The sequence below is a fragment of the Oncorhynchus mykiss genome, chromosome 11 (assembly GCF_057628025.1).
Source record: "Oncorhynchus mykiss isolate SJ-2025 chromosome 11, ASM5762802v1, whole genome shotgun sequence".
NCBI classification, from domain to species: Eukaryota; Metazoa; Chordata; class Actinopteri; order Salmoniformes; family Salmonidae; genus Oncorhynchus; species Oncorhynchus mykiss.
The window spans coordinates 20,688,800-20,760,888 of NC_143032.1; the positions used below are offsets into that span (position 1 = coordinate 20,688,800).

At 41.5% G+C, this 72,089-nt stretch overlaps 2 protein-coding genes across 4 annotated transcripts; one reads left to right on the plus strand and one right to left on the minus strand.

Annotated features, from left to right (window-relative positions):
• Window positions 1–5,223: 5,223 nt before the first annotated feature.
• fbxo15 (F-box protein 15) lies at window positions 5,224–40,459 on the minus strand. 3 transcript variants are annotated; one of them, XM_090189715.1, is made up of 13 exons: window positions 40,061–40,459; window positions 39,594–39,770; window positions 34,271–34,375; window positions 34,096–34,168; window positions 26,943–27,109; window positions 16,912–17,112; window positions 16,602–16,731; window positions 16,236–16,318; window positions 14,964–15,109; window positions 14,409–14,533; window positions 14,076–14,234; window positions 13,823–13,949; window positions 5,224–5,776 (listed from the first exon to the last, which is right to left on the minus strand). In XM_090189715.1, exons 1-12 carry the CDS (start codon window positions 40,168–40,170, stop codon window positions 13,839–13,841), a joined length of 1,587 nt encoding a protein of 528 aa, XP_090045841.1. In that variant the 5' UTR covers window positions 40,171–40,459; the 3' UTR covers window positions 5,224–5,776; window positions 13,823–13,838. The 3 variants fall into 3 exon arrangements, with proteins under 3 accessions (XP_090045841.1, XP_021476137.3, XP_090045840.1); XM_021620462.3 differs by having other exon boundaries at window positions 13,818–13,949; XM_090189714.1 differs by lacking the exon at window positions 5,224–5,776 and having other exon boundaries at window positions 13,348–13,949.
• Window positions 40,460–48,150: 7,691 nt separating this feature from the next.
• On the plus strand, window positions 48,151–51,724 carry cbln2b (cerebellin 2 precursor b). Its single transcript, XM_036935150.2, has 4 exons — window positions 48,151–48,557; window positions 48,959–49,539; window positions 50,298–50,417; window positions 50,623–51,724. Exons 2-4 carry the CDS (start codon window positions 49,246–49,248, stop codon window positions 50,818–50,820), a joined length of 612 nt encoding a protein of 203 aa, XP_036791045.1. The 5' UTR covers window positions 48,151–48,557; window positions 48,959–49,245; the 3' UTR covers window positions 50,821–51,724.
• The last annotated feature ends 20,365 nt before the right edge of the window (window positions 51,725–72,089 follow it).

Below are 72,089 nucleotides of genomic sequence, written 5' to 3' on the forward strand. Positions count from 1 at the left end.
CAGCATTGTGCTTCATTTGACATTGCTGCGAATGCAGATATTTCTGCCAAGATGTGATGGGCCTTTCAGTTATTGAAATAGGACGGAAAAGGGTGGGACTTTCCAGCCTACAACAGTGGAGGCTATGTAATGTAATCCGACACCAGAGTCACGTGTTACTACAGCTCATAAACTAAGACCCACTCGCTGGCTGAAGAGAGAGATTCAGAAGCGAATAAACATTGATAAAACATTTAAAATAAACAGACAGTCCCCGAATGGACCTTTAGCCGAGAATAATTTAGCAAGACTGCACTGTCTTTTGCAGCAGCAGCTGATGTGTCTGTGCTAAGCCTAGCATAAGCACAGACAGTCACAGTCGTTGCCCGCTGATCAGACAAATGCTCAAATATATTACTATGACAACAGAGAAATTGCACAAAACTCATTAAAACAAAGTCTTAAGAGGCCCATAGGCCAATTCCGACCAGTCCACCCAACTAAAAGATGGTCCGGCATTTGCCAGATGGCCAATCCGCCTTGTCTGTCGGCCCATGGTCTTTGTTGGATTTTGAAGAGGGCAGGAATTTATTTATGTCCTTTTATTGCATTGTAAAGGTGAGGTGAGGTGGAAACAATGTGAATCACAAAAGGGCTAATTAATTAATGGTGTAGAGAACTAATTGTTCCTGGTCATTGATCCTTGTTCTGAATCTTGCTCTGGTTGGCATACCATTCCAAAATGCTGTCTTCATGCAACTCAATTGAAACAGAAGAAAAGTAATTCAAAACAGCAATCATCCATCATCAAATATTTTTTCTTTAGGACAAAACGACTTCAGCAAAGATGAGTTTCGCCTTCTTTCTATGATAATAGTCAAAATAAACAATGGTCTTCTCTCACAATGACCTACCAACGAGAGCCTTCTACTGGGTTTGAGCAAAAGTGCATTTTACTGTGCAAAGGTGTTCAACTATGAATTAATGAATCACATTTTATTTTTGTGTCAAATCGGCAGTTGGCAACTCAACTCTTATGGGATTATTTGACGCATAAACAAACTATAGATCTGTTTGACATGGACATTTTAACCAGGTAGTATGTGCTGTATTGTAAAGCTAGTTCGACAAACATAAGCTTTCACTGCTTGTATTGTGAATGCATGTTGGGACTGGACATCATGCAGTACAGATATATTTAAGTTCCCCTCCTTTTGCTGCAATGTGCTCAAAGGTCTATATCACTTAAAACCATTGGAGCCAGTGACTCACATAAACCATCATATCACCCCTGGGAAGGCACTATGCAGTTCAGTGACATCCAATGAAAAGATCCATCTCCACTAGTTAGTGATTCCGTTGACTGGCCAAGATGACTGTGAGTGGCATATAATAGGCAGAGTGTTCTTGTGAGGCCATTACTACATCTCATTGTCCTTGAGATCCTGGATTTAGCTCATCAATTGCGGTGAAAGATTGCCAGTTTCAAAGGTTTTGATGTTTGAAGCGACACTAGATTGGTGGTGAAGGTCGTAGCGGTGGAATGGTGGTGTACCGTACCTTAAATTGACTGTACTGTTACCATAGATTTAGCATGAATAGTATGCCATTTAATAAAGGAAAGGATCTCTATGATTGATCAATTGGATGAAAGCTTGTATTGGTATAGTAGTAGCAGAACTGTATATGGAAAGACAAGGCTGTGAGTTTTTCCAGACCAAGTCAGAAACTCTGGGTCCTTCCCCCTTGGGTTGTGCCATGGCGGAGATCTTTGTGGGCTATACTCAGCCTTGTCTCAGGATGGTAAGTTGGTAGTTGAAGATATCCCTCTAGTGGTGTGGGGGCTGTGCTTTGGCAAAGTGGGTGGGGTTATATCCTTCCTGTTTGGCCCTGTCCGGGGGTGTCCTCGGATGGGGCCACAGTGTCTCCTGACCCCTCCTTTCTCAGCCTCCAGTATTTATGCTGCAGTAGTTTATGTGTCGGGGGGGCTAGGGTCAGTTTTTTATATCTGGAGTACTTCTCCTGTCCTATTCGGTGTCCTGTGTGAATTTAAGTATGCTCTCTCTAATTCTCTATTTCTTTCTCTCTCTCGGAGGACCTGAGCCATGCCTCAGGACTACCTGACATGACTCCTTGCTGTCCCCAGTCCACCTGGCCGTGCTGCTGCTCCAGTTTCAACTGTTCTGCCTTATTATTTGACCATGCTGGTCATTTATGAACATTTGAACATCTTGGCCATGTTCTGTTATAATCTCCACCCGGCACAGCCAAAAGAGGACTGGCCACCCCACATAGCCTGGTTCCTCTCTAGGTTTCGGCCTTTCTAGGGAGTTTTTCCTAGCCACCGTGCTTCTACACCTGCATTGCTTGCTGTTTGGGGTTTTAGGCTGGGTTTCTGTACAGCACTTTGAGATATCAGCTGATGTACGAAGGGCTATATAAATAAATTTGATTTGATTCAGTGAGGATTTTTTCCAAGTCAGGTCACATGGTCATGGAAAAACTAAGGGTCCAAGAATAGAATCAGTTCTAATAGAGTTAAACCTAGGGTTTGTGTTTGAAAGTCCATCCGCAACACACCAGATGCCCACACACTGTGGGTGCCTCCAAAATGGCACCCTATTCGCCTGGTCAAAAGCAGTGCACTATATAGGGATTAGGTTGCAATGGCGGTTACTGGTTCCAATGACTGACCTGAGGTCATAATTCTAACTCAACTAGTAGACTGAGTCTTCAGTCAGCATTAAACACTGTTTTCATCTGAAAGGAATTGCATAATGGTTAGCAATGCAATTGGGGTAATAGCTAAATCAAAAAAACAAATCAGAAACTTGAATACTCAAATGTGTAACAAGCAAAAAACCTTATAGGGATTCTGTCCTGTGGGCTCTCAAAGATTAACAAATAGATTGGAATCACAAAAACCATACACAAATAAAGACCGGTATTGATTAGTTGCATTCTGCTAGTTTAATGTGACTTTAGTTGAAACTTTATTCACAAAACTGCCCTTGTTTCCTTGCTCACATTCTGGGCTCTATTTTCAGCTGGCGTTATGGTAGCGCTTAGTGTCAAACGCATGTTAGTTTGCAAGTTCGTTATGTAAAAACGTTCCAGCCCTAACACCAAAGTTGGCAATGTACCTGTCCTATATCAGCTCGCAGGCGTTGAGGTGTGTCCTTAAAAACGTGCGCCAATACGGCAATAATTCAGTGAGCACAACTAGGGACATTTAAAACCGACCAAAATCTTAGGGATAACGCAATTGGTTATGGCACTGATTTTGCCAGCGGAGACCCACACAGTAGCCTTATGTAGGCTACATCACCAATGTTTTAAAATATCACGAGCAGCAAAAACATTCAACAGACATTGTGCTTTTTATATAGGTCGATCTCAATAGAACATCACAATACGGTGCAGTGTGTTCGATTTGGCTGCTGGAGCAATGAGACCCCCAGCTCCACTAAAACCATTGACAACTGTCAAGACCCGGTTACGAACTCGGGTCTCCGGTGGGAGAAACAGTCACTTAGCAAACTGAGCCATTAATAGTTGGCTGAACCCAGAACATGAGGCAGACACAGCAGTACTTGAGACGGTGTTTTAATAAAGTAAAAAGGAAAGTTCAGGCAAAAATATAAATCCACAACGTCAAAAGTAATTCCAAGAGAAAAAGGTAAAGCCACAAGGTGGTAGGTACAGCAAAAAAAACAAACTCAAAAGACAATCAAAAAAAATTAAAGACACCAAAAACAGATTACCACAAGAGCGTCCAACTGGCGCACCAAATGTTCACAGCATCGCTGGGTCTGGGTGCTATCATTCAAACACAGAGCAAAGAATTGAGGAAAACTAAGGGTTTAAATACATTCAAGGGAAACGAGGCACAGGTGCAAATAATAACTGGAATCAAGGGAAAACAAAAGGGTCAAAATGCACAATGGGGGCATCTAGTGGCCAAAACCGGAACAATCCTGGCCAAATCCTGACAGACAACTACTATTTTCAAGGGAGTGTTTAATAAATGTTAACTATTTGGTTTAATATCATCACCTCTTGAAGAGCAGTCAGAACTACACATTTCCAATTATTCCATGTTTAGCTCATGTTTAGCTCTATCAACGGTCTATCAACTTATACAGCAAGTAACTGCATGCTTTCATGATCAGTAAACATCAATTGATCATGTAATTTTTGATAGGTGAGGGAAGCCTATCCATTTGGCATGTAGCTAGCTAGATAGTAAAGCAAACATGTCATTTAGCTTGCTTCATCAGAGATTAGGCTTTTGGAAAGAGCTTGACATCGTCAAGTCCTCGTCATGGTTAAGTTGTCAGTCGGACATCTGTCATCACCATTACAGAAGACATGAAAATCAGAAAATATTTGGATATAGCCCTGTAGTTTATCCCCTGACAGTTACCTTAACTAGCCATATTGATGTGATCTGTTATTAGAGAGCTAGCCAATTTACTGCGGTCAAACTATCCTGGAAATGAAAAAACTCTGTCAAGCCATCTGCCCTATAGAATTTGCATGCACGCAGAATATGCTTGACAGGGAGAGACACTCCAATATCTGAACCTCTCAAGAGATTTTGTGTCGCCACACGCTAGTGAATTGTGATATGATGATGTGATATGTTCATACCCAGTAACTTCATTCAAAAAGTGAGACAAATTGATTTGACTTGATTCACTTTAATTGGATGTTTGAGTGATATAAAATAAAAGTGAACCCTACCTGACGAGTGGTTTAGGTTCATTTCCCAGGCTCTGCCTGTCAAGCGCATTTGCCGATGTACTGTTAGTTGATGTTTACTTTGCAAGCTACTGGTAGAAACTTTGCACAGTTGACTAAACATAGTGGTAATTAGACCCAATGCACCTTTTTCTCCAAACAACGTAGGCCAACCTAGCGGGGTTAGCTAACATTATCCTCTTTTCAACATTGTTTTTAAAGAGTGTTTAATTCCCATAGCTTTTGCTGACAGACATGATAGTCTACTTCGACTGATGGACAAAGTCAAATTGGCACTGCGGTCAACCTAAATGGAAACCTCGGTCAAGCCATCTGCACTGTAGAATTTGCATGAACATTATGGTATTATGGGAAATGCTTAACAAGGAGAGACGCTCCGATCTCTCAACCTCTTCTAAACAGATTTAGTGTCGCCAGTGAATTGTGTGATGTGATATGTTTATACCCAGTAAGTTCATTCAAAAAGTGAGACAAATTGTATTGACTTATTCAATTTGTTTTATTTTTTGGTTCGGTAGCAATGCACAGCATACGCGGAAGTATATGCCTTCAGACGGAAGTACAGTTGAAGTCACACGTTTACAGACACCTTAGCCAAATACATTTAAACTCAGTTTTTCACAATTCCTGACATTTAATCCTGGTAAAAATTCCCTGTCTTTGGTCAATTAGGATCACCACTTTATTTTAAGAATGTGAAATGTCAGAATAATAGAAGGGAGAATGATTTATTTCAGCTTTTATTTCTTTCATCACATCCCCAGGGTGCTTTGCTGCAGTAGGGACTGGTGCACTTCCCCGAATGCACTGTATATACACTGAGTGTACAAAATATTAAGAACATCTTCCTAATATTGAGTTGCACCCCCCTTATACCCTCAGAACAGCCTCAATTCATCGGGGCATGAACTATACAAGGTGTCAAGTGTTCCACAGGGATGCTGGGCCATGTTGACTCCAATGCTTCCCGCAATTATGTCAAGTTGGCTGGATGTCCTTTGGGTTGCAGACCATTCTTGATACAGACGGGAAACTGTTGAGTGTGAAAAAATAAACAGCAGCTCTTGACTCTCTCAAACCGGTGCGCTCGGCCCCTACCACCATACCCCATTCAAAGGCATTTAAATCTTTTGTCTTGCCCAACCTTCTGAATGGCACACATACATAATCCATGTCAGCAAACTCAATGGATTAATAGAGAACAACTACTCATCTGTCTATATTATGGACTAGAAATATTTTTACTGTAGCATTTTTTAAAAGAGAGGCCTCTAAACTACTTACATCACATACACGATAATGGCATTTGCAGTGCCTTAAGAAAGTATTCATAGCCATTGATGTATTGAACATTTTGTTGTGTTACCACCTGAATTAAATCAATCAATTTTTTGGGGGACCCACCTACACACAAAACACCATGATGACAAAGTGAAAACATGTTTTAGACATTTTTTCAAATGTATTGAAAAAGAAACACAGAAAATATCAATTTACATAAGTATCACCCTTGAGTCAATACGATGTAGAAGCACATTTGGCAGTGATTACAGCTGAGTCTTTCTGGTTAAGTCTCTAAGAGCTTTCCACACCTGGATTGTGCAACATTTTCCCATTATTATTTTCAACATTGTTCAAGCTCTGTCAAATTGGTTGTTGATCATTGCTAGACAAACATTTTCAGGTCTTGCCATAGATTTTCAAGTAGATTTAAGTCAAAACTGTAACTCGGCAACTCAGGAACATTCAATGTCCTCTTGGTAAGCAACTCCAGTGTAAATTTGGCCTTGTATTTTAGGTTAGCATCCTGCTGAAAGGTGAATTCATCGCACAGTATCTGGTAGAAAGCTGCCTGAACAAGGTTTTTCTCTAGGATTTTGCCTGTGCTTAGATCAATTCCATTTATTTTTTGTCCTGAAAAACTCCCCAGTCCATAACTACTGCAAGCATACCCATAACATGATGCAGCCATCACTATGCTTGAAAATATGGAGAGGGGTACTCAGTAATGTGTTGTATTGGATTTGCCCCAAACATAACACTTTTATTCAGGACAAAAAGAGAATTGCTTGGTCACATTTTTTTTGCAGTATTACTTTAGTGCCTTGTTGCAAACAGGATGCATGTTTTGGAATATTTTTATTCTGTACAGGCTTTCTTCTTTTCACTCTGTCAATTACGTTAGTATTGTGGAGCAACTACCATGTTGTTGATCCATCCTCTGTTTTCTCCTATCACAGCCATTAAACTGTAACTCTTTTAAAGTCACCATTGACCTCATGGTGAAATCCCTGAGGGATTTCCTTCCTCTCTTGCAAATGACTTGGGAAGGATGCCTCTATCATTGTAGTGACTGGGTGTATTGATACACCATCCAAAGTGTAATCAATAACTTCAACATGCTCAACAGAACATTCAATGTCAGTTTAAATGTTTTTACCCATCTACCAATAGGTGCCCTTCTTTGCGGGGCATAGGAAAACCTCCCTCTTCGTGGTTGAATCTGGATTTGAAATTCAGTGCTTGACTGAGGGACCTCAGATAATTGCATGTGTGGGGTACACTATTATTGCGCACATAGTGAGTCCATGCAACTTATTATGTCTTGTAAAGCACATTTTTACTCCTGAACTTATTTAGGCTTGCCATAACAAAGGGGTTGAATACTAATTGACTCAAGCCATCACTTTTTCATTTGTAATTCATTAGTATTAAAAAAAAATTAAAAAACACAATTCCACTCTGACATTATGGGGTATTGTGTGTAGGCCAGTGACCCCAAAAAATCTAAATTTAATCTATTTTAAATTCAGGTTATAACACAACAAAATGTGGAAAAGGTCAAGGGCTGTAAATACTTTCTGAAGGCACTGTATATTTTGGAGCAGTAACAGCGAGTAGGCGTTCCCCTTGATCTTTATATTGGACCGTTTCCAGCTCACGTGAAAAGTCTACGTAGTCTACGTAGTTTTAGGCCTAAAATGATATGCCCACGGGAAGCAATTATGGTGTCTGTAACTTTATTTAGACATAGGCTATTTCAAACAAGTTGTTTTATTTTATTTTAATTTGATTAGAATTATTTGCTGTCTTTTTAGGTCTTCATAAATTGCATGGATTGATGCGCCAACGATTAATATAATGACACATTTATAACATTAATGTGCACCAGTTTTATTAAATGATCATTTCAACTACTACTACTAGTTTTATTGTAGTAGCCATCAATTGTCCCATATCACCCATATTAGCAAATGTATTTAATTCCAAACTTCACATTTCTCTAGTATAAACTACTTATCGTAATGAACGATATCAGTAAAATGCCTGCAATAAGTGGTCGGTATGGTCGGTGTTGATAACTTTCGTTATAATTTTCGTTTAGTGTTATCAATAGTGAATTCAATCTTGCTTATTGACAACGTTAGGCATATCCATGGCTCAGACATAATGCACTTTACAGTGGGCCAATATCAGTGTGAATGCTATGTTATCAATATATTTCCATATGGAAGCCATGCAATTACTGTTCAAAAACATGTTTTGCAAATATGGGATAGGTGTACATTTAGTTTCTGTAGGCTATTTAACAAACTAGGCTACAACGGACTAACATTCAAATTAGAGTTGATGACAAGGCAATTACATAAAGGACCGTAAATACACAACTTGAAGCAACCACATATTTAGCCATGGAGAACGTCCCGATTGGCCCGTGAGGCGTCAAGCCTCGACACACCTTCAACTTGCTTACACACTTACCTTGTTTATTCAAATTGCTGCGCCCCTAATTCTGGTTGTGAAAATAACAAAAGTATTTGACACACCCCTGAACCTATAGCGACCGCCAGAGTTTAAAACTTGACCAAACCGGCCCCACGCGTGCATCTGCCATCTTGCCATTTTTGCCACCAGACGCATTCATGCAGATTAAAATACCAAAACCAACTGAGGAGCAACTCTTATTAACTTTGAGACAGGTCGGAACACACAAAACATTCATGGACATTTAGCTAGTTTACTGTAGATAGCTAATTTGTCCTGGGAGATAAACAGTGGGTTGTTATTTTACCTGAAATGCATATGGTCCTTTTTTTTGCTGGATCTTTGTAAGCAGTTTGGATGAAATAATTAAATAACAGCTTGGACATGTAATGTGGCCGGTCTAGTCAGCATGTTAGATGTACCATTACATTTGTTTGGGTTTGTTCAAATAGAGCCCTCCATGTCTGAACCATGGTAACTTAGTCTGGCACTTGTATTGAAATATAATATAATTTAGCATGAAATATTCAGCAAGTATTCCAACAGGGCTATGATATTATCTGCTGTCACCATGACAAACACATTGTGCCTCCCACAAAGGACAAGAAACACACAAACACATAACAGATGATGTATTTTTAAAGATCTTTTGGGGCATAGGTAGGGCTGTGGCTGTCACAAAATTGTCGGCAGGGGATTGTCAAGCAAACAACTGGTCTGTCTCAGGTAATTGACCTGTTAATTAACATAAACACATTTAGCATCTCCTGGCTTCCACACATAGCCTACAAGCCATTTTAAAATGACTATGCCAAATGGCTGTGGGCTACACTAGTTCATTTATCAGACAAGATTTGCTTATAATTCTGTGGCATTATTTTATATTATGAAGAATACAATTAAACAAAGCTGAATAAAATAGAAAGGACATTTTCTCCAAAGGATTTGAGGGAGTGTCACATGCGTCTATTCTGTGTTGAGCGCTTAACAAAGAAACAGGTCCTCCTATCTGCTTAATTTAGAGTTATTAATGTAACTTTAGTTGTTCTACAAACGTTGGGCTATATGTTTTAATTTATAATAGATTGTAATTCTTCATGATGAGACTAATGATGATTCGAAAAAAGTCGCTTGAAAGGCATGAGCTCTGCTGTTTTTTTGTGCAGGCTGTACACACTCCAATAGTCACTTCTTCACAATTTGACAAGCACTTGAAAATGCCTCGAAGTTCACAGCGGCATTCCCTTTGTGGCCGTAATGCACCCTAAAAATATCCATGCCTTTTACATCCTGGAGTGTTGCGTTGTGCCCTTCTCCCTGAGTGTGCTGTGCAATCCGATGAGTCTCTCACTCATACAGCTCTCCGTCACGTAATTGGGTCTTTCTCACAGGCTAAAACTTAAGGCAGACACATCAGGGACAGAACTGCGCGTGTCCTTATCCAATTACGAGGTGCATATTGAAGATATTGTATGACCTGTCCACATTTACTTTTCGTCAGCCAACAGGATAAGTAGGCCTAACGGATAGCAAAAGCACTAGCCTATGTGAATCTACCCTCCTGCTCGGTTCGAATTATCATAGTAAGAACTCGACGGACACTATGAAAGCTCAAACCAAATTTATTAATCTCAGAGGATCGAACAGCTGTACCGACAAAGACATGGTTCCACCAGTGGTGGTATACATACCCCACTTTGGGTGGAGTCTCCTCCTTCTCGCTAAACATTGTATCTTTATTGCTAGGCAGGAAACTAAGTGATACGGGCAATAAACTGTTCCTTCCCCCTTAACGTGACCTGGACACCCTTCATCGCTAATTCATGGCTCTCTCCTCTTATCAATGCCGGCCACATGTGATCGTTTTCCCTACACTCAGTACATTCCAAGCTTAATTGCACCTTAATATACCTTCCTCCTAACTTCTGGTGTAGACCCTAGACTATGGCACCCCTCATGTCTCTAGCATAACTAATGATGAATAATATTTGAAGTTTAGAAATCCAAATTCATCACCTCCATAGTACAAAAATCAACCTATTCTATTCTGTGCAAGAAAAACATATTCCAAACATAGTCTGAGACAGTTGTGGGATTTGATAGTGGTTGTATTAATTTGGGATCTAACATCCCAAAAATATTTTTATGCAATGTGGCTGACGCAACAGATCAGCACTTTTAGCTTAAAATGTTGATAAACTATTAGGCTCTCTCTTCACATTATATGTGCAGCAATGCGCACATGGTAGTAGGCTATAAGCACAAACGTTCCACTAGCGGAAAACACCATTATCAAAAGTGACCACAAATGCAGTTATGAATGTAATGTTTTTAACTTTAGTTGTGATACAAACCTTATTAAAACATACAGGCCTATAGGCTAGGCTACTCTGTCATGTACTTCTAGAAGTAGTGGGTGGAGGAGTCAGGCACAGAGAGCAGGGTAGTTGATATGTGGAATGTTTATTCCCAAAACAACGGTGTCGGTCAACGCCACACACACGGGCACAATAAGACCCAGTCCAAAACAACAGTGTCGGTCAACGCCACACACACGGGTGCAATAAGACCCAGTCCAAAACAACAGTGTCGGTCAACGCCACACACACGGGTGCAATAAGACCCAGTCCAAAACAAGAGTGTTGGTCAACGCCACACACATGGGTACAATAAGACCCAGTCCAAAACAACAGTGTTGGTCAACACCACACACACGGGTGCAATAAGACCCAGTCCAAAACAACAGTGTCGGTCAACGCCACACACACGGGCGCAATAAGACCCAGTCCAAAACAACAGTGTTGGTCAACGCCACACACACGGGCGCAATAAGACCCAGTCCAAAACAACAGTGTTGGTCAACGCCACACACACAGGGGCGCAATAAGACCCAGTCCAAAACAACAGTGTTGGTCAACGCCACACACACGGGCGCAATAAGACCCAGTCCAAAACAACAGTGTCGGTCAACGCCACACACACGGGCACAATAAGACCCAGTCCAAAACAACAGTGTCGGTCAACGCCACACACACGGGCGCAATAAGACCCAGTACAAAACCACAGTGTCAGTCAACGCCACACACACGGGCGCAATAAGACCCAGTACAAAACCACAGTGTTGGTCAACGCCACACACACGGGCGCAATAAGACCCAGTCCAAAACCACAGTGTCGGTCAACGCCACACACACACACGGGTGCAATAAGACCCAGTCCAAAACAACAGTGTCGGTCAACGCCACACACAGGGGCGCAATAAGACCCAGTCCAAAACAACAGTGTCGGTCAACGCCACACACACACACGGGTGCAATAAGACCCAGTCCAAAACAACAGTGTCGGTCAACGCCACACACACGGGCGCAATAAGACCCAGTCCAAAACAACAGTGTCGGTCAACGCCACACACACGGGTACAATAAGACCCAGTCCAAAACAGTGTCGGTCAACGCCACACACACGGGTACAATAAGACCCAGTCCAAAACAACAGTGTCGGTCAACGCCACACACACAGGCGCAATAAGACCCAGTCCAAAACAACAGTGTCGGTCAACGCCACACACACGGGCGCAATAAGACCCAGTCCAAAACAACAGTGTCGGTCAACGCCACACACACGGGTGCAATAAGACCCAGTCCAAAACAACAGTGTTGGTCAACGCCACACACACGGGTGCAATAAGACCCAGTCCAAAACAACAGTGTCGGTCAACGCCACACACACAGGCGCAATAAGACCCAGTCCAAAACAACAGTGTCGGTCAACGCCACACACACGGGTGCAATAAGACCCAGTCCAAAACAACAGTGTCGGTCAACACCACACACACGGGTACAATAAGACCCAGTCCAAAACAACAGTGTCGGTCAACGCCACACACACAGGCGCAATAAGACCCAGTCCAAAACAACAGTGTCGGTCAACGCCACACACACGGGCACAATAAGACCCAGTCCAAAACAACAGTGTCGGTCAACGCCACACACACGGGTGCAATAAGACCCAGTCCAAAACAACAGTGTCGGTCAACACCACACACACAGGTACAATAAGACCCAGTCCAAAACAACAGTGTCGGTCAACGCCACACACACGGGCGCAATAAGACCCAGTCCAAAACAACAGTGTCGGTCAACGCCACACACACGGGCGCAATAAGACCCAGTCCAAAACAACAGTGTCGGTCAACGCCACACACACGGGCGCAATAAGACCCAGTCCAAAACAACAGTGTCGGTCAACGCCACACACACGGGTACAATAAGACCCAGTCCAAAACAACAGTGTCGGTCAACGCCACACACACGGGCGCAATAAGACCCAGTCCAAAACAACAGGACAAAACGGTTCGAGAACAAAATACTTCCACAGAAATCACACACATTAAATAACAGAAAACATGCCGGCACAAAAGCCTACCGGGTTTAAAAAGCCCAAAACCAAAACAAGAAACAGGTGCAACTAATCAGACAAAACTAAATGAAACAGAAAAGGGGATCGGTGGCAACGAGTAGGCCGGCGACGACGACCGCCGAGCACCACCCGAACAGGAAGAGGCACCATCTTCGGTGAGATCCGTGACATACACGAGGTGTGCAACTATGATTCGAAACATAGGGGGCATCATTCACAAGTAATAATTTAGAATTCACAAGTGATAGGCTAATATTGTCACTCACTATTCTTGATTTAATCTTGTCTTTACATTTACTAAATAATGTGTGTGTGACATTTATTTTGATTTAGAATGGACCATTATCATGCACCTGTATGGAAACTGGCAGTGGGAAAAAATACATGTTATCTATGCACTTAAATAGCGAAAGGAGGACACTTTTCCCCGTGGTTTATTTTCAATTTAAGCAATGTTCTTAATATTAAGAAAGTTGAGAAATAAATTTAGTAGGCCTAGCTTATAGAAAGCTGATGGGATCCTCCTCTTTTAATTAGCTGTTTTCTCACACAATTGCATAGCCTATAGAAATGTTGCGTAACATGAGCTGATGGGCTCTCATGAAGTGTTTGATTAGATTTTCGAATACATTTGCATTGATGTCAGAGTGATTAGAGAGACAATGAGTGCTGAGTACCAGGCAGTTAGCAAGTTTGGTAGGCTACTAATGACCAGCAGCAGCATCAGAGCTTGGAGAAGCCTAATTACTGTGACTAAACTGTATTTTTTTTTGACTGGCTTCATGACTCGTGTCCGCCGGTGTGGCGGTAATATGGTCACCACAACAGCTCTAGGCATAGGGAAATGTACCTTTAAAAAACTAGGCAGAGATCATATAGTACAAACTTACAGTACCCCCTAAACAGTCGCCTTAATAGGCTCTCCCAAAGTGCTGGTTGACTTTGACTGTGCTGATGTAGACAACCAGATTAATAAGGAAGAACTGTCTCTGTTCCTCCAGCAGCACCACGTGCATCTGTACCTACACACAATCGTATGAAATAATATAATACATAAATTAGTATAATTATTATTCACTTTGGTAGAGAAACAAAAGTCACGGCAGCATCTGCCAATAACTGATAATTGAATAAAGCTAAAAACACACCTTTCCCTCTGCATCCTTGTACTTGATCAGGAAGTGCTGGCCCTGGTAGTCATAGGAGAAAGGCTCCTCATTGGCCAGCACCATGGAGACAGGCGTGCTGACACACCAGAAGGGTATCTGGGACTCATCCAGCAGAGTCAGGCTCATCATGCAGCAGTTCTACACACAGAGAGGAGAGAAGAGAGAAAAACACAGACAAATGCTGCTTTAGCTAAAAATAAGTGTTGATGGTTTATGCCATCTGTTATTTCATTGCTATGTCAACGTTAGGTAGGCCTTATGACAGGTGGTTGCTGTAAACTAAACAAGTGAGTCTGTGTTCCTTTCCTGTACCTTCACAGTCCCCTCCAGAGCATCAGACCTCCAGGGCAGGCTGACCCTGGCAGAGAGAGGGGTCTGCTGAGACTGGTTACTCCTGATGATGGCATTCAGCTGGATGAAACCTTCATTGATCTGACCTGGATAACCACAAGGACCACATCAACAGCCTATGGTCAAGTAGCTGTGTAGAGCAACTACAAGGCAGAGGAATGAAGACTTGACTAAGTAACTTGATCGAGGGCACACAGTACTGTAGGAAGTTTCAGTAGACTTGATATTAAACAGTGTCACTAAGCTAAAAACAACCCAACTCTATCATTCTCCTCAGGAGCCCAGGCTTCTCACCTTCTGTTTGAATGCCTGGGGAAGTTCTCCTCAGTAAGAAGCTACAAAGGGGTAGAGTACGGTGTCTAGATGGAAAATGAACGCCAGCGCTTCCATTCAAATGTAAAATACAACACTTAAGCTCGCCAGACTTTCAGTAGACGAGTCAATGAGACGAGCTTTGGAAGGACGGCCACGCGAGACTATGATAACCCTGAGCCCTGTGGGCAGTGGTTTATTAACCTTTCCGGCAGAAGAGCTGAGGGAAGTGGCCAGACATGATCTCCGTCACAGTGTTGTGGAGGGTAATGTGTAGCGTGTAACCATGGAGACCGTAGTTTGGGTCCACGTCGTCAAAAAGAGGCCTGTTCTCTGGAATGTTGTAGGGGCTGGGAGAAAAAGTGATAGAGAGATGAGAGAGACACAGACCGAGAGAGAATTAATGTAAAACAGAGGCCTATAAGACCATTCCCACCTGTCACCAGGAGAGGGAGTTAGCACACCATCTGCAAGTCTACAGCTCTGTCACATCAACCCACAGAACCAACGTAGAGGCAGTGTGCAGTAGGCACAAATCATCTTAGACATTTCTTATTTTATTCGGATCCCCATTAGCTGTTGAAGCAGCAGCTGTTCTTCCTGGGGTCCACACAAAACATGACAAAATATAGACCACTAATAAAAAAGAACAGCAACAGAAATATTAAACAAAATAACATTTAAACAAATCATGGGAGTGCGTGTGTCTCTTCACAGTCCGAATTGTTCCTTGTGTTGTTGTTTTATATGTTTTATTTCCAATTTAATTTGATTTCTTGCCTCGAGTTACTTTGCTCTATACAGTACCATGCGTTTCCCTGCCTCTGTTCTGACTTGGGGACTGTGAAGAGACCCCTGACTGCGTGTCTTGTGGAGTATGTATGGGTTTTTGAGCTGTGTGTTAGCTGACTGAACAGACATTTCGGTACATTCCTCACGTCAATACTACTTACAAAGCAGTGATGCAGTCAATCTCTCCTCCACTCTGTGCCAGGAGAGACTATCATGCATGTTATTGACATTGGCCCTAAGTGTACATTTGAGGGCCAGAAGAAGTGACTGATTGTGTGCCATTAGTTTATCATTGTCAATAGCTGAACTCAAATTGGTTTATAGATGTTAAATATTGAAATGAACTATTTTCTTGACTCTCAAGAGTTTGAGAGTAGAGTGCCTAGATAGAGTACACTTGGCAATGGGAACTGCAACAACACAAGCATTATTTAGAAACTAACAGACTAATGTACTTTTAACAAATAAGCAGCAAAAATAATATATGAATAATGTATAACTCCAGGTTAAATAGTGGAACAAAGAATCTGACCCTTAGTCATGTTAGGGGACATCGTCTTCAAAGACACTTTGAAGCAGCCAGCGGGCCATCTGTGGGTAATAAAGCTATGGAAAAAGGTGAATACAGAGAGTTGCGGATGGCCTGGACCCGGGTGGGGGCGGGGGAAGACAGGGGCTGCATACCAAACAGACGAGCCCAGGAGACTCCTTTCCAACAGCCTGTGGTAGTGGAAGGTGGCCATCACAAAGGCTATGGACGACTGGCCCTGTGGTGAGAAACGGGGAATAGACGTCATCATTATTCAATCATTAAGATCATATTATTCCCCTCCTAATCATCATCCTCTTCCTGATCATCATAATTATTATCATCAGGGAATAGAGAAACACCATCATTACTCAATATCTTCCTTCCCCTCCGAATTATCCTCATCATCATTGGGGAATAGACCAATACCATCATTATCACCCTCGTTATCGTTCTCCTCTTCCATCATTATCAGCAACAGATCAACTCATCATCAGCACATACTGTGAATGTTGGCCTACCCTCCAGATGCCGATGACGATGCCTGGCGACAGCAGCACCAACTTGACCAGTCTGTCTCCACCAATCACCTGGCTGCTCTTAGAGATGGTGTCAATATCCAACTGAGCCATCAGAGACCTCCAGCCTGGCCTGAAGGGTGGAGGTGACAGAGGGGGAAGGGGAGAGGGCAGTTGAAAGACGAGAGCTCTTTTCACTCAAAGGACCAAAACCTCCCAAATATGATTTGATATTGGATGGCTAGAAGCACGGGTGGTAGGAGATGGAGGGAACAAGAAAAAAATGGTGAGGAGGGAAAGAAAGCAAACTCACTTGATGGCGCTGGGACATTTGAGGGGAACTCTCTTGACACCGTGAAGCTGTATGGTAGAGAGTTGGTGGAAGGCGGGCCATGAACCGTTGGTCCAGCACAATGTCACTGACGAGTCACTGTAGTAGGTGTGGCTCTGTTCAAAAGTCCCCTCACAGACCGACCTGTCACGCACTGTGATCTCCCAGGCCACACGCTGCTCTCTGAAGCAGAGGACAAGAGGAGAACAATTTAATGAAGTGATACTGACATGGTTTTCATACATTTTAGTAGTTTTCAATACGGTATGTAGCCAAAAAAAGTTTATTGGTCACGTGCACATGGTGCAGTGAAATGCTTACTTGCTAACCCTCCTCCTCAACGATGCAGTACAATATCAATCATGAATCAAATACCAAATAGAGAAGTCCAAACATAACAAGTAATAAAAAGTAGAAGGAAAAAATAAATAAAAAGTTATGAGAAGTACAGTATGTACATAATAGAATATACAAAGCATGATTCAGTGTCAAGTCACTATATCTCGAGTCCGAGTCCCTAGCATTCCAGTCCAAGTCCGAGTCCTTTATGCTCGAATCATCAGTCCTTTGTTAGTAGTCAAAGATACATTTTGTAAGGTAGAAAGTTGGATAAATGACTGTTTTGAACAGCTAATACAGTAGCCATCTGACATTTGCTGTTGTAGCTATAATGTTGAATAATGCAAGGGAGAGAGACTTTCTGACAACAAAGTCACTACTGGTTGAGTCTGGGTCCAAGCCATCACTGGTCGAGTCCGAGTCGAATCACGAGTCATGAAAATCGTGACATGGATCCGAGTCAAGTCCGAATCTTGGACTCGAGTACTACAACAATGATATGATTTCTAAAATGTGTCAAATTATGATGACTGTTTCTGTATACATTGTTCTGACTATGTCAGTATTACTTAATGGAAAACATATCTATCTTTCTGTAAACTGTTTATGACTGAGCCCATACAATGTAAGCCAAATAAATTCCCATTCTACCCTCATTGTTCAATAAAGCATTTGAAGGAAGAAACCAACCAGTGTGTTTTTGGCTATTGAAATCACAGCATTGACAATGACCCACTAAAACCGAAATGACTTGCAGATAGCTGAAATTAAATCGCATGTATTAGGATACATTTCTGACCCAGTTCTTTCTACAAACACAGCCCAGGGATACCCCCACATGATGATGTATACTGTGTCTGCTGGCAGCGGCCCAATCATCCAACATAAATTAAATAACAGAATAAAACGAAGAACCCGAACAGCCAGGAAGCCCTGGGAGAATTCCATTGACTCTGTGTTGTTTTGTTCATCTGACTGTTGTCATATGAAATGATCATTACCTGGGTAAATCGCAACCTCCTGCATTGCAAGAACCCACAGGTCTCCAGAGGTAGTAGTCTGGGCAGGTGAGGATGTAGGGAGGGGTGGGGGTTGAAGTCATTTATTTAAACAGAAACACAATTATTTCTCCATATGCCGCAGCCACTGCCATGGAACTCAGAAGTTGAGTGCCAGCGTTGCTTCCAATCAGAGGTTAAAAAAAACAACTAAAAAAACAGAGCTTAAAACAGCAGAGGAAATGCTAAGTGAGCTTTCACCCGTGTGTGTTCTTATCAGTATTCCCCATTGCATGGATCTCATATCAGACAGAAACTCCCTCCCTGTGCTTTAATAAGAGAGGTCATTAACAGAGAGGAGAAAAACAAATGGAAGCGGATTGATCTCAGATTGTTATGAAAACGTTTCTGTAGTTAGAAACAGATAAGATTAGCATTCCTACAACATTTTGTTGAAATATAATTTGATCTGAGAAATTAAGCTCATTGATTGCACCCAAATTGAAACAGCACCATCTAGTGGTCAACATCTGGTAATATCAGGATGAAGGATGTGATAACTTCAATGACAAATCTCTCTGAATAAGGAATAAATAAACTGAGAATACTTTACTTAGGATGAAGAAACAATACTCAGAACCGCAACTCCATACTACACGTCAGACATAGAGAACTGATACTATATAGTCATTGTTGGGGTGGGATTGGTGTGGGGCGGGGCGTGGGTCCTTGGGTGGCTTTTGACCATGTCTTTGGATTCTTCATGTCTTACTCATTGTTAGAAAAAATGTTTGGTCCAAATCTGATGTTATTTAATTGATTATGGCCAATCTGGATGCAATCATTTATCGTAGTATCTCAGATCAAATTATATTTCAACTAAATAATGTTGCAGGAACAATTTCAGAACAATCTGAGATGGAGATGGTGGAACGACCAAGGCGTTTTATATTTTGGAGGCTCGTATCATCTCCATTAGGGGTGTGCCGAAATGGCCATAGTCGTATTCGTAATTGGATCTGTAAATTGACAGTTGATAGTCAGATTGGATATGCCTAAATATATGTTGTCAAAATACCTATCCCCCTGCATGTTTATAGACCAAACAACTGCAGATTAGGAGCAGCACGCAGAGGGATGTCTGTGTCCTAAACTTGCAGTGGTCAGACAAGCTTGCTGTCACTTAGTCAGCCTGTGCAGTTCACATTTTTTCCCTACCCGCTTGTTAGATATTATGCACATTGATAGCTTGGTAGGCTAGCAAAACTTCCTTCGCCATTTGATTTATCATAGCAGCAGGCTAACACGAGGCAGCAGCAATCTAAATGATCAGACCGAAACAAGTGAGAAGTGATCGGATTCAGGTGAAGTTATGAAGAGAAGTGAGTGAACTGAGAAATACACCTTCGCTCTACCCAATCAAAGCAGCAGGATCAATGTACAGCCCGCCCTTTTCTTTACAAACAACTCAACTGCTTAGTTTGCCTATTTAGTCCACGTAGCACCTCGCACTTGATTGAAAGACGCACGCTGGCACCCAAAACACCTTTACTTGTTGTCTGACTATTCACCACAACCCTAATCTCCATGCTTTAACCTGAACCCCGAATAACAGGGAAGCGCTTCAAAATACACCATTTTTAACTTGGCAGAGAGAATATGAGATTACCTTGACAGCGCTGAATGAAGCCTGGATATCCCACGGTGTTATAGCTATGTAAATACTTGGGATGCACGATATAAAAATCTGTGAACATATCGGAATCGGCCGGTATTAGCTAAAAATGTCAACATCAGTATCGGCCCGATGTCTATTTTAAAGCCGATGCGCAAAACCGATGTCAAAGCTGATGTACCTATATAAACATAGGTACATTATGTAATAACGACATGTAAAATTTTGCGCTACACGTGCAACACAGCATTCCTAACCTAGCCCACAATGTCTGCTGTGTGGATCGAGCAGTCATCAAGTCGAGCAGTTATTTGAAAGAGTTAAAACATTTCAGCTAGACAACTCATTGCCCTTGACAATCAGCCGTTCTCTGTCGTGGGAGATGTTGGCTTTCGCCGACTGGTCGAGCCCCGGTACACATGTTGCCCTACCGGAGTTACACAGTGATAGCGTCACTGCTATTAGCTTCACGACATACAATGGAACGCCGTTTGGGTCTTTGCGTGTCAAAAAAGATACACGTCAAATAACACTATTTGAAGCGTTAAATAAGCTTTTAATTTGACACGTCAAATAACACAGTTCTACTATAGAATGTTGTGTGTCATGAATTTGCACGTGCAAGGCAAGCTATTTGTTCGACTACAACATCTGGGGTAGCTAGCCTTAGCTTGGTACCTAGCTAGCACCAATACAACCAGCTTGAAAACAATGACCAGTAGAAACTGCAGTCATTTTCATTATTCTTAGCCATTATTTAGGAATCGTTGTAAGTATTAGCTTGGTAGCCAGATAGCCATTAGCTAGCTAGTTGTTCACCTATTGAAATTCAGTTCATGAAAATAAATAGCTAGCCAGCTACTTAATCCTGTTGCCCAAAGCTAATGTTATAAGCAGCCAGCTAGCTTCATCTGGCTAGTGATGCTCGACAAGACCGGGTTATGTGTTGTGAAGCTAGCCACAATAACGATTAGGCACAATAGTGGAATTTGCAGTTTGCCTTCAAAATAAAAGTACCTCTGTGAAAGTGATGCAGAAGGTTACATTTGATGGAATCATGCTATATTTAGACTAGATAATGTTAAACAAGGTTGGAATGTGAAGCAATGAAATGGGGTAACAGTCTACTCAATACCCACAATATTTTTTTCCAACGTCTTCCTCAGAGTTAACAGACTCAGAGTTAACATCCACGCAGTATTGCTTTTCCTCGGGAATAGAGTTCAATACACATAGGTTGACAATACATGTGGCTAAATTCACAGTTGTTTCAGAGTCCCGCAATAAGAGCTACGATGCTAATGTTCTCTGTGTGTCACTGAGTAGACTGATACCCCATGTCATTGATCCACAATCCATAGGTAAGGCTTTACAGTGAAATAAGTATGCCCCCAATGCAATTCTAAAGTATAATACATCCAGTGTGATTTCAACTGATTTTTGTCAAATTAAAAACATTTATTTTGTTGATTTTATATAACATTCCAACCTCGTTAGCATGATCTATTCAATTATGGCATAATTCGACCATTTGTATTCATTTGCGTCACTGTCAATAACACACTTTTATTTTGAAGTCCAAACACAAAGTCCACTATTGTGGCTAATCCTTATTGTGGCTAGCTTCACATAGATGGGTCTGACCACCATTAATCAAATAAGAACTGTCTTATAAATTAGGGTTATTTTATATAATTAGCTAGCTAACTATAGCTACTGAAACAGATTAACGTTTTGCTATGTTTTGGGGGAAGAACATTCTTTGCATCCATGAGCTAGCTAGCTTTTTTTTATGACCAGCACTGTAGGTGCATGAGATAACTTTACCAGCATCATAGCATACGTTTTGATGAATCGTTGTGACACATGAAATACGAGTGATAGTGTAATCAACGTGTAATAACTACGTAAAACATTTATGAAAGCGTTAAAATATTATGTGACGTGCAGTCATGTTCAGGTCTTGATTGGTCAACAAGCTTATTTAAATAGCAGACCCAAACGGCGTTCCATAGTATGAGAAACGACTGAACAAATTAACAACGAAACAGCACAGCAAGTAAGTGAAAGAAATAGGTTTTGATTATGTTTTACTGGTAATGTGGACATACGTAAATACCAACAAAATAACTTTTTGGTCAGTGTGGTGTGTGTAACCTTTATTTAACTCGGCAAGTCAGTTAAGAACAAATTCTTATTTACAATGACGGCCTACACAGGCCAAACCCGGACGACTCTGGACCAATTGTGCATCGCCCTATTCACGGCCGGATGTGATACAGTCTGGATTCGAACCAGGGAAGATGAGATGCAGTGCCTTTGACCGCTGCGTCCATGTGTGTCTTTTAACTATTTAACTGAACTAGAATGCTTAAAAGGCAGCTAAAATGTTGTCTTTTTCAGCAAGGAAAATATTGGATATTGTCATATCGGTGCAGGCATAGAAAATAGTAGCCAAATAACTGGTTGATGTGTAATACGTTCTTAAAGGCTCAGTGCAGTCAAAAATGTGATTTTTCTTTGTGTTTTATATATATTTCCACGCTATGAGGTTGAATAATCCTGTGAAGTTGTGAAAATTATGATAATGACCCTTTTTTTGTAAGAGCTGTTTAAAAAGACTGCCTGAAATTGCGGCCTGTTTTGGAGGGATGGAGTTTTGGTATGCCTGGTGATGCAGTAAATTAGTTAATACCAATAAGACAATTCCAAACCCCTCTGCCAATAACAGCTAGTTTTCAATTTTCCCCTCCTCACTCAAAACACTCCCAGACAGCCCTAGCAAAAATTTTGCTTGAGAAATTACTCCTTGCTAAGCCTAAGCATTTTATTTTAAAGCAATCACAGTAAGGTACCGTTAAACATTTGCATAGCTAAAGCTGCAATATATAACTTTTGGGGTGACCTGACCAAATTCACATACATCTATAACACATTTCTAGCATTCTCATTGAAAGCAAGTCTAAGAAGTGGTAGATCTGTTCTACGTATTTTTATGCTTCTATGTTTAAGTTTAGTTTTACTTTCGATTTTGTACACCAGCTTCAAACAGCTGAAAATACACCATTTTTGGTTATGGAAAATATATTTCAGTGGGTTTAGATGGTACAATGATTCTACACTATACTTCCTTGTTTCGTCACAAACAGAAATTAGGCAAACTATTCGATTTTTTTGCAACCAGGAAATAGCGATTTCTGCGTAGTGCATCTTTAATGGTTTAATTCCAGCAGTCACTTCCAGCATTTTAATACATTTCTTCATTTCCTGCACTAATGTGTTATCATTTACACACTGTAACCACATTTACAACCACAGTTACATATCGTAGAAAAACAAATCCAGAAAGATGTGATTGAAATGCAGACAGATCATTTGTTAATTTGACACGGTGGGATCGATTTGTGTCTGTACAATTAATAATGTCATCAAATGAAGGTGGAAAAACCTTTATGTGCAAATATTGATATAACAGCCATCATATTGAAGTCAATTTGGAGTCACGCAACGATATGGTGTGTGGTCTTCCCATTACAACTCAGGATATGCAGTATATTAGGCTACAGATTAAATAAGTGATGAACTTCACAGGGTGGTGAAAGTGCAAGGTGATAAATATTGAGGGTCTTATTCTGGTGACATGATGATCAATGCTTGACTACCGTTTGACAAATACAAATATTCTCCTTCTTATCCAGAATAATAATAATCTCAACAAGTAGACTGTATCTGCGAGCTGTTGGCTAGAGCGCACGTAAGACTAGAGTAGGCACATTTGCGACAAACCTATCGGTAGAGATGAAAATGCGATGGAAACACATTGAACTTTAGAATTGTATTCAGTCCATGAAAATGAAAAAGTACATTGTGTGTGCACTAGGACATCACATGCTGATTTTTTATCCACAACCTGAAACACACCACTGGTGGGAAAATGCACAGATTTTCTTTATGTGGATTTTAGGATATTCGCATGAAAATCTGTCACCAATTGGATGGAAACCTAGCTTGTGTCACATTTATTTTGTCTTAATATTCCTCTATTTCGGGAAAAACTTTTCCTTGACAGGATAATTATTTTCCTCTTTCGCTACACCCGCAAAAATATCTGCTAAACATGTGTACAGTGCCTTGCGAAAGTATTCAGCCCCCTTGAACTTTGCGACCTTTTGCCACATTTCAGGCTTCAAACATAAAGATATAAAACTGTATTTTTTTGTGAAGAATCAACAACAAGTGGGACACAATCATGAAGTGGAATGACATTTATTGGATATTTCAAACTTTTTTAACAAATCAAAAACTGAAAAATTGGGCGTGCAAAATGATTCAGCCCCCTTAAGTTAATACTTTGTAGCGCCACCTTTTGCTGCGATTACAGCTGTAAGTCGCTTGGGGTATGTCTCTATCAGTTTTGCACATCGAGAGACTGAAATTTTTCCCCATTCCTCCTTGCAAAACAGCTCGAGCTCAGTGAGGTTGGATGGAGAGCATTTGTGAACAGCAGTTTTCAGTTATTTCCACAGATTCTCGATTGGATTCAGGTCTGGACTTTGACTTGGCCATTCTAACACCTGGATATGTTTATTTTTGAACCATTCCATTGTAGATTTTGCTTTATGTTTTGGATCATTGTCTTGTTGGAAGACAAATCTCCGTCCCAGTCTCAGGTCTTTTGCAGACTCCATCAGGTTTTCTTCCAGAATGGTCCTGCATCTTCCCATCAATTTTAACCATCTTCCCTGTCCCTGCTGAAGAAAAGCAGGCCCAAACCATGATGCTGCCACCACCATGTTTGACAGTGGGGATGGTGTGTTCAGCTGTGTTGCTTTTACGCCAAACATAACGTTTTGCATTGTTGCCAAAAAGTTCAATTTTGGTTTCATCTGACCAGAGCACCTTCTTCCACATGTTTGGTGTGGCTCCCAGGTGGCTTGTGGCAAACTTTAAACTACACTTTTTATGGATATCTTTAAGAAATGGCTTTCTTCTTGCCACTCTTCCATAAAGGCCAGATTTGTGCAATATAGACTGATTGTTGTCCTATGGACAGAGTCTCCCACCTCAGCTGTAGATCTCTGCAGTGTGATCATGGGCCTCTTGGCTGCATCTCTGATCAGTCTTCTCCTTGTATGAGCTGAAAGTTTAGAGGGACGGCCAGGTCTTGGTAGATTTGCAGTGGTCTGATACTCCTTCCATTTCAATATTAATCGCTTGCACAGTGCTCCTTGGGATGTTTAAAGCTTGGGAAATCTTTTTGTATCCAAAACCGGCTTTAAACTTCTTCACAACAGTATCTCGGACCTGCCTGGTGTGTTCCTTGTTCTTCACGATGCTCTCTGCGCTTTTAACGGACCTCTGAGACTATCACAGTGCAGGTGCATTTATACGGAGACTTGATTACACACAGGTGGATTGTATTCATCATTAGTCATTTAGGTCAACATTGGATCATTCAGAGATCCTCACTGAACTTCTGGAGAGAGTTTGCTGCACTGAAAGTAAAGGGGCTGAATAATTTTGCACGCCCAATTTTTCAGTTTTTGATTTGTTAAAAAAGTTTGAAATATCCAATAAATGTCGTTCCACTTCATGATTGTGTCCCACTTGTTGTTGATTCTTCACAAAAAAATACAGTTTTATATCTTTATGTTTGAAGCCTGAAATGTGGCAAAAGGTCGCAAAGTTCAAGGGGGCCGAATACTTTCGCAAGGCACTGTATGTGACAAAAACTTCTTTTTTTTAAACTTTCGCCACTAGAGGTCAATCAGCTGATGTCTGGGGGTTTGTACCACAATCTATGGTCTGTACTCCCGAAGTAGACTCTTTTTGTGCTAGGTGTTCTCAGCTGTTAGCAGCCAATGGCTGGAAACTACAAGTGTACTGGAACTTACAAATGTAGATCCTTCAAAACACCCCCAAAACAGGGAAACAGATCCCAATCAAAGGTGTTATCATGTGCTCCACTAAGGCAGTTATTTATCTTATAAAATTGATGTGCGCGAGCTTAAATTAAAAGTACGATTCTCGGAGCACCATTAGGTGCAAAACTCGACTTACCCAGTTGCGGCCCACTTTTTGGAAGCGAACCACTCGATTTCGTCCCTACGCTATATCGGCATTGAACATGTCACCCTCCCTAGGAGCGGGGGTGACCTCGATAATTATTTGCTAAATGAGAGGCTGTCTGGATCTTTCATTTTAAGACCCTTCCTCCCTTCGGTCTCAACGTAGACTTTGATCTGAAGCCATTCATTTAAAAATATATATATTTTACCTTTATTTAACTAGGCAAGTCAGTTCTCCCTCTTTTGTTCTACAAACTAATAGTTTGTAGGCCTATGTAGCCAAATTGTATCTATGATCGTATGCTATCCATTCATGTTTTTTGTATATTATTCTTATATCTGAGAATTAACCAATGATATCAGGCCACACCTGGCCATGATTACAGACACGTGTCCTTTGACACTATATAAACTAGTGACCCGCAGTGTTTGTCATTAAACCCAGACGAAGATGTTGGATATTAGGTTAGTGTGCGGCTCTCCTTTTCTTTTTCAAGCAGCCCATGGTTAGCAGCTTCATACTCGCGATAAAAATGGATGACTGCCTTTATTATTTAATGTAACAAATAAAAACATTAAACCTTGTAAACAATTAATGGTAATTCAATGGTAACGTCGTAAACTATTAATTTAGACCCAGGCGTGTATTTGCTACAGCGTGCGGTTGGCCAGCTATTAAAAGGGACAGGTGACTATTTGAGACTGCGATTAAAACACGTTTTACAGTACTTCAATCGTTAGCCAGAAATGATTTGATATTGAGATAAAAACGACTGCATTGGACCTTCAACAAAGGTATTGCATAGCCCAAACATTACATATTGTTTGGGCTATGTAAGGCATTCTGGCTCGTGAGTTTCAAATAGTATGTTCTGACAATACTGGTATTGTCTACAGTGTAGCCTCAGCTACAGAGCCAGTACAGTTACTAACCTGAGGACTCTCTCTGTGTGGCTGGGAAGGCCTGTGAAGGGATTGATGGTTCTCAGCTCCTTCAACCACTTGGTGTGGTTGTAGCCAGCTATGGTCCTAAAGTACAGCCTTCTCCAGTAGCCCCCTGGTCTCTCATGAACTTTCATCACACTCAGCTTCTCCACAACCTGAATGGAGGACCAGACACATGATAATACATTTGGTTCATAATGCTATATTAGTACATACAAGCATACAGTATTCACTTACATACTAAATCATGACCCATTCACATGCTCAATACATTGAGGGGAAAAAAACTGCTGTATTATGTATATACACTGTGTGTACAAAACATTAGGAACACCTTCTCTTTCCATGACATAGACTGATCAGGTGAATCAAATCCAATTTTAATTGGTCACATACTAGGGTTGCACATTTTGGGGAATATTCTGAGGTGGAAACTTTCTGTGGGAATTAACAGGAATATACGCAAATTTATATTAATACCATTTAAATGTAGATGTTTTTTGCATTGGATATATTTACCATATGATATGGAGACAGAAACATAAACATTTTACCTTATCTTAATAAGTAGACGTCATAGCAAATGATTAAATCCTTCCAAATGGAAAATAAATAAATGTAGTTACTAATTGAACTTTAATTAAATGAGTTGACTCTTCACATGGAAGGATTTCACTGAACAACAAAATAAAGGGAATATTGAATGATCCCCAATGATCCATCGCATCTCCCAAAAACATTTTCAACATAAAATGATAATCTAGAAACTAAGCTTTGGTTGTCTTCCATGTCTTCTCCCTGAACTTCCTCAATGTCCACCTCTTGAACATCAGACTCTGAGGCCTCGTCTTCACTGTCACTTTCCAATCTTGTTGAGGATGGCTCGTTGTCCGGCTAAAAAAAAAACTCAAATTTGCCCGGACGGCCACCAATTTTTCAACCCTTGTATTGGTCAGCTTGTTGCGTGCTTTGGTGTGTGTTCCCAAACAAGGACCAGTTGCACTCTGAGGCAGCTGATGTTGGTGGGATTTGGAGGATGATGATCGATGCAACAGAGGAATAAGTCTTAGATCCACAAAGTCCCTTCCACCAGGTGATATGATATGTTGGCACGACTGCCATATTGCATCTCAATCCCAAAGCCCTTGCTTGGAAGTGTACTTCGCCAGACTGCCAAGAACCTTGCCCTCATCCAGGCCAAGATGGCGAGACACGGTAGTAATGACACCATAGGCCTTGATCTCCGCACCTGACAGGATGCCAGCATACGTGGGGTCCAACATGTACGCTGTGGCGTATATGGGCTTCAGGCAGAAGTCTTCACACTTTTTGATGCCTTTCAGAACTGCAGTTTCCTCTGCTTGGAGCAACAGTGAAGTGGTCAGGGCAGGACTGATTTCTTCTCTTACATTTACAAACAGGATGGCATTGTCTCCCTTAATCCGTGCAATGGCTACTGCTATAGGTTTCAGGAGTTTCAGGATGCTTACAACTCTCTCCCAAAATACATCATCCAGGAGGCTCCTCTTGATGGGGCTGTCCATATCGGCAGACTGATATGGCCATTTCTGAGAGACTCCTTCCCCTTCAGGAGACTGTCAAACATGATGACAACACCACCTCAACAAGTGTTGCTGGGCAGCTTCAATGTGGTGCTCTTATTCTTCTCACTTTGCTTGGTGAGGTAGATTGCTGCTATAACTTGATGACCCTTCACATACCTAAGCATTTCCTTGGCTCTTTTGTAGAGTGTATCCATTGTTTTCAGTGCCATAATGTCCTTGAGGAGCAGATTCAATGCATGAGTAGCACAGCCAATGGGTGTGATGTGAGGGTAGGACTCCTCCACTTTAGACCAAGCAGCCTTCATGTTCACAGCATTGTCTGTCACCAGTGCAAATACCTTCTGTGGTCCAAGGTCATTGATGACTGCCTTCAGCTCATCTGCAATGTAGAGACCGGTGTGTCTGTTGTCCCTTGTATCTGCTCTTGTAGAATACTGGTTGAGGGGTGGAGATGATGTAGTTAATTATTCTTTACCCACGAACATTCGACCACCCATCAGAGATGATTGCAACACAGTCTGCTTTCTCAATGATTTGCTTGACCTTCACTTGAACTCTGCATCCAGCAAATGAGTAGATAAAGCATGACTGGTTGGAGAGGTGTATGCTGGGCGAAGAAAATTCAGAAATCTCTTCCAATACACATTGCCTGTGAGCATCAGAGGTGAAACAGTTGCATACACAGCTCGAGCAAGACATTCATCAGCATTTCTTTATGTTCCTCCATTGAGTCAAAAAAACGTCTGATTCCAGGAGGACCATGAGCTGTTGCTATCAATATGGTGTCTGAGTCATCATTTTCCCCTCGAATAGAAGTAGAGGAAATGCGAGTGTAGCATTTCGCTACACTCGCATTAACATCTGCTAACCATGTGTATGTGACAAATAAAATTTGATTTGATTTGATTGTTGTGAGCGCAGGGCAAACTTTATGCACTTGGCCAGATGATTCTGCATCTTTGTAAGATACATGTTTTAAATTGAAACATCTATGAAAACAGGTGAATTAACACTCCTCAGTTAGAATGCTCAAGCAAGCTAAACCCCACATGGTAGCGAAAACTAACTAGCAGAAATTGTTAACAGGTTATAAATGATTTAAAACACACTTTGCAGTCGGCTACTATTTACTAGTTAACAAAAAATCATGTACGTCATAAAATATATTCACCCCACCCAGTATTGTAATTAAAACTTAGCAGAAAGCATGTAGTCCAATGGCTCAGACAGTGTAGTAGTGTGGACTCAATAGCATCTCATTAGTATGCAAGATCTTGAGAATCATCTGTACATGTGATGGAAGAATGCACTGTGCATGCACAGAGTTGCAATTCCATTGAATTTGGGATAGTTTAACCAAAATATGCCACAAGACCTAGAATTGCCTTATGTGTATCCCACAAAAGGTTCACTGTTATATGCTACCTTTTTTGATGAATTTAAGCAAAATTCCCCAAACTCCCGGGCTTAACTTCCCATGGAACATTTCCAGAAAATTTCTGGAAGTTTCTGACTGCAATCCTATCACATACACATGGTTAGCAGATGTTATTGCGAGTGTAGCGAAATGCTTATGCTTCTAGATTCGACAATGCAGCAGTATCTAACAGGTAATATCAACAATTCCACAACAAAACTTAATACACAATCTAGTAAAGGAATGAGATAAGAATATATGTATAAAATATATGGATGAGCAGTGAGAGAGGCTAAGATTATTTATTTTTTTTACCTTTGTTTAACCAGGTAGGCAAGTTGAGAACAAGTTCTCATTAACAACTGTGACCTGGCCAAGATAAAGCAAAGCAGTTCGACACATACAACAACACAGAGTTAAACATGAAGTAAAACAAACATAGTCAATAATACAGTACAAAAACAAGTCTATATACAATCTGAGCAAATGAGGTGAGATAAGGGAGGTAAAGGCAATAAATAGGCCATGGTGGCGAAGTAAATACAATATAGCAATTAAAAATACTGGAATTGTAGATTTGCAGTTGGTGAATGTGCAAAGTAGAAATACTGGGGTGCAAGGGAGCAAAATAAACAAATAAATACAGTAGGGGATGAAGTAATTGTTTGGGCTATTTATAGATGGGCTATGTACAGGTGCAGTGATCTGTGAGCTGCTCTGACAGCTGGTGCTTAAAGGTGGTGAGGGAGATAAGTGTTTCCAGTTTCAGAGATTTTTGTAGTTCGTTCCAGTCATTGGCGGCAGAGAACTGGAAGGAGAGGCGGCCAAAGGAGGAATTGGCCCTGGGGGTAACCAGTTAAATAGACCTGCTGGAGTGCGTGCTATGGGTAGGTGCTGCTATGGTGACCAGCGAGCTGAGATAAGGATGGGACTTTTCCTAGCAGGGCCTTGTAGATGACCTGGAACCAGTGGGTTTGGTGATGAGTATAAAGCGAGGGCCAGTCAACGAGAGCGTACAGGTCGCAGTGGTGGGTAGTATATGGGGCTTTGGTGACAAAACGGATGGCACTGTGAAAGACTGCATCCAATTGGTTGAGTAGGGTGTTGAAGGCTATTTTGTAAATGACATCGCCGAAGTCGAGGATCGGTAGGATGGTTAGTTTTACGAGGGTATGTTTTGCAGCATGAGTGAAGGATGCTTTGTTGCGAAATAGGAAGCCGATTCTAGATTACATTTTGGATTGGAGATGTTTGATGTGAGTCTGGAAGGAGAGTTTACAGTCTAACAAGACACCTAGGTATTTGTAGTTGTCCACATATTCTAAGTCAGAACAGTCCAGAGTAGTGATGCTGGGCGGGCGGGCAGGTGTAGGCAGCGATCGGATAAAGAGCATGCATTTAGTTTGACTTGTTTTTAAGAGCAGTTGGAGGCTACGGAAGGAGAGTTGTATGGCATTGAAGCTCGTCTGGAGGGTAGTTAACACAGTGTCCAAAGAAGGGCCAGAAGTATACAGAATGGTGTCGTCTGCATAGAGGTGGATCAGAGACTCACAAGCAGCAAGAGCGACAGCAAGATGCAATAGATAGTGTAGGATACAGTATATACACTGCTCAAAAAAATAAAGGGAACACTAAAATAACACATCCTAGATCTGAATGAATGAAATATTCTTATTAAATACTTTTTTCTTTACATAGTTGAATGTGCTGACAACAAAATCACACAAAAATTATCAATGGAAATCAAATTTATCAACCCATAGAGGTCTGGATTTGGAGTCACACTCAAAATTAAAGTGGAAAACCACACTACAGGCTGATCCAACTTTGATGTAAAGTCCTTAAAACAAGTCCAAATGAGGCTCAGTAGTGTGTGTGGCCTCCACGTGCCTGTATGACCTCCCTACAACGCCTGGGCATGCTCCTGATGAGGTGGCAGATGGTCTCCTGAGGGATCTCCTCCCAGACCTGGACTAAAGCATCCGCCAACTCCTGGACAGTCTGTGGATGGAGCGAGACATGATGTCCCAGATGTGCTCAATTGGATTCAGGTCTGGGGAACGGGCGGGCCAGTCCATAGCCACAATGCCTTCCTCTTGCAGGAACTGCTGACACACACCAGCCACATGAGGTCTAGCATTGTCTTGCATTAGGAGGAACCCAGGCCCAACCGCACCAGCATATGGTCTCACAAGGGGTCTGAGGATCTCATCTCGGTACCTAATGGCAGTCAAGCTACCTCTGGCGAGCAAATGGAGGGCTGTTTGGCCCACCAAAGAAATGCCACCCCACACCATGACTGACCCACCGCCAAACCGGTCATGCTGGAGGATGTTGCAGGCAGCAGAACGTTCTCCACAGCGTCTCCAGACTCTGTCACGTCTGTCACATGTGCTCAGTGTGAACCTGCTTTCATCTGTGAAGAGCACAGGGCACCAGTGGCGAATTTGCCAATCTTGGTGTTCTCTGGCAAATGCCAAACGTCCTGTAAGCACAACCCCCACCTGTGAACGTCGGGCCCTCATACCACCCTCATGGAGTCTGTTTCTGACCGTTTGAGCAGACACATGCACATTTGTGGCCTGCTGGAGGTCATTTTGCAGGGCTCTGACAGTGCTCCTCCTGCTCCTTCTTGCACAAAGGCGGAGGTAGCGGTCCTGCTGCTGGGTTGTTGCCCTCCTACGGCCTCCTCCACGTCTCCTGATGTACTGGCCTGTCTCCTGGTAGCGCCTCCATGCTCTGGACACTACGCTGACAGACACAGCAAACCTTCTTGCCACAGCTCGCATTGATGTGTCATCCTGGATGAGCTGCACTACCTGAGCCACTTCTGTGGGTTGTAGACTCCGTCTCATGCTACCACTAGAGTGAAAGCACCGCCAGCATTCAAAAGTGACCAAAACATCAGCCAGGAAGCATAGGAACTGAGAAGTGGTCTGTGGTCACCACCTGCAGAACCACTCCTTTATTGGGGGTGTCTTGCTAATTGCCTATAATTTCCACCTGTTGTCTATTCCATTTGCACAACAGCATGTGAAATTTGTCAATCAGTGTTGCTTCCTAAGTGGACAGTTTGATTTCACAGAAGTGTGATTGACTTGGAGTTACATTGTGTTGTTTAAGTCTTCCCTTTATTTTTTTGAGCAGTGTACATATGAGATGAGTAATGCGAGAAATGTAAACATGCTTAAAGTGGCTAGTGTTCCATTTATTAAAGTGGCTAATGATATCAAGTGTGTAGGTAGGCAGCCGCCTCCCTGTGCTAGTGATGGCTGTTTAACAGTCTGATGGCCTTGAGATATAAGCTGTTTTTCAATCTCTTGGTCCCAGCTTTGATGCACCTGTACTGACCTCGCCTTCTGGATGGAAGTAGGGTCAATAGGCAGTGGCTCGGGTGGTTATTGTCCTTGATTATCTTTTTTGGCTTCCTGTGATCGGGTGTTGTAGGTGTCCTGTGGAGGGCAGGTAGTTTCGCAGGTGAAAGCAGGTAGAATCCAGGTGAAAGCTATGATCCCTTATTGATATCACTTGTTAAATCCACTTCAAATCAGTGTAGATGAAGGGGAGGAGTCAGGTTAAAGAAATATTTTTAAGCCTTGAGACAATTGAGACATGGATTGTGTATGTGTGCCATTCAGAGGGTGAATGGGCAAGACAAAATATTTGAACAAGGTATGGTGGTAGGTGATAGGCGCATCAAGAACTGGTGCACCGGATTGAATGTGTCAAGAAGTGCCATGCTGCTGGGTTTTTCACACTCAACAGTTTCCTGTGTGTTTCAAGAATGGTCCACCACCAAAAGGACATCCAGCCAACTTGACACTACTGTGGGAAGCATTGGAGTCAACATGGGCCAGCACCCCTGTAGAATGCTTTCAACACCTTGTAGAGACCATGCCCCTAAGAATTGGGCTGTTCTGAGGGCAAAAGGGTGTGCAACTCAATGTTAGGAAGGTGTTCCTAATGTATTGTACACTCAGTGTAGATTGGGTATGTAAATATTTCATGTTGTAAAGTAAATAAGTAGTGTGTAATATGTATGCTGTGCATGTTTGTATCTGCTTCTTGTATTTGAATTCACACTGCTTTGCAAGCTTGCCCTCTACTTTGTCCCTAGTGGGATAATTAAAAGTGTTATTCAATTGAAATTATACTGAACCTCGTCCATGTGCTTGGCCTTCAATTTCTTACTCTCCCCATATTTTGCAGAATAGATTTTACGCCACATTGCACTGCAAGAAAATTAGACAACATATTCAACTATTATGTGATTGAATAGGGTCAATAGATAGTGAAGAAGAGTCTTACTGCCTCCGGATATAAAGTATCCTTACTTGTTTTTGGCCAGCTTATATAATAGCTTGTTGACGTAGCCAATGCAGTAGAGAGAAGAGGCATCCAGGTTCCACAAGATCTTCATTAGAATCTCAGGTGGCAGACTAATAGAACACAAATTACAATAAGGCTGGGTCAAAAAAAGGCATGAACTGGGCACTTGCTAGCTGTCTCCTTGCCTAATAAATATACTTTTATATCAATACTTGATAAAGTCTAAAACAGCAGTGCAAAATTGTCAAAGTTTTGCATACAACCCAGAATATTTAATAACATTACATTTGAACTTACTCTACCGGTTTGTCCTTCAGCCGCTTGAAATTTGAGACAAAATATCCACAGGAAAGTATTGCTCACCCAACATTTAGAGCGCTGGTACTGCCGTTTAAATGTATATCACCTGGCACATGCTCAAAACCATGTAAACACATGCAGACTTCGGTTACATGCATGCGCCGCCTGTACTTCCGTCTTGTGCATGCGCCTTTGGTCAGGAGCAAACAAATCTTGATTATCACACAGAGAGATGCGTTTTCATGTCGGGTTAATAACAGTTTCCTGTGGATATTTTGTAAAAAAATTCGACCAAAACCACAGACAATCGGCAAAGTAGGTTCAAATGAAGTTTATTCAACATTCTGACTTGTAAAGGGAATGTTTTGATTTTTTTTTACAGAAATGTGAGTCAAAAAGAATTTGAATGCATCACCACGTTTCGTACCTAGCTGTTTCCAAGTCCACACAGCCAAACACGTTGTACTCAGGATACTTACAGCTAACACATTAATACAAACACAGACTGGATAGATTTGTCAACTGTTTATGAACACCAAGAATTAAATAAAATACTGTATAAAATACATTTATTCTAATTTCAATTCTAACCGTGGGACTTGGAGACAGTAGCAACTCTGCCCTTTCTCTCTGCAGATTACAGAACAGGACATGGATCATAGGAAACAGGTGGAGGTGCATTCTTGTCATACCTGCAACCAATCAGAGCATGCAAACAATTCATTCAAATGGACCCAAAGCTCACACTTCCAAATCACATGATGATTACTGTAATGCACGAGGCACCTACACTCTGTTACACATTAATTAATTGTCGAAGTAGTTTGCTAGCTACTGTAACAAATTATGGAGAAGATGGCGGGAAGAGGATGTGGAACTTGAATCGGATAGCGGTGGAAGTGAGGAAGAAAGGACTTTTGTACAAAATAATGGTAAAAGAAGCAAAATTTAAGGGGGAAAGGAAACTAGTGTTTATAATAACCCATCATATATCTGGTACGACTACATTTTCTGGGAGTATTGGTGCCAAAACGTGGTGAATCCGTTGAAATATGAAAGCTCTCGGTAAAGTAAAGTTGGTGAAGATCACAAAAAGTGTTTCGATTTTTTTTGTTGGGTCTCAGGCAACTTTGTGATTATGATGTGTCATGTTTTGAGCTACAGAAAAGGGCACCTGTCAAGGGAGTAATTTCTGGAGTCTTGAAAGAAAATTGACATTGATGTACTGAAGAATATTCTTGGAAGTGGTCAATGAACGTAGGATGAATTGTTTGGTTAATGGCAGGAAAGAGAAGAGTTCATCTGCTCTTGTGTTTTTGATGTGGAGTCCCACCTGACTCCAGTGAACTATGTCCTATCCAGTCAAAGATTTTATATCCAGGTCTTTGCAATGTCATCGTTTTAAAATGTTTGGACATGTAGAAAGTGTCCCCAGTAAGAAGAAGCCCGAGATGTGAGAAAGATCACTTTGAAGGGGTTTCTGAATGTGTAGCAGAAGATAACAGTCAAGGAGCAAGGTGTTGTAACTGTAGTGGAGAACATGTGGCGACATTCTTGGAATACCTGAATAGGGTGAAAGAGACTGAGGTTTCCAAACTCAGGGCAGTTGAGTCTCCTATGCAGAGGCGGTCAAAAGGGTAGAAAGAATGAGTATCTCTGAAGTTCTGGTGGTAGTGAATAACGAGCAAGACCCAAAAATTATTCATGTGAAGAAAGTGGACTGTGTCTCTTTTATAGTGATGAATCAATTGCAGCTGAAATATTTCTGGATTAAAAGGTTTCACATCTGAGGAAAGGATGGTCATGGCTCACATCAACACCATTATCCCAGAAACCCTACACCCACTCCAATTTGCTTAACGCCCAAACAGATCCACAGATGATGCCATCTTTATTGCACTCCACACTGCCCTTTCCCACCTGGACAAAAGGATCACCTACGTGACAATGCTATTCATTGACTACAGCTCAGCGTTCAAAAACATAGTACCCTCAAAACTCATTACTAAGCTAAGGATCCTGGGACTAAACACCTCCCTCTGCAATTGGATCCTGGATTTCCTGACGGGGCGCCCCCAGGTGGTGAGGGTAGATAGCAACAAATCTGCCATGCTGATCCTCAACACTGGAGCCCCTCAGGGGTGCGTGTTCATGCCCCTTCTGTACTCCCTGTTCACCCACGACTGCGTGACCAGGTAAGACTCCGACACCGTCATTAAGTTTGCTGACGACACAACAGTGGTAGGCCTGCACACCGACAACAACGAGACAGCCTATAAGAAGGAGGTCAGAGACCTGGCTGGGTGGTGCCAGAATAACAACCTATCCCTCAACGTAACCAAGACTAAGGAGATGATTGTGGACTACAGAAAAAGGAGGACCGAGCATGCCCCCATTCTCATCGACGGGGCTGTAGTGGAGCAGGTTGAGAGCTTCACGTTCCTTTGTGTCCACCATCACCAACAAACTAGAGTGGTCCAAACACACCAAGACAATCGCAGAGAGGGCACGACAAAGCCTATTCCCCCTCAGGAAACTAAAAAGATTTGTCATGGGTCCTGAGATCCTCAAAAGGTTCTACAGCTGCAACATCAAGAGCATTCTGACTGGTTGCATCACTGCCTGGTACGGCAACTGCTCAGCCTCAAACCGCAAGGGACTACAGAGGGAAGTGCGTACGGCCCAGTACATCACCGGGGCTAAGCTGCCTGCCATCCAGATACCTCTATACCAGGTGGTGTCAGAGGAAGGACATACAAATTGTCAAAGACCCCCACGCACCCCAGTCATAGACTGTTCTCTCTATTACCGGAGCACCAAGTCTAGGACCAAAAGGCTTCAACAGGTTTTAAGCCATAAGATTCCTGAACAGGTAATTAAATGGCTACCTGGACAATTTGCATTGTGTGCCCCCCCAACCCCTCTTTACACTGCTGCTACTCTCTGTTTACCATATATGCACAGTCACTTTAATTAAACATTCATGTACATACTACCTCAAATAGCCCGACTAACCGGTGCCCCCACACATTGGCTACCCAAACTATCTGCATTGTGTCCCGCCACCCACCAACCCCTCTTTTATGCTACTGCTTCTCTCTGCTTATCATATATGCATGGTCACTTTAACCATACCTACCGTTGAAGTCGGAAGTTTACATACACTTTAACCAAATACATTTAAACTCAGTTTTTCACAATTCCTGACATTTAATCAGAGTAAAAATTCCCTGTCTTAGGTCAGTTAGGATCACCACTTTATTTGAAGAGTGTGAAATGTCAGAATAATAGTAGAGAATGATTTCTTTCAGCTTTTATTTCTTTAATCACATTCCCAGTGGGTCAGAAGTTTACATACACTCAATTAGTATTTGTTAGCATTGCCTTTAAATTGTTGTAATTTGGTCAAACGTTTCGGGTAGCCTTCCACAAGCCTCCCACAATAAGTTGGGTGAATTTTGGCCCATTCCTCCTGACAGAGCTGGTTAACGGAGTCAGGTTTGTAGGCCTCCTTGCACGCACATGCTTTTTCAGTTCTGCCCACACATTTTCTATAGGACTGAGGTCAGGGCTTTGTGATGGCCACTCCAATACCTTGACTTTGTTGTCCTTAAGCCATTTTGCCACAACTTTGGAAGTATGCTTGGGGTCATTGTCCATTTGGAAGACCCATTTGTTACCAAGCTTTAACTTCCTGACTGATGTCTTGAGATGTTGCTTCAATATATCCACATAATTTTCCTTCCTCATGATGCGCCATCTATTTTGTGAAGTGCACCAGTCCCTCCTGCAGCAAAGCACCCACACAACATGATGCTGCCAGCCCCATGCTTCACGGTGGGGAAGGTGTTCTTCTGCTTGCAAGCCTCCGCCTTTTTCCTCCAAACATAACGATGGTCATTATGGCCAAACAGTTCTATTTTTGTTTCATCAGACCAGAGGACATTTCCTTTCAGGTTATGTCGATATAGGACTCGTTTTACTGTGGATATAGACACTTTGTACCCGTTTCCTCCAGCATCTTCACAAGGTCCTTTGCTGTTGTTCTGGGATTGATTTGCACTTCTTCATCTCTAGGACACAGAACGCGTCTCCTTCCAGAGCGGTATGATGGCTGCGTGGTCCCATGGTGTTCATACTTGCGTACTATTGTTTGTGCAGATGAACGTGGTACCTTCAGGCGTTTGGAAATTGCTCCCATGCATGAACCAGACTTCTGGAGGTCAATTTTCTTCTGAGGTCTTGGCTGAGTTCTTTTGATTTTCCCATGATGTCAAGCAAAGAGGCATTGAGTCTGAAGGTAGGCCTTGAAATACATCCACAGGTACACCTCCAATTGACTCAAATGATGCCAATTAGCCTATGACATCATTTTCTGAAATTTTCCAAGCTTTTTAAAGGGACAGTCAACTTAGTGTATGTAAACTTCTGACCCACTGGAATTGTGATACAGTGAATTATAAGTCCTAACCGACTTGCCAAAACTACAGTTTGTTAACAAGACATTTGTGGAGTGGTTGAAAACGGGTTTTAATGAATCCAACCTAAGTGTATGTAAACTTCCGCTTTCAACTGTACATGTACATACTACCTCAATTAGCCCGACTAACCGGTGACTGTATACAGCCTCGCTATTGTTATAGCCTCGCTACTGTTATAGCCTCGCTACTGTTATAGCCTTGCTTCTGTTATTATTCACTGTCTTTTTACTATTGTTTTTATTTCCTTACTTATCTATTGTTCACCTATTACCCATTTTTTACTTAAAAATTGCACTGTTGGTTAGGGCCTGTAAGTAAGCATTTCACTGTTAGGGAAAGACTACCAGTACCTGTGTACAGTGAAGGCTGTTGAGGGGATGTTGGCTCATAATGGCTGGAACAGAGGAAATGGAATGGCATCAAACATATGGAAACCATGTGTTTGGTGTATTTGATACCATTCCACCTATTCCGCTCCCGCCATTACCCCGAGCCCGTCCTCCCCAGTTAAGGTGCCACCAAACTCCTGTGTCAGCAACCCACTTACTGCTCTATGTGGTTCTGGGTGCAGCCAGCTGGCCTGGCACTGGCAGCATGTCTAGCAGACCTTGGTAGCAGAGAGGTGAGTCTCTTTGTTGGTACCCTGCTTGGTACTGGACAGCTGGGTACAGTGGCCTTTTTCTGTGTCAGTGGCACACGTTTTGCATTGTTGGTAGCCAAGCATCTAGAAAGACACAGATGTAAGACATTTAGCTAGTTAACCAGCTAACTAACTAGCAAACTAGACAACTAGTATCTAGCTAGCTTTACATTAGTTATATGCATAATGCACCACAAGTAAGTTAGCTCGAAAGCAAACTGACAAAAAAGTCAACAACGGTGTTTCTCTGTAACTAGCTAACGTTAGCTAGCTACGTAAGCGAACCGTAATTAACTACAGTACTACGTTAGTAAGTTAGCTAGCTAAGGTAGTCTGAGCAGCGTTTGTTGACACTCGGTCCACGCTATACCCACCTTTGAGGGCTCGTGCCCGGGGATTTTGTGGTCATGATTTTTCTTATTTTAGGACTTCCGCACTTCTTTTCGCCTGTAGGTCCTCTACCCTCGGTTGGCGGTGCCTTCATCCAAGCCCTCTCTGAAACTGCGGAAAAGTTGTCTAGCTTCGTCCAGTAGTCATGGTTACAGATAGGCTGCACGCATAGAAATAGGAATTAGAATACTAGAATGGTTTAGCCTTTTTATGGTTCTCCTATTGTCAGCCATGTTGGTCAGGTAGATGGTCAAACATGGTTTGCTGGCGCTGAGATATTGTGTAAAACAATAAATGTGAAGAATATATCTGCACTGTATGTGTGTTAGCTAGCTAGCCAGACAGTTATAGAGGAATGATTCCATTAATGTTTCAAATGAACTGCTAATATTCCAACATTCCATTCAAACAATGCAGTCAATCCACAACCATACACTGGCTGAAATCAGTTGATGATAGGACAAGTTGTTAATGCATCAAGTACTGAATATTGTATCATATAATAGCACTCACAGCTTTCCAAGAAAACAAAATCTGAGACATTGGTCTGTTTCCATATATTTTAGAGGCTATTTATACAGCACATTTGTATAAAACCCATATAAACTGTATTTATAATTATATGACAAAATTTTAGGTCGACTATAATTCCATGACACCATTTCTGATACATCACATGTCTTACTTTTATTTTCCTGCATAAGTAAAAGCAGGAAATACATCACCTATGCCTCTACCATTCCTTCCAATTAGACTGTTTTTGGATTTCTCCCTGACCAAGATGGCTGCCATTTTCAACCCCATTATGGAGCTTACAGGGTTTATGACACATCCCTCTAGTAATTTAATAGGATCTCTGTTGTGGCATGTCTAAAGTTTTGAACATACTGCCTCCTAGGGGTTTGGCATTTCTTGACCTGCAGACAAATATGTTTTGAGTACAGTATACTGCAATTCACTTGGTATAAGTCTATAGTGAATCCCATTCCCAAATCTTCAAAATATTACCCAGAGTGCCACTGAACTATAGAGGCATATGTTTATTAAGTACAGTTTATAAATTATATTCATCCATCCTCAACAATAGGCTAATTACATTTTTGGAGGACCAAAACATTCTGGCAGAAGAACAAAATGGTTTTGGTAAATCCAGAGCCTGTATAGATCATATCTTCTTGGTCTGTACAATAATCAGAAATAGATTACCTGAAGAGAAGCATACTTTTGCATGTTTCATTGATTTCCAGAAAGCTTTTCATTGCGTAAATAGGGATCTTTTAACCTATAGTTTGTTAAAGACAGGGGTTGATGAGAAATTTTATCAAGCAATCCAGTCTCTTTACAAAGTACCAATTGCTTGTGTGCGTGTTAATGAATATCGTACAGATTGGTTTCCCACACCCTCGGGTGTAAAACAAGGAGACACCTTATCACCGACTTTGTTTGCTTTGATTATAAATTATTTGGCAAAATAAGTTAAACAGTTAAATATTGGAGTAAGATATGGTGATGAAATGCTAAGTATCCTTTTATATGCTGATTATATTATTTTGATGGCAGAAACAGAACAAGACCTGCAGAACGTGTTATTATGTACAGTCAATTGGTGTAAAAGATGGAGACTCATGATTAACCAGACAAAAACACGGATAATGCATTTAGAAAACCAGCTACTAAGAGAAGTGTTTTTCAGTTTTGTTTTGGTGGAGACACTTTGGAGTTTACTAGCATTTATAAATATTTGGGTCTTTTTATTGATTAACATATTACCTTTCTATACACCAACATCTGTCCTGGCCGACTCAGCAAGTAGAGTTCTTCGGGGAGTTATAGGAAAAACTAAACCACTCAAAGATATAGGTTATGCCTCGTATTCCAAACTGTGTCAGACATGCGTGTGTCCTGTTCTGGACTATTCAGCACGAGTGTGGGGTGCTAAGACGTGTTTTAAAAATGAACATGTTCATAACAGAGCAGTACGTTACTTTTTAGGTGTCCACAAGTTTGCACCTATACTTGCAATAATAGGGGACATGGGCTGGGAACCCTGTGAGGTGAGATGGAAGGTGTGAATGGTGAGACTTTGGAATAGACTGTTGGATATGCCAACTGCCAGAATAGTTAGTAAAGTTTTTCAATGGGATCTATCCATAGGGGGAGCCTGAGAAACTGAAATGTCTGACCTTTTTCAACAGTCTGACTGTGAACATCTGTATGAAAACCAAATTAAGGGAGACATAGATATGATTTTTTTTAAACTGTTGATGCAATATGAAAAAAGAATGGGTGGAGGAGATGAATCATAAACCCAAATTTATAACTTTTTGTTTGATTAAGGGTGAATTCGTGTGTGAGAGATATATTAGGTTTAACCTACCTAAAAACAAGAGATCGCTATGTGCACAGGTAAGATCAGGGATATTGCCTCTGCGTATTGAAACAGATAAGATCAGGGATATTGTTTCTGCGTATTGAAACAGGTAAGATCAGGGATATTGTTTCTGCGTATTGAAACAGGTAAGATCAGGGATATTGTTTCTGCGTATTGAAACAGGTAAGATCAGGGATATTGCCTCTGCATATTGAAACAGATAAGATCAGGGATATTGCCTCTGCGTATTGAAACAGATAAGATCAGGGATATTACCCCTGCATTTAAAACAGGTAAGATCAGGGATATTGTCTCTGCTTATTGAAACAGGTAAGAGCAGGAATATTGTCTCTTCTTATTAAAACAGGTAAGATCAGGGATATTATCTCTGCTTATTGAAACAGGTAAGATCAGGGATATTGTCTCTGCATATTAAAACAGGTCGGTATTGTGGTGAAATGGAAGAGGAAAGACTATGTAACTATTGTAAATTCGAATAAATAGAGAATTAAACTAATTTTATCCTTTATTGCCTTTTCTACCACGATATACACTTGATCTTATTTCAGATATACTCTAGCATTATGTGGCTGAGTGATCAGGAGAAATGTAAAAGTTTTATTGTCCATTGTGGATTTCTGTTAGCAGAATATTTACATAAAGCATAGAATAAAAGAAAAAGGGCTACCTATAATTAATAGTAAAAATATGTATATTCTACGTGGTTAATGGAGTGTGTATATAGATTGTGTAGAGGCTTGTCTCCCATATGAATCTTCTCTTTGTGTCAGACTGGGTTCAAGTGACTTCTGTTTCTTTTTTTTCTGTATTTATTTGTCTGTTTATGGTATGTTCAGTTGAAGTTGGAAGTTTACATACACCTTAGCCAAATACATTTAAACTCAGTTTTTCACAATTCCTCACATTTAATCCTAATAAAAAACTCCCTGTCTTAGGTCAGTTAGGATCACCACTTTATTTTAAGAATGTGAAATGTCAGAATAATAGTAGAGAGAATTGTTGATTTCAGCTTTGATTTCTTTCATCACCCAGTGGGTCAGAAGTTTACATACACTCAAAGTATTTGGTAGCATTGCCTTTAAATTGTTTAACTTGGGTGTCAAACATTTCGGGTAACCTTCGACAAGCTTCCCACAATAAGTTGGGTGAATTTTGACCCATTCCTTCTGACAAAGCTGGTTTGTAGCAATTGCAAGTATAAACACCATAGGACCACGCAGCCGTCATACCGCTCAGGAAGGAGCTGCATTCTGTCTCCTAGAGATGAACGTACTTCGGTGCGAAAAGTGCAAATCAATCCCAGAACAACAGCAAAGGACCTTGTGAAGATGCTGTAGGAAACAGGTACAAAATTATCTATATCCACAGTAAAACGAGTCCTATATAACCTGAAAGGCCACTTGGCAAGGATGAAGCCTGCTGCTCCAACCGCCATGGGGACAAAGATCGTACTTTTTGGAGAAATGTCCTCTGGTCTGATGAAACAAAAATAGAACTGTTAGGTCATAATGACCATCGTAATGTTTGGAGGAAAAAGGGGGAGGCTTGCAAGCCGAAGAACACCATCCCAACCGTGAATCATTGGGGTGGCAGCATCATGTTGTGGGGGTGTTTTGATGCAGGAGGGACTGGTGCACTTCACAAAGTAGATGGCATCATGAGGGAGGACAATTATGTGGATATATTGAAGCAACATCTCAAGACATCAGTCAGGAAGTTAAAGCTTGGTCGCAAATGGGTCTTCCAAATGGACAATGACCCCAAGCATACTTCCAAAATTGTGGCAAAATGGCTTGAGGACCACAAAGTCAAGGTATTGGAGTGGCCATCACAAAGCCCTGACCTCAATCCTATAGAACATTTGTGGGCAGAACTGAAAAAGCATGTGCGAGCAAGAAGGCCTACAAACCTGACTCAGTTACACAAGCTCTGTCTGGAGGAATGGGCCAAAATTCACCCAACTTATTGTGGGAAGCTTGTGGAAGGTTCCCCGAAATGTTTGAACTTAGTTAAACAATTTAAAGGCAATGCTACCAAATACTAATTGAGTGTATAAACCTCTGACCCACTGGGGATGTGATGAAAGAAATAAAAGCTGAAATGATACATTCTCACTACTATTATTCTGACATTTCACATTCTTAAAATAAAGTGGTGATCTTAAATGACCTAAGACAGGCAATTTTTACTAGGATGAAATGTCAGGAATTGTGAAAAACTGAGTTTAAATGTATTTGGCTAAGGCGTATGTAAACTTCCAACATCAACTGTATAATTTTGAAACAATTACAGGGAATAGCTACTTGGTTGCATACTCTCAAGTGGTAAAGTGGGAGGCACACACACACACACACGCACACACACACACTTCTGGGTTAACATGAGATTGAGAATGTATGTGTTTTAAACAACCTGCAGCTGTCTCCAACTCAGCCAATTCACTGTGAGAGTACACACACAAAGGAAAGATCTGAAAGAGTGGTCAGGGAGGAGGGAGTGTGGGAGAGAGACGAAGAGAGGGAGATAAAACAGCTGGTGAACAAATGAGTGCAAGTGCCGAGATTCATATCCATCCGTACCCCATGCCTTATAGTTTAGTTTTGATGAGGGATTCCTACAGATATTAGGGAGAGATAGATAACAATAGAGAGTGTGAAAGAGAGGGGATGGGGGGGGTTGTGGCTAGGCCCTATTGGAAACAGTTCACTTTTTAAACGAAAGCAAAGCAAGCAACCTCCAGTGCAGGCCAGGGATGTGTATCTCTCAAGGTTAACAATATAGCACTCAGCGGGAAAGCTAGGTGTCAAAGGTCAAACTACTGCAGAGGAACCTGGGAAATGAATCTTATTTTGCTACGGTGTCTCATTGATGTGGGGTTCAGAAGGGCGAAGCAACACAATGGAAACGTTATCTCTTTTTCTTCTGTTTTTCCTTTGAGGATGCTTTTGGACTCACAGGTTTAAATGGAACCTCTTTGGCCTCGTTGGACAGGCGCACACACACACACATACGCCTTGTTCTCTCTAATGCACTGCACATGGTATTTGGCATCTCTGGAGGATAGAGTAGTGAGGTACTCTGTAGAGTGGTAGGTATATTTCCTTATATTCTCTGATCTACAGACAAATATATATCCAAATAGAGCCAAGGTAACTAGAGGAATGAACAAATGAACATCCATTCATCTTTGCCACAGCAGCACTCATCATAACTATCACAACCCTGATTGCTTAATCAATGCCTATCTCATCAAATCCCTCCACCAGGGGAAATCCCACCACCACCATGGTTTCTAATCTGTGGATTTACTAAGCCGAATGCGTTCTAAATTACGCCTATAGATAAACAATGGCAGCCAGCCGCCAGCAGCAGAACTGACTGACTGATGCTAAGTCTCTTTTCATTAGAGCAGATGTCTGTGCTCTCAGACAGGCATGCCAGCACACGGAGAAGGGTCGGGATCCCCCTAGCACTGGGAGCTGGTCTGCTCTGCTAGCTGTCACTGCAGATAGCTGTAACGTTCCCCCTACTGCCAGTCCCTTCGCCTCATTACAGAGCCTTGGTCCATGGCGGGCCCCTCTCAGGGCAGAGGCAGCCTCTGGTAATGGGAGTACCAGCCCCCCCCCCCATTTACCCATGCCTCTGCTTGACATTTGATGTCTGTTGCTCTAGCTTGGTGTCCTTCTGCAGGCCTGCGGGTCGGTCTTAGCCCTGGAGTGTCTGATGGCTTGCTCCTGCATTGGTTGTCACTCACTGACACTGTGATGTTTGTCAAATGAAGTGGGAAGGAGGGAAGAGGGGAGTAAGAAAGGGAAGAATGGAGCGTGCATGTTGGGTAGCTGTAATTAAGATGTCTATATAGCTACAAGTGCATAATAATGTCTGGTGTTTTACTACTGCAAGGCAAGTGGGTCACTAGATGATGTGACATGGATAACTGGTGGATGTTAACTGTTTAATGTCATTCTGTGTTATCTAAGGATATATGGTTTCATTCCAACACAGATTAACAAAATACAGTGTGATAGGCTATTTGTTGAATTGTATAGTGTGGATGTTTGGCCTATCACTGACTGCTATATATACTGTATGTAGACAATTGCTTCCACACATATTATCCGTCAGGAGATTTGTACTACACCCAGGCTACACTGTTGAACATGTTTATTCCCTTCATGACAGTTTGAATAGTGGATAGTTTGGATGAGTGGTTGTAAAAGCACAGAAGTTTCAATGTTTTTTATTTAACTAGGCAAGTCAGTTAAGAACAAATTCTTATTTTCAATGACAGCCTAGTGGGTTAACTGCCTGTACCTTGTCAGCTGAGGGGTTTGAACTTGCAACCTTCCGGTTACTAGTCCAACACTCTAACCACTAGGCTACCCTGCCGCCCCATGTAAAAGAACATGCATGTGGAATATAAAATAAGGCTTCCAATGTGTTGATGGTTATGATGTCAAGAGATGTCAGATTTCGTCTGGCGTTTCAAAATGTTCTATGATGTCATTACGGATGGGTGGATCAGGGTGGATGGATGCACAGATTAATTTAAATGAATGAATAAATAAATGGATGAACAGATTAATAGATGGACAGATGCCAATGCCGAATGGATAGATAGATGAAATTCCAACACAACCTCCGGTCAGAAAATCTCGTTTTAATTGCATTTAAAATATGGATGACAAACCTAACAGAACCTTAATGATACACCTACCACCCCCCCCCCCCCTCCCACCCCCATCCCCCTCTCACTCCTCTGGGATAATCAGTGGAGTCAAATGTATCATGGTATATAAATCTGAACTCCTTGCATAATCTGGCCAATTAGCAAAGTTTAGAGCGAGTGGAGTGACAGCTCATTACGAAGTTTAAGTGAAAGTTCAGCAGTTCTGTGGAAGAACTCTCAGATCCATCAGAGACAAGGAGCCATGATAGGGACCCTTCCACAGAGTTCTTCAGAGGTATTATGACATGTTTGGGCAGAGCTGGACAGAGATGGCAGGAGTGGGCTAAGGTGAGGTGTACAGGATGTATACTAATACATTGTATATAGGGTCCAGAGTGTTCCTGGTCCGGGGTGGGAAAACCCTTGGCCATTGGAGTGGGGGATTCTATGTATTAACTGTTTTAAGCCAAATTAATAAATAAAATGAATCACATATGTTGCTGTACTGCACATGTTTTATGGGAGACGCATAAATGGAACTGAATCCCGACCTCTCAGCCCTCCAGCTAATATAATCAATAGTATCAGATATGCACAATATCAATATTAATGGATAGCATAACTATTAAATAAATGTAAGGTTGCAAAGGAATAGCTTACTGAAATTTCACCACTGCTATACTCCCACTGCTTTAATTAATGACACAACAATGAAAGACTGCAATGTGCTGCTCACTTCCACCTAATGATTTTGCCTTAGAAACACAAGCATTTTTAATAAAAACAACAGGATATTATGGTAGTTTGAAAATTGTCCTCATTAGTCAAACACAAATTCACCATGCACCTGTGGTGAGAAAAAAAAAGAGCTGACAGTACCACCTTTATACCGCTGGGTGTCGCACAAGTATCTATGTGGCTCCTGTAAAACTGCCAGTTTTGAGCTCAAATTAGTGACATACATATCCAATTATAGGAACAGCGCAAAAAGCAATGATATCCGCTGTTATGCCACTTTCATCTCTGATTAAGCGCGCGAGAAGAGAAGGGGGGATGGCGGGGTATAAATTGCGGGTGCAGATTGGGAGGCAGCCATGAACTCCGCTGTCCCGGGAGGGCCACTGATGTGTAGTCTCACAACATTCAACTGGTTATGTAAACAAGCGAATCAATCAATACGTGTGCTTATTCTACTGTTCTAGCCTACTAGTGAGTGAGGTGCCCTTATACGCAGTGCCTACGACATTACTACTGGACTTGTACTTCAATAAAAAGGATGGGCGTAAGTCGCCTTTGAAAGGGAAACGAGGGGCGATCCCCTTTCAGCACAGGATGCGAGCCCAGCGCTCAGTTCACTCTGCGCGCTGCTTCCTATGCGGAATGAGAGACTGACTCCACGCTATGGATAGGCCTATTACAGGTAACGTCCAGACGTCTTTTCGGGAAAACATATATTTGGGTTTTTGATAGTGTAAAGGAGTAAGCTAGTATAAGAGTGACCAAATTAAACTTGAGGGGAAGAAACATTTTATAAATAATTGCTCACAATTATTGTTTTTAGGATTTCCAAATTGCATGAGTATTTAACGTTCATTTAATAAGTACTAATATTTACTAATTTGAAAACTATAGCCTAAATTAAATAGCCTATATTTGACGCACTTACTAGATAGGCTACCTTAGAATTCCGTGCGTATTACGCACGAGTTTTTGTATAGTTCTATGGATCCCAATTAATCATTTTTAGCACTCATTTTAGTATATCTTAAACACCTAATAGTCTGTCATACATCAATTGATATTTGTTTCTTAAATCACCAGGAAACACCACCACACCGTCTGTTTGAAGACCAGCCTAATATCAACTGAGACGCACAGGAGAAGGGGGTGTGAGAAAGAGAGAGCGTGTCTGTGCGTGTGCTAAAAGTGTGTGCGTGTGTCAAAGTGTGTGTGTTAGAGAGAGAGAGAGAGAGAGAGAGAGAGAGAGAAGGGGAAAGAGAGAGAGGAAAGGAGTAAGGTTGGTCCAGGTGATCTCGTCCTATCAAACCTCCAAGGAGCTGCCGTGTAGGATCAGTGTGCACAGAAAGGATCAGAGTTCCGACCAGACCATGGTGGTGCCAGCCCGCTGCCCGGGCCCCTGTGCCATGCTGGCGCTCAGCCTCTTTATGGGATACGGCGTGGTGCTCTGCGTCGCCGGCCAGAATGACACGGAACCCATCGTACTAGAGGGGAAATGCCTGGTGGTCTGCGACTCCAACCCTTCCTCGGACAGCGGGGTGACCTCTTCGCTCGGGATATCCGTCCGGTCCGCGGGCGCCAAGGTGGCTTTCTCTGCTGTGCGCGGAACGAATCACGAGCCCTCCGACATGAGCAACACGTCTATGACCATCTACTTTGACCAGGTCAGCCGTCCCGGGAATTTGCATATGCAAATATTGTCCCTATCTGGACAGATACTTATTTTGGAGATTGATAATATGTTTAATATATTTGTTTTTCTGATGCGGCGCACAGAATAATGTTTTAATGCAAATGGGTTATGATAACTTGACCTGGGTTGCGTTTATGCGTTGGGAGATTTCTTTCTCTCAAAAACTTGAGAGCAGTTTTGGGGAGCCTCTGCAAGAAAATGTTGCAGTATGATAACGGGAACATTGTGATCGTTGTGCGTAATTACCTCAAATATGCATAAAAGCTGCAGCTTGATGCAAATGTTGTGATTTGAAAATACGTAGGCTATTGTACTTATAGTCTGTCTTGTGTAGGTTTAAGGGACGCGCAAGCACTGCGGCGCAACAATAGATGTGACTGCTGCTGTAAATGCTCCAACCATCAAGTGGAGTATTTTTACGCCCAGCTGGTGCGCTGGAGCATTATGGACAGTATTATGTTAATTGATGCCCCCCCCCTCCCCCTCTCGCCGACAAACTAACGTGTATAGATTGAAATCAATGATTCGACCACTACGTTTATCGACTTCAACAAAAAACATGTATTGTCCAATTGGAAAACTGAAAGTGACAGGCGAGCAACATTGGGTAATGTGCGTCGCGCCTTTACAGGACCGCTCTATGTCTAGTTTAACCCTTGCGGTGTCTCAGTCTGTTATATGGTGACTCTGGGTTCTGCACGTGCGTTATCTTGTCGCTTTGTGTTGCAGGCTTTAGTGAACATCGGCAACCATTTCGATCTCAAAGCGAGTGTCTTCCAGGCGCCAAGGAGGGGAATATACAGCTTCGGCTTTCATGTGGTTAAGGTTTACAACAGACAAACCATACAGGTAAGACCAATGGTCAACATTTGCTTTACTAGGATCGCTATTCAAGGTTTTCTGATGGTTGGCCTAGTTGAGCTATAGCGTATTGTTGTAGGCTATGCCACGGAGAAGCCATCCCAAATGGGTACATTATTTGTCATAATTAGAGTAGGCCAACCGTACGATGTAACAGGTCTGAATTCTGCGCGTGCTGTTTCCGTTACCCCAGGTCAACCTGATGCAGAACGACTACCCGGTCATATCAGCTTTCGCCGGTGACCAGGACGTTACGCGGGAGGCCGCGAGCAACGGCGTTCTTCTGCAACTGGAGCGCGAGGACCGGGTGTATCTGAAGCTGGAACGGGGCACACTCATGGGCGGATGGAAATATTCCACTTTCTCAGGCTTCCTAGTGTTTCCACTATAATTTAATATGCGATCACGGAAATCGCAAACGTTACTCCTCTACGGTTGAGGAACGATAAAGACAAAAATGTGCTCTTTTATTTGAACTAAACTGTCAGAGGAGGAAGAAGACAGACACATATGTGTACATACACACACTATACAGTATATATTTAATTCAAACATGAACGTTTCCTTGGAGTTCATACATCCAAATCCATCGACCAAACCCAATCTGGAAGGATAACCGAATCGATCGCTCCGTGATGTATAGGCTACCACTTGTCGATTATTTGGATTTTATCACTTGGGAATCAATTAACTTTTGTCAACAGACAGACGAGTCAGTGTACCTCTGTGTACCCGGACTACTGAACAGATGAGAAGAAGGTTATATGAATCGAAGAACTAAAAGTCCCGAGCTAGTCTACATGTATTTTCCAATGCTCTATTTTGTGTTTGTATAGCCTTTGGCATAGAACTAGGGTTTCCGTCAAGTGAGGTGTGTGGAATTATAACGGACGTCCAAGAGAAGAAGAGTGCTTTCACGCCCAAAGCATTTTTTGCACGAACGGAAGAATGTTTTTGTTTTGTGCTGTCTATGGTGTTCCATTTTGGATGCTGAACATATTGAAAACAAGCCAACTGTAGGCTGCCTAACTATCCAGAGATGACATAAAAAGAGAAAAAAGGCAACATATTTCAGCCAATGGAGACATCTATAGAAACTCTTTTACAAAAAAACATTTATCGAATTTATAAAGTACATATTCACATTATGGTGTGTTCTACTCTACATTTCGAATCTGCGTAGCTTTGACTGATTTAGTGTCCAGTGACGTTGCTCACAAATGTACATTGTGAAAATAACAACAGAAAAAATCCCTATATATGATGTCCCGCCTAATAAAAAATATTGTATTGTATACGCGTATCTATTCACTTTTATTCTATACCATTTTGAGCTTGCAAATAAAACAAGTTCGAAAAGACATCAGGTCTGAAGTAAGTTAATACATTTACGTTCAAAGTCAAAGTAATCGTGACAGAATAAAGTACTGGACAGCGAACGTCCTTCTCAGACCTGTAGCTCACTATATATTGGCGCTGTCCATGGTTCTCATCTAGCAGCCGCTTGAACTGAATGCAATGCTATGCTCGTCACGACACACTGAAGCCCACACCAAACCCCATTCAACTCTCGTTGTTGAAAATAGTAAATAGATCGCTATAGACTTTTCATGTTTCTTTATTCTAAGATCAAAGCAGAGAAATAACATGACAATACAATAGCATATTGACATGGTCAAAAACGCTCTATTTTGATGTGAGTAGTGATAGTTATTCACAGACTGTAATTATCTTAGCAAAATAATTATGCAATGCAGAGACAATGAGATATTGTTTTGGGCCTGCTGTAGAAAAACAACCCTCCAGCACACACACACGAACACACACACACACACACACACACACACACACACACAGAGAGAGAGCGATCAAGGTTGTTTTTCAGCCACAATGTACAGGGATACATTCCTATTACATCTTCACAGTTGAACAATCAATAGTAGATCAATGAAGCCTACTCTATTTCTAGAGCTTTGATTTAATCAAGATACTGCATGGATATGGGAGCATGACAAAGGTTCAGATATGTCATGTGCTAAACGATGCTATCAAAGATGTACCCCAAACAAGTCCATATAATTAAACATGCATTGTGGTACATAGAAACCAAGGAAACAGGAACTGAAGGATATGTAAATGTCTGGTCTATTTCCAGTGTGTGTGTGTGTGTGTGTGTGTGTGTGTGTGTGTGTGTGTGTGATAGCAAGTATATTAATATATGCTATAACTAATGGTGCCTAGATGCTGTATATAGGCCTATACCATGCAGGTCTGATTGGCATTCGTTCTTTGATCTAGGTTAAAGGGGAACAAAATAAATCAAACGTTGATATAGATTGAAGATATTGGCCATGAATGAGACAGATAGTAGAACAAAGGGAATTGGTGTGGTGTAGTTAAAGTGTAGCCTAATAAGAAAATAAGGGAGATGGTAAGTACACCTATACCTGTCACTGTTGGTTTCCTCTGGGCTGCATGGCCAGGTGCAGTGTAGTTTTCAGCAAGGCTGGGATGTGGATCAATGGGATACTTAAGTTTGATTTTTGCATTGGAGACTAGGTCTCTGTCTGATTACGAGACCAAACCCACGTATTTGACTGTTGTTACAAGATATTAAACAAGTCATGGGTTGTTTTGAATTGTTATAAAATTAGTAAATTGTTTTAAACAGCTAAAAGTTGTGTTGATGCTATCAGGCATCTATTGTATTATAAACTGTAGATTGTGATGCTTTATCTGATCTCATAAATTTACATTGAGAACAGTTAAACACCATTTTGATAATGATGTAGATGGGCACTGCACTGTAAGCCAAGCAGTCATGACAACAGCAAGATGGCTGACTTTAGGAGGTGGAAAATGTGATTGGTTGAGATCTACTCTGCTCAAGAGAATGCTGAAATGTTCTTATGCAGACATAATTTCTAGACTTGTCAATACAATATTGATTGAAGTTCATTAGCTCACCAAGATCTCCTAACTATGGATACTTTATATTCATCTATCAACAATGGCACAAAATACTGAGATTGTATAGCCTATTATTCAGAAAATCTTCTAAAATTGAATGTCCAAAAAATCCAAGATGGCAGCAGGATTGGCCGTGGCAGTGGAACCTAGCTGGCAACTGCCTAGCGGATTAGTGTCTTAACTAGTTAAATCCAGTTTTTATATTCAACATGCCACACACTAGGCAGGTTTCAATTGACCCAGATTTATTAGACAAAAGCAAAGTCACAAACAAATAAATAATTGTGACCTGTGTAATGGAAGCAGCAGCTGTAGGTGAAATGTTCTAAAGATCATCAACATTTGTATCTGTTACAAAGCGGTGCATTTTTATTTTGTCAAACTTTCTTTATAGCAACACATGATGATGGAAACAAGTGTTTTTCGAATAATGATGATTGCCGCTCATTTTGAAGGTACGCAGTGCATGTGATGACATTAATAAGTAACTATACTACTCCACATTTCATTCTGAATGCTTTTTCTAAATCTATTTTTCAACTATAAAACGTAATGTTTCTTTGCGGGACAAGGATTATCTGGTCTTTCAAGAATGCCTGGATTGCTTTGCCTGGTTTTTCTGGTTGGCTGGATGCGAGATTCACCATCCAATTATTTCAGATCTAACGGAATGCACGTTTCACCATGGCGCTGACTGTGGCAGTTATTATCATTATTAGAGTATGGCAAATATAAGTAAATTCTTGCATTCTGTCCATGCTGGCTTTTGTGGGCTACCTGAGACATGAAACAGGTGAGAGGGCATACAGCCTGTCACCAATTTATTGACGCGCAGTTTTCCCAATTTTTATTCCACACTAGGTTTTTAGCAAAACATTTTTTTTTTATGTGTGATGTCATTACGTCCAGCTGTTATTATCGAGACAAGACAGTTCAACGGAAAAGCACTGGGCAAGTTAATGGAAACGTAGCTAGTGTGTGAAGGCAACAGGCACTTTGAGTGAGCTAACACTACCTACACATCAGCATGGATATCGACATCCATTGGTTTCTACTAGTTACCATAGCCACAACGTCAAAATTGGCTATATTGTAAAATAATCATAAAAACAAAAATAAGCATTTTGGCCTTAATTTAAGGTTAAGCATAAGGTTATCAGGGTGGTTAAGGCTAGGGTTAAGGTTACGTTTAAAATCTAATTTTAAGAAGATACATTTATGACTTTGTGGCTGTGGTAAGTAGTTACGACCTGATACGTTTTGCGGAAACGAGACCAAAATCTTCTAATTAGACTCCAAAAGCTGAGAGCAGAGCAGAGAGGCCTGCTGTTACTTCTGCAGATGCCAGGCCAGGGATAATGTAGCATAGAGTAAAATGGCTCTGGCAACCAACATACCACTCACCACTTCACTCTCTCTCAACAGCTTATTTGGACAGCATTTTAAAAAGCCCTATAAACTTTTGATTAAGCCCATACTGACTCAAACGGTCTATTTTTGGACCATTTATTTTCCTAATTATGTCTGTATCTCATTCTTTTATCTTGTCATGGCTTGATTACTCAGAAATGATTCTACATTGTTGGTGGTCAAATGATCTCAATCCATAGAGGCAGACACAAATATATAAAACTAGAAGTAGGGTTTGTGTACCCTTACGAAAAAAGATTGCAGTCAGAGTGCAGTATAAATGCAGTACACTGCATTATAACTGCAGTCAGAGTGCAGTATAACTGCAGTATGTGACAAATACTGCATCCAAAATAAGTTCACATAAATTCCACAATCTGATGCTAGCACATGACGAATCCTAAACACCGTTTGGCACGACAGGTGCCAGATGAGTGTATTTGATGTTACCAATATATAGCTTTGATGAACGTTAGCCATCTAGCTGACATGTACATCTTTATGCCCTTATGGGTGTGAACCATGGTTAAAGTAGCCTATTGAGTGTTTTCCACAGATATCATCAACATTTATCAAAGATGTGAAATGATAACACCACCATGTGTCCACCCCAATAGTACCATCAATCCCTGTGTATGGGGGACACTTTTATGGATGTACAGATGGCAGTATATTGTTCTTTGTGGGCCTGATATAAATAAGGACAAAACTGGTACCACCCATTAAAAAACACTGAGCTAATATGGCCTTTTAGTGTTTAAAGACGTCTTTGTTTCAGAGTTAGTCTCTTGGAGGCAGGCATGCTTCTTGTTAAATATCCTTTGTGGCCTCGTCTTTGGGCTCGTGTTTCATTTAAACAGCTCACCCAGCAGTATCGTAGACTTCAATGTGGGCCCTCACGGCACGCAGCCCTGCAATACTTTATGCATTACAGTCTAAATTACATATTAGAGTCATCAGAGGCATATTATCTGTGGGTTCAGCCTGTCGTAATGGATGTCAGTTGCAGTTATTCATTAAACTGTAGGTTTGGTGAGGAGTCTTAAACACACACATATATAGACACACACACACTCGCTCCCCTCAGAGAGACACAGCTGTAATTTCTACCCAGTCAGGCTTGAACAAAATGCCACATATCTAAACATTTGAAAACTGCCAGAGAAAAAACAAATTAAATCGATTACAGCAATCAGATATTGAAGTCCTCTGGTGTTGACTTGAAGGCTGTCACCCAGAGAGCATCGTAGCTGTAACTCATATTAGACAGCATTAGAGTTTACACATCTAATTTAATTGCTTCAGCTTGCAGTTAATGGTAAATGTAGCAAAACCAAGTAAATATTCTGGGAGAAAATAGTGGAGTATCTTTGCTTTGTCCTGCCCAAAGTTTTGATCTTTACAGCTGAAATAAAACCATTCATTGATTATCATTCTCCTCACTTACCAACAGTGCTCCAACAGTGGAGTATGCAGGTGATTAACTACTGACAACTTAATGAAAACCATAACAAGTAAATACCATGGAACGAAGTTTGATTTCGTTGGCAATCACCATTAGTCTTTGGATTTCCTTAAAATGAAAAAAAACTTAGTGACTTCAGCTTTTGAGTCCTGCCTAAGGGTAAGGCACAATAAACACAGTTGGAACATGCTGTATACTGCTCTGTGCATTTGTCGCTTTGCTGAAAAACCTTGTGGACCTCATGAATCAACATACACAATTAGATTGTGAGGGGCTCTTTGCTGCCACTTTACAGAATGTAATCTGGTTCTCTGCAGAGTCCTCTGAATATTGAAGGACCAAACTGCTTCTAGAACAATGACAAGCCATCAGAAATCCTATTTTAGTAGTTTTCTATAGTTTGAAGCTATTAGACACACACAAAAGCCACAGATTGGCAAATTATCCCTCTGCCTCTTTGAATTTGGCAGAAGGACTTTGCATCCCCCCCCCTGGGCACAGACGTCATTTCAACGTCCATTCCACGTTCGTTCAACATAATTTCATTGAAATGACATGGAAACAATGTTGATTCAACCAGTTTGTGGCCCAGTGGGCAGGCTTTGTTTGTTATAATGTCCCTCAAGGGGAACAGTAAAGAAAAACTCAAACATCACAATCACAAGAGACCAACTAACAATGTACAGTATCTTTTTATTTAACAATGAACAGCCAAGTAAATACATGTGGTCACAGCAACTAAAATCCCTCACACAAAATGTCTCCTCTTCCACTCATTTTCTCAAGTGTTCCTCAGCTATCCATTTGTGGCTAAATTTGCCCTTAGTGTGATTCTGGGTGAGAATAATCCTTTCACAGCAGTATTTTTATATTTAGTGTGCTTTCAGGCAAACCTAGCGGCACTTCCGTCTGGGTTGAAACAATGCTTAGTCCCACACTCAATCTAATATCTAATGTGGAGGCAAGTTAAAAAGGAAATGCATACTGAATGTCAAGCTTTATCGCCCGCCCTCTTTATATCATATTAAAACCTCCTTCCATAGGTTTCTCTCCAGACAAGCTCTGTTAATTTCATAGTCCTGCAGTAATGGCATAGCAATAGGAACATAACCACCTGTGCCCTTCCCTTCCCCTCGTTAGGAATAAAACTAACCAATGCTTTGACAAGGGAGGGAGGGAAAGTGGCAGGGAGGAAAAGAGGGCCTCATCAAGGTGAATCATGCCTTTCTAGTCAAACATTTCTATTCTTTAATCACATATTAGTGCTAAGACCCCTCATACATCTTATCAACATTATAGTTTAAGCAACAAAAAGGTCAGAGCTGATGAAACACAAAGTGGACATTTTGTCTTACTCTAATGAAACACACTTGGGATTTTTCCATGTCCTCCCTACTGTGCTGTGGGACATTGATTCATTTATTGATATCACCTGTTCATAACTATTAGATGTGCTGCATCTGTAGCTTCTATCCCTTCTCTTGAAGGGGGTTCAAGACCCCTGCGATAACTGCCATGGCCGCCTGATGACCTGGCCAATTTACACTTGAATGAGAAGACACGGTAGCAAACCGGGAGAATACACAGAGAGGATAGATAGAATGCACGCACGCACGCACAGCAAGCACTGCACAGTGGCTGGTTAATAATTCATCTGTTTGCCTAATAAGTAAAGAGACTCATATTACAGACCCAAACATCAGACAGACACCCGCCTCTGTGGATGGACCCCTGTGTCAATCAGCTCCCTGAAGAGATGGAGAGAAGGAGACCGAAGAGAGAAAGATGGAGAGGAAATAGAGAGAGATGGGAAGTCTGTTTATTCCTTGTCTTTCCTCCCAACTCTGCAATATCCATACTGCTGAAATGTGCAATTCCCCAAAGATGCACCCCCCTCTCCCCTACCACGCATCCCTCCTACTGATAGAGACAGTACAGTAGACTATGCAAAGCTAGGCAATGCAAGCCAATCTCATATGAGGAACTTCCATGATGATGAGAGTCTCCGATATATCATCTGTCTACACATTAGATTCAGTCAGTGTCCCAGCCCCACAGCCTAACCAATTTAACCAGATTCATTAGAATGGGAAACACTGTGCATCAGCACTACTCTAGCACTACTGTAGCAATAGGTGGATGACATAAATACACTGCGATGTGAGCTGGGAGATGCTCTGACACAGAGGTGGGTGTCATACTTACAGCATGTACTATCCTTTGATTGTTCCGTGGTTGCCATGGCGCTGAGGTGCGGTGAGGCTGCCTAGGAAGAGAACTCCTCTACATTTGTAAGTATTTTATCCATTTTTAAAAAGCTTTTTTTTTCAATCATTTTTGTTTGTTTTTGATAACTTGTTGAGGGTTGACCTAAAATGTCTGGTGATAACCCAGGTAGTTGCAGGACTAGTGATGGCAAGTCCATTTATGTGGCTTGGCTAGCTAGCTAACTATTTGAACGATACAGCAACACAGAGCCATCTTTCCACCTGCCCCACCTGTTTCTGGAAGAAGGTTGAAAGCGTTGTGCGGGATGAGAAACTACAAGCTTGCCTCGAAGGGGACTGTTCCGTGTACTACCAAGGTGTGGTGGTCTTTTCTGGCACTTTTGCAGCCACTGAAGCCTCATCCAGGTTGGTGCTACATTTTTGGGAGTTGACAATCCAGCCTATGCACAATGTTGAGCTGAATATCGTAGACATCAAAGTGTCTGGTGAAGAGCTCCTGTGGCCTGACTAACATTTCTCCCTGGCTGCACCATCATTTAAATAGGAAGATAGTACACGAAGGCCACAGAGGGACCAAACCAACAGTTGATTTAAAGCTAGCTCATGGATGTCCATAAATATTCAATATTACAGAGGTTTCTGCCAGTTTAAGTTCAATAATAATTCTTTATGCTGAGTATGTTTATTTATGAAGAAGTAATTATTTCATTTTAAATGTAGCTAGTAGGCTACACGGGCAGAATTTGAAAAGTGGTGTGCATTGCTAAGACATAGACTGAAGAGTTTGGGACTGTGAGAAACTGCCACTATCCAAGCATTATCTCCTTTAACAAGCAGTAAAACTAAACTAGCAGAAACACAATGAATATTTATTTGAGATTTGCAGGTTTGACAGAGTCATTGTAACATGCATGACTATATACTCACACTGAATGTACAATCATCATAGTTAAAGCAACACCACTAAATGAATAACAACTACTCACATACACATAACTGGTCATTTAAAGCAGAAGTCTACCTTACAATACATATGTTACTTCAACCACATACAGTGCCTTCAGAAAGCAGAAAGCACACCTTGAATTTGTGTTACAAAATGGGATATCATATGGATTTAATAGTCAAATTTGGTCAACGATCTACATAAAATAGTCTGTAATGTCAAAGTGGAAAAAAAATTCTAACATTTATTAAGAATCAATATAAAATAAAAGACAAATGAATCTTGATTAGATAAGTATTAACCCCCTGAGACAATACAAGTTAGAAACACATTTGGCAGCATATTTCTGGGTAAGTTTTGCACACCTGGATTGTACAATATTTGCCCATTATTCTTTTAAAAATTCTTCAAGTTCTGTCGAGTTGGTTGTTGATCATTGCTAGAAAGCCATTTTCATGTCTTGCCATAGATCCTCAAGCCGATTTAAGTCAAAACAGTAACTAGGCCATTCAGAAACATTCAATGTTTTCTTGGTAAGCTTGAACATATGAAGAGTGGTACTCAAGTCATGTGTTGTTTTGGATTTGCCCCAAACATAATGCTTTGTATTCAGGTCAAAAAGTACAGTTCTTTGCCACATTTTTGCAGTTTTGCTTAAGTGCTTTGTTGAAAACAGGATGCATATTTTGGAATATTTTTATTCTGTAGATGCTTCCTTCTTTTCACTCTCTCGTGTAGGTTAGTATTGTAGAGTAACTATAATGTTGTTGATCCATCCTAATTTTCCTCATATCACAACCATTGAACTCTGTAACTGTTTTAAAATCACCATTGGCTTAATGGTGAAATCTTTGAACGGTTTCCCCCCTCTCCGGCAACTAAGTTAAGAAGGACACCTGTATCTTTGCACTGACTCTGTATTGTTGCACCATCCAACGCCTAATTAATAACTTCACCATGCTCAAAGAGATATTCAGCGTCTGCTTTAAAAAAAAAAAATGTTTTTACACATCTACCAATCGGTTCCCAATCAAAACCCCCCTGGTCTTTGTGGTTGAATCTGTGCTTGAAATTCCCTACTCGATTGAGGCACCTTACAATTATCTGTATGTGTGGGGTGCAGAGATGGGGTTGTCATTCAAAAATTATTTTAACCACTATTATTGAATATAGAATGAGTCCATTTAACCTATGTGTTTAATTAAGCAAATGTTTACTCCTGAACATTTTTTGGTTTGCCATAACAAAGGGGTTAATTTTTTTAATTAATTTCTCAAATTTTCTACAAACAAAATACATTTTTGGCATCATGGTGTAATGTATCGGTGACTGAAATTCTTAGGCTGTAACACAACAAACTATGTGAAAAAAGTAAAAACTACTTTCTGAAGGCACTGTAAATCATGCATTCATGTCAGTGCCAAAATTGGGCCAAACATTTAACTACTTATGTCAATGAGAGATATTGGGGTTACACGGTTGTATCATTTATTCTATTTAGCCAGGATAGTCCACACAGTAACACATGTTTTTCAGGGAGTCAATTTACAATCCAGCCCTGAGTTGTCCGAAAACAAACATCAAGCTATTGAAGATGTCTAGACGATCCATCATTGATCAGAGCAGTCTCTCTGCCAACCAGTAAAAATACAAGTTTGAACATGTCAAGTCCAACCTCAGTTCATCATATCACCAACATATAAGGTGAGTAGCATAAAGCTTGCCAGAAGGATTGCCTTACATTCACTGGAGTCAGAATAGCCTGGGGCTCCACAGCCGACTTGGAGGAGCGCTACAGGCATGGTAAAGGGCAAAATAAAGAACAGATACTTCTATGGAGGCTTCCGTTTCATCTACGATCAATCCACTGCAGAGAGAGAATGGGAAATACATTTCTCAGATTCAAATATCAACTGCCCGTTTCGCCAGTTTCTTTCACACCCCTATCTAATGCTATGCTTAAGCAATAAGGCACGGGGGGGGGGGGGGGGGGGGGGGTGTATGGCCAATATACCACAACTGAGGGTTGTTGTTAAGCACGACGCGATGCGGAGTGGCTGGATACAGTCCTTAGCCGTGGTATATTGGCCATATACCACAAACCCCTGAGGTGCCTTATTGCTATTATAAACTGGTCACCAACATAATTACTGCACTAAAAATAAATGTTTCGTCATACCCGTGGTATACGGTCTGATATACCACAGCTGTCAGCCAATCAACATTCAGGTCTCGAACTACCCAGTTTATAATGTGAATTATGGCATCATATTTCAGATAACTAATAAAGCATGTGTTAGTGTTAGCTCCCTATCGTTACAGCAAGCACACACATTTTTTTGGTCTGTCCCAGACAGTGTGTTATGGCTAAGCATGCCGGTTTTAAAGGATGCATTGGATTTGTTGTGTTGCAGGGTGGATCAATGCCAGGCATGCTGATGAGCAGTGGAAAGGTGTAGCCAGAGGCAATGTGATAATGGCCAACACATGCAGAATCACACCACCAGCCATGAGAGTCTATGGGGAACCTTATGCACGTCTGCACATCCAGTATAGATAGACTGCAGGCATGCATGAAGAGAGAACTCACAGAAGCACACAGACACGCACACACACATGCCTATAGGAAAGCCAAAACCCACACACACACACACACACCATACACACACTGCACATTACATTGAGTTGCACGGAGGATCACACACACACACACACACACACACACACACACACACACACACACACACACACACACACACACACACACACACACACACACACACACACACACACACACACACACACACACACACACACACACACACACACACACACACACTCTGTCCCAGGTGTTTCCATCACTCGCGTGATTTAATAATGTACCAAGAACAAGATAGAAAGACAGACAGGCCTCGTCGGTGCCTCCCTCCCCTCACCCCTAGACTGCTGATATTTATAGCCCTTAACAATATTTTTAATATGAGATCTGATCTCCCAACTTCTCACCACAATTGTCTCTCTTCAGCTAACTACAATCCCCCTGTAAATCCCATCTGGAGAATATAAAAACATGCAAACAGGCCAAATTGGCTTCCAGGAGAGCTAAAATCATCCTTCTGAGGGAGGAATGAATCTGTTGCAGTTAAAGGGGTCAAAGGGGAGCCCTCAGTCTGATAAATGACTGATATGCTGTGTTCCCTGGATATATGACCTGACTTCATGATGGAGGATTCAATGCCTGGAAACAAAGCTATCCTGCCATAGCTATGTTCATACAAACCCCTGCCTGCAAACATACACACACACACACACACACACACACGCACACACACACACACGCACACACACACACACACACACACACACACACACACACACACACACACACACACACACACACACACACACACACACTACTTCTGAACACTGGAAGCATGTTGACTATATAAAATACTGAATCATACTGAATGTAAGTTCCGTTGAATTGAGCCCTAGCTATCTGGGATACATAGAATTTGTGCCTATAATTCAAAGTATTCCACTAATCATTTAGTATACTGTATCATATTTAAAATCCTAAACGACCTTTTACGACGACAAGTTAGCAGAGTAGCAGGGTGCTTAGGAAAGCCATATTTTATAACTAGGGGAGTAGAGTCTGATGTGTGTTGAAGATAGCACATTTAGCCAATCAAAGTCTCTTTCCCCTTCTCTTCCATCCGTCTTGCCCCAGTTTTGGTGAGCTCCCCCATCTGGTTTGACAATCTGTTTTGATGAAAATCATCAGTTGTTTTTACAGCGCTCTCGTCTCCTCTCTCTGCTTGCGTCTCCCCGCTTGAAGTTTCCCTGAGTTCTCTTCTCTGAAGCGGGATGAAGCTCAGCAACGATCACAGTCTTCTCCAACGTCAACATCAACAGTGTGTGTGTTTTAGTGTGTGTGTGTCTTACTGTGGTGTGTACGCATGCTTGTGATCCCTGGGGGAAAGTGTCCTATAAGATCCAATAGTCCAAGGCAGTTTTCATAGATGATTAAGAGGAAGATTAGTCTCTTCTGTCTGTGAACATGATTTTTATGTCTGCTAATTTTCAAAAGCTAGTTTTGAAAATGGTTCCCCTCCTTGGTCTTCTGCCAGTCAAGCTAACATCATTGTCGATATGATGTCTAGAGTATCCTGCCATGATTAACACAGATTTTTCTACTCACACGCCCCTCTCCCTTAATCATGTTACATTATATGTCCGTATCGCTGTTGGGAGTGTCAGTCAAGTTGGGTTATGCTCTCATTAAATTTAAATCAGTAAAGTATAACCTCATGTCAGATTCACCAGCTTGATATTTAAACTGATAAGATAACATGCTAGGAATGTGTGTACACATCACACTGTATAATTGCTGGAGTTGTTTATCCTGAATGTCTACTGGATATATAAAAATACAGCAGATACATTTTCAGTGCACTGACAAACCATGAGGGAGCAGAAAGTTGAACAGCACGGGTTAGCTGAGTATTATATACCTGTTCTCTCTCCGTCATTGAAGAGAACGATTTGAATATGAGATGGAGGTAAAGTTTTACGAGCGAATAGCTCTCGTTGTTTGATGTCAGAGGTGTGAGAGTAAACATTGTTTAGAGAGATGGAGGAGAGGGAGTTGGGGAAGTTCACTTCCCTCTCTTTATTTCTCTCTTTGTCTCTCTCTCTATCTCTATGGAATAGCAGTGACTACCTCTGCAAAGTCTGTCAACAATTGCCACTATATCTTCTGACATCTAAGATATGATGAGCGTCTTGACACTCACCCTCAAGACACATTCCTTTTTTTTTCCTCTGGAATTGTAAATATTCCTTTGTGTCCTGCTTTTCTGCTCCTGCCTTTTATATCCTAAAGTTTAGGTTTTTAAATGCAAAGATGCTGTGGATTTCTTCTCACAGTGTAGCCTCATCCCTTCCTCCTTCCCTCCCTCTCCCCACCGCCCCGATTTCTTTCTTCCTCCTCTTTCTCTCGCTCTCTCTCCTGCTAGTCCTCCAGATGACGTCTGTGTCTTAACTCTCTCTTTATTCCCTCTTCCCCCTCTCTGCACACATCACTTTTCCTTCTGACTTTACTTCACAGGAGTTTAAGAGGACTAGCTTGACTTTTTTGTCTTTTATCTTAGTGTGCAGTGTGACATGTGCGTGTGTGCTGTGTGTGTCCTAGGATGTACCCAGCTAGCACATTTGGTTCCTTGGAAGTTGTGGGAACATATGTTTTTGGTTTCACGTTAGTTGTGGGAATGAAGCCATATGTTTCCTGACCGGTCATGTAAAAGATTACATTCTGACAACAGAAGTGAACATTTTGCCTGTTCTGGGAACGTTTATTTTTAGGTTGCAGGAAGGATCTGAGAACGTTTTACTCTAATTCCTTACATTTTGTCGCGGGACGTTTCATTAACACTCGAAGAACGGAAATGATAGGTTATTTGGAGGTTTTTGAACAACTTCCTTCAAACTTTTACTGAATGTTTCAATAAGACTTAAGAACACTGATAGCTTATTTTGGGTTTAAAAAATTAAGCTCCAAGCACAAACGGAAATACATTTTCTTACACATTAGGAATGTCCTTAGGCTAATAAGAAACATTCATTTTTTTATTGTGGCAAGGCGTCAGAGAGATATGAATCTATGATCTTCTGTTCTCTATCCATGGAATTAGTGCACTGTGCCACAAGGATGGAGCTAGCATGCCTTGTTTTTATTATACTTATAAAGCTGTTCATTTTGGTCTGTACAAGCAAACCCCAATTCAAAGAAAAAAAACACTCGTTAATATCAGGATCGGTCAATTAGTGGCTGGTGCCAACACACCTGAACACACTTAACAGGATAGAGTATAGAGAGAGTTTTGTTTATGCTGAGAACGGAATGAATAGGTTTTAAAATAACATTCTTGTAACAGTCTCTGAACATAACTAAAGTTTTCTTGTGATTTCTATGGACCACGAGGAAACCTGTAGGAAACATTATGCTGAAGTATTGAAATTCTGACAGAGGAACATTGTCTTTTAATGTTCTTGGAACAATTAGAGAACATGACTTTACATAGAAGAACAATTTCCCACAGAAGAACAAAGTTTCTTAACATTCTCTGAACTATTTGAGAACATTCTCAATGCCAAAGCAATTGGAGAACGTTACTAGAACATTACAATTGTTTCAATTAAATGTAACCATGTTTGAACTTTTAGGAAACTTTTGTTTAATGTAAATGAAATACCAAGAAATCGTTTTTTTCCCAAGTTGATTAAATATGCTGAGAGTGTTCCAAAGCCAAGCAACTATCCTGCACCACTCCCAGAAAGAGGCAAAAAATACCCATAGGACAGCCACGCTCCCACCAAGCTCTAAGAAACATATAGTTCTCAGAACGTTATGTGCTAGCTGGGTAGTCAGCTGTATTAAGGAGACATAGCAGAGTCTCCCCACTGCCACGCTCCAACAGCACACAATCTCACAATTCCCCACCTGTCAGCGAAGATACACACACATGTACTAAGATGTAGACACACACATACGTACACATACCCGCAATCTATACAGTATCTCTCTCTCTCTCACACACACACACACACACACACACTCTGTCCCAGGTGTTTCCATCACTCGCGTGATTTAATAATGTACCAAGAACAAGATAGAAAGACAGACAGGCCTCGTCGGTGCCTCCCTCCCCTCACCCCTAGACTGCTGATATTTATAGCCCTTAACATTATTTTTAATATGAGATCTGATCCCCCACTTCTCACCACTGTTGTCTCTCTTCAGCTAACAACAATCCCCCTGCAAATCCCATCTCGAGAATATAAGAACATGCAAACAGGCCAAATTGGCTTCCAGGAGAGCTAAAATCAATCTAAACTGAAAATTGCAGGGAGAGAAGCCTTGGGATGTTTTGGAGGAAGAGAGATGAAGAGATGAAGGGATGGAGAGGGGGGAATGAGCTAAACCAAGGCTGTTTTGGGTAATGTGAGTGTGAAATGCCACAGCATCACTTACTGAATGATTGAAGACAATCTAAGTGTAGCTGGTGAAGAGCATCTAATGGATACACACTGATTAAGCTCTAGTCGTCTAGATTTATTGTGTTCATATTTACATTACACTGTATGCCCATACTCTATTTTGGTACAACAACATCTGTGTTATGGCTTTGAGCGCTTTATGTACTTTATGATTATATGAGTTGTTGTGAAGTTGTCTGACGCACCTTGAGATTCGCAAGATAGATGGGTAAACATTGTAATTTCCCGTGCTTAAATCGCTAGGCATTTATGATTGATTTATTGTCAAATTAAATCATGGCAAAGTTAGTCTTTGAATGTTTAAGTTTGCTCACTGCACACTTGGTGCTCGAAGGCTGCACTGTCTGCCAGTTTTAATCCTTACATTTTAATCAGATTCTTAGTTATACTTGACTGACCAGGTAGCCAATGTGATATCTCTGGCCAGTCAATGATATGGATAAATGATTTGCCTTGGAGGAAGGAAAACCAGCATGACTCTAGCCCTCTGAGACACCTGCTTCAAACTGTGTGGAGAAGAGAAAAGGAGAAGTTCATACATGCCAAGAAGTTGATCATATCTCTCTCTCTCTCTATCTCTCTCTCATCATCTCCCTCTACCCCCCCACATCTCTCTCTGTCTCTCTGTCACTCTCTCTCTCTCTCTCCCTCTCTCTCTCTCTCTCTCTCTCTCTCTCTCTCTCTCTCTTTCTCTCTCTCTCTCTCATCATCTCCCTCTACCCCCCCACATCTCTCTCTGTCTCTCTGTCACTCTCCCTCTCTCTCTCTGTCTCCTCCTCTCTCACCGCCACTCTCCTTCTTTCTGTCTTTCTTCCTGTCAACTTACCCCTCTCTCTCTCCTGCTTCGTTAAGCTAAGTGATAGGCCGTGGCAAGGCCGATCCGTTCAAAAGCGAGCCTCATCATTAGGGATCTCCAGAGAGCAGCTCTCAGAGCTCTACCTGCCCCCAGGGGAAGGATGACAGTTCGTCACAGCCCTCGGGGGTTACCTTCCACACAGAATATGGAAATCGAAGAAGGCGACCATAAATATGAATAGAATCAAATTAAATTATTTCAAACTCTTTCTTTTTTTTGTTACCGATAATTATTATCTGAAAAAAGGGACGGGCGGAAAAAGAAAGAGATGCTGAACAAAAATATTCACACCGTTTTGAACTGATAATGATTCATCATGGAGTAGAGGGTCTAGGTGTTTCAAAGTGGAAGCTGTGAGTGTTTGAGGATTGGCTTGAAAACAATGTAGAAATGGAGTGTCGTTCTTGAACTACGATAGCATTTGAGCATGGCATTTTGGAAAATAGTTTTTATTTAAATGTATTTGGGTACATCTTCCCATTCTATAAATCAACTAATATGGTAGCTTAATGACTTTGAATCATGTTGACCATGATAACTTTTAATCATGTTGACCATGATGACTTTGTGCCACCAGTAGCACACCAATGATGGTAACACCCGTGAGAATATTTAGGTAAATTAGGATTTTCTTAAATGGAAGCCACAAATGCTCATATTGAAGGTCATACATCCTTTAAAAATAGTTGACTAAAGTAATATGATTAATCATTTTGCTCACAATGTTATTTCCTTTCATTCAAATTGACACAAAGTTACACTTTGGATTTAGACACACCCAAATGATCAATGACAACCTGCAATGTATGGCACAGTGAAAGAGCGTGATTAGGTAATCATTTTCTTTAATATGGAACCCTCCCCCGAAAACAGTTTGCCACTGGAGAGAATGCTCAAGGTATATTATGTATATGTATATGTCTAGTTAACATAAAAAAATAGATAGATATTTCTAAATCAGCAAAACATGTCACTACACCTCTGCCTTCACCAGTGAGACAAGCCAATTTTCTATCCCCAAGTAGTTTTTACAATACCTACAAATAGACGTTTGCAGTATAAAATACATACAGCACAGTACAGCACAGCCTTATTCTAAAATAGTTTCCCCCCCCTCACATCTACACACAATACCCCATATTGACAAAACAAAAAAGTTACGTTTTTTGTTGCTAATTTATATATATATTAAATTAAATATCACATTTACATAAGTATTCAGACCCCTTACTCAGTACTTTGTTAAAGCACCTTTGGCAGTGATTACAACCTTGAGTCTTCTTGGGTATGACGCTACAAGCTTGAAACACCTATATTTGAGGAGTTTCTCCAATTCTTCTCTTCAGATCCTCTCAAGATTGTCAGTTTGGATGGGGAGCGTCGCTGCAAGGATTTCTCTGTCCTTTGCTACGTTCATCTTTGCCTTGATCCCGACTAGTCTCCCAGTCCCTTCTGCGGAAAAACATCCCCACAGCATGATGCTACCACCACCATGCTTCACAGTAGGGATGGTGCCAGGTTTCCTCCAGACATGACGCTTGGCATTCAGGCCAAAGAGTTCAATCTTGCTTCATCAGACGGGAGGATCTTGTTTCTCATGGTCTGAGAGTCTTTAGCTGTCTTTTGGCAAACTCCAAGTGGGCTGTCGTGTGCCTTTAACAGAGGCTTCCATCTGGCCACTGTACCATAAAGGGCTGCTTGGTAGAGTGCTGCAGAGATGGTTGTCCTTCTGGAAGGTTCTCCCATCTCCACAGAAGAACTCTAGAGCGACCATCGGGTTCTTTGTCACCTCCCTGACGAAGGCCCTTCTCTCCCGATTGCTCAGTTTGGCCGGGCGGCCACGAGGAAGAGTTTTGGTGGTTCCAAACTTCTTCCATTTAAGAATGATGCAGGCCACTGTGTTCTTGGGGACCTTCAATGCTGCAGACATTTTTTGGTACCCTTCCCCAGATCTGTGCCTCGACACAATCCTGTCTCGGAGCTCTATGGACAATTCCTTCAACCTCATGGCTTGGTTTTTGATCTGACATGCACTGTCAACTGTGGAACCTTATTTAGACAGGTTTGTGCCTTTCCAAATCATGTCCAATCAATTGGATTTACCACAGGTGGACTCCAAGCAAGAAACAGCTCAAGGATGATCAATGGAATCAGGATGCACCGAAGGCACAGTATGTTTTATTATAAAATAACAGGTTAAATAAACTGGAGAACTTATTATTTGTCATGTTTTTGTCATTTATAGTGTTTTTACATGGAGCCAAAGTCAAGGGACAGCGGTTACTACCACAATTCAAGAATGACCCTGGAGTAAATGAGGTGAAACAGAATAATAGAGAAGCCGATCCCTCCCCTTTAACAAACTTGTATGGGTCCTGAAACAGAAACAGACAAACTCAAGGTTGACCAAGCACGACCACAGAAGGCAAAAACATATTGATTATTCCAATCCAGGACTCCAAAATCTAGGAGAATCTAAACGTCTCAGAAAACAACATTACAGGGGGGGGGGGGCATTGAAATGACTAAAATCACATTGAAACTGTGTAGAAATGATAATGGGCCTACATTTATAGTCTTTTCACTCTGTCCATCTTGCTAATAGTCATCGAAACAAATGTTAGACAGTCAGGGAGCATTGAAAATTCCAAAAGCGATGGATAGAGAACTATTGTTGGCAAATTTTGATGAGGAAATATAACAGATTTTAAGTGCGGCCCTCCAGATCTCAGTAAAGACCGAATGTTTCTTTACTGCAAAATTTGTTTCCCTGTTCTAGATTCTAGAGTCCTGTGTAGAGCGTTGCACCGTTACTCATTGATCCTGTATTCATGCAACATGAGACGGGTGAGAAACTTCACAGCCTATTTGAATATCACTGAACACACCTTTTGATTTGTGGTCTTTGAGGTTTGTCTCAAGTCAGAGTAATTCAGCTCCTTTCTCAAACTCTGAGTAACTTTGTTCTGTCAGCTAGCACATTGGTTTTAAAGCATACTTCCTGTGAAGAGTACAGCAAAGGTATAGCTACTGCACTGATCTGTTGCTATGCATGCTAGACAAAGGCCATTGACATACAGTACCAGTGAGAGTTATGAATGACGGTCTTCTGATAACTTTAGATCACACAGTCTGGGAATCACTTTGCTCTTGTAGAACACCCCACTGTAATTACTCAAAGGACTGACGAGATGTATATGCATTTGCATATGATAGGGCTGTGGTGGTCATGACATTTTGTCAGCCGGTTATTGTCATGCAAAAGGCTGGCTCACGGTAATTTATCGTTAATTAACATAAACATGTTTAGCATCTCCAGGCACCCACGCAGACAAGCAGCATGCAAGCCCTGATGCGTGCCTTTGGAATGTCGACATTTAAAAAGAGTTTAATAAGTCAATTGAACATACACCATCACGATAAATACATTATTTATTTTAAGCAGGTCTAAAGAAACATTATGATATCAAGAAAATATATTTCAGAAGATCAGAATACGAGTTGGCCTACTGTATATTATCTGGCTATGCGCCATGCCATAGGCTGTAGGATTGTTCATTTAGCAGACAAGATATGCTTATAATATAGCCCTTGGTTCACTCCAGACTTGACTGCCCTTGACCAGCACAAAAACACTCTGCGGCGTACTGCAGTAGCATCGAATAGTCCCCACGATATGCAACATTTCAGGGAAGTTAGGAACAAATACACACAGTCAGTTAGGAAGCAAAGACTAGCTTTTTCAAACAGAAAGTTGCATCCTGCAGCACAAATTCCAAAAAGTTTTGGGACACTGTAAAGTCCATGGAGTGTAAGAGTACCTCCTCCCAGCTGCCCACTGCACTGAGACAATAAGCATTTCTCTATGGCTGGCCATGCTTTCCACCTGGCTACCCCAACCCCCCGCCAACAGCTCTGCACCCCCCACAGCAACTGGCACAAGCCCCTCATGCTTCTCCTTCATCCAAATCTAGGCAACTGATGTTCTGAAAGAGCTGCAAAATCCGGATCCCTACGAATCAGATGGGCTAGACAATCTGGACCCTCTCTTCATAAAATTATCCGCCGCCATTGTTGCAACCCCTATTACTAGTCTGTTCAACCTCTCTTTCATATTGTCTGAGATTCCTAAAGATTGGAAAGCCGCCGCGGTCATCCCCCTCTTCAAAGGGGAAGGCACTCTAGACCCAAACTGTTACAGACCTATATCCATCCTGCCCTGCTTTTCTAAAGTCTTCAAAAGCTAAGCGAAGAAACAGATCACCAACCATATCGAATCCCACCAATACCTTCTCCGCTATGCAATTTGGTTTCTGAGCTGGTCACGGTTGCACCTCAGCCACGTTCAAGGTCCTAAACGATATCATAACCGGCATCAATAAAAGACAGTACTGTGCAGCCGTCTTCATCAACCTGGCCAAGGCTTTCGACTCTGTCAATCACTGTATTCTTATTGGCAGACTCAACAGCCTTGGTTTCTCTAATGACTGCCTCGCCTGGTTCACCAACTACTTCTCAGATAGAGTTCAGTGTGTCAAATCGGAGTGTCTGTTGTCCGGACATCTGGCAGTCTCTATGGGGGTGCCACAGGGTTCAAAACTCGGGCCGACTCTTTTCTCTGTATACATCAATGATGTCGCTCTTGCTGCGGGTGATTCTTTGATCCACCTCTACGCAGACAACACCATTCTGTATACATCTGGCCCTTCTTTGGACATTGTTT

Excerpts from the sequence above, each read along its gene's own strand:
- cbln2b (XM_036935150.2), top strand. The coding sequence starts at position 49,246 with ATGGTGGTGCCAGCCCGCTGCCCGGGCCCCTGTGCCATGCTGGCGCTC. Across the intron at positions 49,540-50,297 it reads TGACCATCTACTTTGACCAG|GCTTTAGTGAACATCGGCAA; the intron begins GTCAGCCGTCCC and ends TTTGTGTTGCAG. Across the intron at positions 50,418-50,622 it reads ACAACAGACAAACCATACAG|GTCAACCTGATGCAGAACGA; the intron begins GTAAGACCAATG and ends CCGTTACCCCAG.
- fbxo15 (XM_090189715.1), bottom strand. The coding sequence starts at position 40,170 with ATGAAGGCACCGCCAACCGAGGGTAGAGGACCTACAGGCGAAAAGAAG. Across the intron at positions 16,319-16,601 it reads TCGTCATCGGCATCTGGAGG|GGCCAGTCGTCCATAGCCTT; the intron begins GTAGGCCAACAT and ends TTCTCACCACAG. Across the intron at positions 14,235-14,408 it reads CTCTGGAGGGGACTGTGAAG|AACTGCTGCATGATGAGCCT; the intron begins GTACAGGAAAGG and ends CTCTGTGTGTAG.